Raw genomic sequence first — 72,089 nt, 5'->3', positions numbered from 1 at the left:
CTCGTCTTCTTTCTTGGAGGCGAAATTGGTCCTACAAAATCAATTGCCCTCTTTTCAAATGGATGCAATGACACTTGCGGATTTAGAGGTAGCTCATCGCTTCGCAATGGTCTGCCTGTCCTCTAACATGCATCGCACGCTCTATAATATGCTTTGGAATCCTTATGCAATGTTGGCCACCACAACCCAACACGTAAAATCTTTTGCATTGTTGCTTTTCCTACATAATGGCCTCCCACAGCCCTTCCATGAGCTTCAACCAAGATACTTCTTCATTCAAAATCAGGCACATAGCGTCGCAGGATCTCGTTCGATCCCATTTTATGCAAGTGACCTGCAATAATAGAAAAATTTGTCACGTGTACCACTAATTCCTTCTTTTATTGACTAGTGTATCCTTCTAGAGCTGTTCCCGTAGTCAGGAAGTGGATATTGTCTACAAAATGATTTTTGGCTCCGCGCACCGCAAAGAGCTGCACGTCAGGTAGCCCTTCCTCCAAACTAGTAGGCTCTTCCACTGTTTCAATGCATCACAGATGATCTGGCCTTGCCTTCAATCGTCCTAGCTTCACATCGAAATCATACTCCTAAAACAACAACAACCATCTGCATATCCCCCCCCCCCCAACAGAGGCTTGTTGACTAGGTATTTTAATGCAGAATGGTCTATATACATCTTAAAGTGTTTGCCTAGAAAGTAATGCCTGAACTTCTGGAGCGCATACACCATAGCCAACCCTTCGCGCTCCATCGTCGAATAGTTCTTTTCAGCCTTAGACAACTTCCTGCTCGCGAATGCTATCGGGTGATCCAATTCTCCTTCACCGGCTTGTGTCTGTGCTGCTCCCAGCGTAATACATGATGCATCCACATGCACATGAAATTCCTTCTTCCAGTCTGGGAAGACTAGGATCGGTGCGATGACCATTTTTTCCTTTAACACATCCAGGATCTGCTGACATTCTTCATTGCAACAAAATTTAGCATCCTTCTTCAAAAGTTTTTCCATCGGCGTGGTAATATGAGAATAACTCTTGATGAACTTTCGATAATATCCAGTATGACCCAGCTTTGTGCACAGCTGTTTAACACTCCTTAGCACCTCCAAATTAATTATGACCACAATCTTAGCAGGGTCCACCATTAATTCTTGTCTGCACACTACATGACCTAGCAAGATTCCAAAAGGGATGCAAAATAAACACTTCTTCAAGTTTAGCACGATCTGATACCTCCGGTGTGTTTCCAGCATCAAGCGCAAACTAGCCACATGGCGCTTAACTGGTCCAAATACTATCCAATCATTGAAATATACCTCCAAAAACTTGTGAATGAACTCTTTGAACGTCGCAATGACTACGCGCGAAAAGATCGTCGATGCATTCTTAAGTCCAAAAGGAATTATGGTATACTAAAAGCATCCCCACTCAATTGTGAAGGTCATCTTGCTCCTATCTTCTGGATCGAGCTTTATCTAATGGTATCCAGAGAACCCATCAGTGAACGAATAGGCTTCTTGTCTGCCAACATTATACAATCCCTCATTCGTGAACGGAGTTGGAAAAGGATCATGAACGCAAGCATCGTTCAGCTTCCTGAGATCTATGCAAATCCTTATCTCATCCTTATGCTTATTTTCCTGAAATACCATTGGACTCACCCAATTGGATTGCTCCACTAGTTCAATAATACCTATTGCAAGCATCTTGTCCAACTCCAAGCAAACTTTTCTTTATACTTGGATTAAGGCGATATGGCCTCTACTTAACAGGCTTCACATCTGGTTTCAACGTTATTTTCATCACTCCCAAGTTGCCTATGATGCCTTTTAAGTCCGAAAAATTAGTGGGAAACATATCCTGATATTCATGTAGCAACTCGACGACCTTATCCACCGTAGAATCATCCTAATAGTCACCTATCTTTGCAAACTTCGGCTCCACCACTATTCCAATGTTTACTTTTCTAGTTTTCAGCGGCGCAGTGATATCTGGATTCTCTGTTTGAGGTCCCTCAACTTCGCGATGGCCTTCTTCCTCTGGGTTATTAATGTTCCTTGGATCCTCCTCTTCTTCTTCAATAGTCACATTGTATCACTCTAGCACATGGCGCAACTGGGTAGTCCAATCTAGTTGAATCAAATCCAAGGGATCCTGCAGTGTTCTAAAGATCACTACTTTGACCTCCCGCAACGCTTCATCGATGCATTCGAATCCATCCTCAAAGCTGAACATCATCACGAATCCCTGTATTAAAATTTCCCACTCATCAGTGCTCTGGCGGAGCTCTATTTCCATGTATCAACTCATTGGTATTACATCCAAAGTGTGACAGAACAAATGCACCCACTCCAATTGTAGCTCTGCTCCATAAGCATTAGTCCATTTTGCTAAGTGATTGTGCGGGTCACTCCTCCCATCATATTTCTTTGTCAATCGCACTTTTTGGTGACCAAACCACACCCTCATCAGTCTTCTATATTCACGCCATCCATCAAAATTGTCTTTATGCGTACCCCACCATCTTGTGGGCGTAGTGCGCAGCACCAAATCCAGTGCTTGGAAGCGATGCTTCTCAGGCACTTCCCTTTCAAATGCATCCAAAAATTCATCTACATCAGTTATACCATCATAATAAGGAAAACTCCTTACCTCCAATGATAAACAACGCAGTGATTTAGTCATCATGTTACAACACAGCGTAGATACTTCATGCAACCTATTCTGCTAGTGTTCCAACTCCTCATCCAAATCCGATGTACAGGAGATTTCGCAGTCCCATGTAATGCGTCCATCTGCTATCAGGTTTACCCAATTTTGGTCTTGCGCTGTTATTTTGTAGATCTGATCCAAATCATCATCACTTTCATAATCGCAGACCGGTTCAGTATAGCACGGTCCTTCTGCAGGGTCCAAAGGTACTACCACACCAAGCGATTTCCTTTCTAATGACATTGTCCACTTCTTCAAATTGATCACTCCATTCATGTCAATAGCCCAATTGATCCCAAGGAGCCCGGGGTAAGGATTGTTTTCATCGACAATCTCTATCACTTCGAAATTAGCCAACACGCTCATGCCTTCAATATCTACTATCACTCCCTACAATCTTCCCATGGGGATAATCTTTTACTTATTCACCATCCTTAACTGAATCGGAGACCACTGCAGTGAAGGTCTCCCCATTATGTCCCATGTTTTTTAGGAAAAACATTCACATCTGACCCAAGATCCAGAACAACTTGGTCCATTTCATATTCGCCTATTTGCGCGGTGAGACTCATCTCACGCCCTATTCTTGCCTTATGCTTACCAATTTTCCTAACCATGTGTGGTCTCTCAAGAGCATTTTCTTTAATGGCACATTTATTGATCAACTCCTGTAATCCTTTCACAGCCTTGTTATCGCGGATCAGCGTCACACAGGTCTCCAAAGGGGTAGAAAGCATGGATTGGTCCATTTCTTTAGACAATTTATCCTGGCTTCCTGAGGTATAGGCCTCAGCAAAGCTTTTCTTCACATCCATAAAAGTTTCTTTCACATGCTCCAAATCAAACCCAACCTCCTTTTCTAGAGCCTTGTGTGCCCAATCACTTTCTTTAGGTTGTTCTCCCTTATCTCCGCCAGTCGTCATTCCACTTCACAGCACAATATTCACAGTAGGATCCTCTTCGTTGGGTTCAACCCTCATCATCTGCAGGTTCTAGGTAGGCTGTTGAGGGTGCGTCCCCTTTTCACGCATCTTAGCTATGCGTATAGGGTAGTCTTCTCTCACGTGGTAAAATTGAGTATAGTATTGGCGCGACAGGTGCATCGGGTTTGTAAACTCTCCTGCATAGTGTCCTAGTCCTCCACAATTGTAGCAAATAACTTGCTCCCAACCTCCCATAGGGCCTCCTCCACCTCGGCCTCGTCTGTGACGCTGATATCCTCCATGTGCTCCCCCAGCGCCTTGATTCATATGCCAAGTTTTTGTATCCATTCAATACATGGGTGTTCTTTCCATCATCAACTCATAGCTACGGCAGTTGCGCTCATCATGACCCACTGATTTGCAAATGTTGCAGAAGAGTTGTTGTGGTGTCTGTACAAATTTCTGCAGCAAGTGACAATTGTCTGTCACATGTTTTCCAACTACCTCATAAATAGCGCACCACAGCATGGGCCCTGTACATGGCCCAGCTTGAGCTTCCAGCCTTTGAGGCATCAGCCCTCCTCCTGTAACATAATTCGCGAAGACAGGGCAATGATCTTTATCATGCCCCTGGCTCTTACATTTCAGACACCAAACTTCTTCACGCACCTTTGGCCAAGCCGCTCTATCCTTCTTCAGACTTTGGAATTCTAGGCAAAGATTCTGCAACTCCGCATGAATCTATTGAACTCCCAAAGCAGCATCTTGAATTGGTGTCTCATGCAATCTCATCACAATCTACAGGGCTTCCGCCTAGGTCCCAATCTTTTGTTGGGATAAAGCAACCCTTAGATGAGGCAAGAGCGAAGCCACAAACCATTCGCAATTTTGTCCATCTGTAATATTCATGTTAGCTTCACGGATCTTGCATTTCAATCTCTGATCCAGCTCCCAGGGTGTTTCTCCAGGCTTCATCATGATTTCCTTGAATCCAACGATTGATTGTGCTTCAGATTTGGGCCTACTGAATTCCTTATTTAGCGTAGTCTAAATGTCTGCCAACGCAGTTGTCGAGTTATCAATGCAGTACTTAATGTACCACGTTAGAACATGATCCTATAAAGCAGTAACCAACATCGTTTTCTTCATTTGATCATCTATAATTTTCTGGGCTGTCCATACGGCCTTTGCAATGAACCAAAACTAGTCTGGGTCCTCATTTCCCAAGCCCTTGAAAACGAGCAACCTTACTGCGTTTTCCATATTGAATGGTGGCCAAGGTGGTGACAGTGTGGGCAAAGGTGTATGCTGTGGAGGTGAAGATGGAGGTGGTGTGGGCGGATGGGGTATTCGTGGGAACCCTTTCCTTATTAACTTGACATCATTCTGCGGTGAAGCCTGTGCTTCTCCTTTGTCGTCACTCAGAGGAGGCCCAATCAGTGGGCTATATTCAGGGCCTATTCTCCCTCTATCCCTGAAGATCTTTCCACTTCATGTAGCTCCAAACATCAAGGTAATTGCATAACCCGCTTTTCACATAAGAAAATTTTAATCCAAGCATTCAAAGATCTTAAATAATTACCTTGCGGTCCCTTGAAGAAGCGCCGCTCTACTTCATTGTAGCTGACCGAGGTATCGACCGCAAACTCTGTCACAAATCCTCCTATGACGCGATCAAGCCAATGATCGACAACGCGCGCGATCTTATCTTCATAGGCTTCCAATCTTCGTACTAACTCAGGGGTCCACACTATTGGACCATCAAGCCTCCACATTCCTTGGTCGTCTACCAATTTCGTGATCCACTCATATAGTTCGATTGGGAAGTAACAGAAGAAAATTTCGTGTATCTCTGTGTACAGATACCTGTCCAACCACTATTCTTTCGTCAGTTGTGGGTTTTTGTTTTCTCGCGCAGTGAGTTCGTGGATCTTTCTATCCAACCAATCTTCAATTTCCTTCTTAGTTGGATTCCAGTGATGCGACATCACACATCTCTTTATGCAAATCCTTGTCCCGACAACGGAACCAATTGTTGGCTTAGTGGGTCCTAACCCAAGTTCAGAGTTAAGTTTTCCAAACAAATCCCTACACTACTGGCCCTTTCGGCATCAATCCACAGAGCGCAGACTGAAATATCACCTGAAGCAGTATGGGGGGATGATGGAACCAAGTTTCTCCACCCAGAGATTAGTGTAATGTCATTTTATGCCCTAACTCTACCTTCACGCAGATCGATAAGCCTTTTAGGGCTTATCAATATACTTCCTTTAGTCGACTTCCAAACCTTCGCGAAAGTATATGACTGTCTTTCACGAACCCTAAATAAGTGAATCAACTACTTACGCACCTTTGTGATTATTCCTACTCATGTATTTACCTAGATCGTCCTAAATATCCGATATCTTTAACATGCATTAAGTTCTTCTTCGCGTAAACGAATATTATTACTTGCGTTCATATAACAATGTAAACCATGTAGAATCACATATCAATACAGTATTAAATCACAAACCCATCATTCATCATAATATAATAGCGCATTCATTCATAATAGGAGAAAATAGACAAAACACATATATTTCCAAAGTAATCTTCTTTATTGATATTCCAGTTCTTGTTACAAACTCAACACTTCCCTGCACACTCAGCTGCAGGGGTCCACGCACTCAGTTGCAGACTCTACTCTAGGCCTCTACGCACTTAGTTGCAGAGCCTCTCTCATACTCTAATACTCTTTGCTCTTTTATTCTACCGACCCATTACATTCGTCTTTTTCAATGAACTGAACTTATCAACTGCCTTAGACTCTCTAAGACTCTCCTTGTTATACAATCCCATGGTCCGTGGACCATGGGTAGATCTTCTAAAGCCAACAAAACTTACATAAAAGAAGGGTAAAAAATTTATGACACTTTACCATCTATGCGCTCCGCGACCACAACTTGCAGAGACTTTACACTTTACATAACAAAAACTTGGGCTTTTTGCCCCAAAACTTGGGCTTTTGCCCAAAAATTGACCTTAGGGGACCCTGTCCCAACAATTGGTCAAGACAAAATGAGTTGAGGAAACCCAAGACAAGATTAACCGAGGGCATAGACCAAGATAATGTGAGCCAAGGTTACTTAATGCAAAACGAGCCAAGGGTGTAAGTCAAGATTAGATGGTTGAATCAAGGGTATGGGACAAATGTGCTAGAACAAGATGTAATGAAATTTTATGGTCAGAGGGATACAATTTGAGAGCACTTGTGGAACGAGCATCAACCAAATCAAACTAACCTACATAATGAGGTAGATATGAACCACACATAGTAGATCTTGTTAAATATAAATAGACACACAATGGAATGGAGGAAACCACAACTAAACAGAATGAAGATGAATAGGAAGACATTTGAAAAGAGCTCACACAAATTGTTTAGAGTGAGGAATATGTGTGAGATGAAAGCAGGAGTCGAGGATAGGGGCGCAGGCCTATTATAGAGTAGTTCTTGAGGATGAGGATGAGCCAAATTAGTCAAATTGACTGAATTGGACGACTAATGAAGGAAGAGGGATGACCCACAATAGGGTGGTAGGGTGGCCTAGTGGGGTCATTGGTTTTGTAGTTGGATTTACTTGTATATTTTGTAGTCGTTACTTCAAGTTTTGGTTGGACCAAGCCATTGTCTCAATGGATTATTGTACATATACATATTTTAAAAGCAGAAGGCCAGAGGGCCTTTTACATTGAAAATATTTGTACTTATGATGATGATGATGTTATCTTTCATATGATGTTTATAATTTATATTAATGGAAGATGATGTTAAAATGTTAGTACTGCTCTATGATTGATGGGTTCCACACAAAAATATAAATATAAATAACAACATGGGTAATTACATTATACACCAGGTAATTGTGAAACGCATTAATCCTGCATGTTGGGTTTGGAGCGTAATTATCCTCCCTATTCAAAGGTTTTTTTTAATCCATGTTTGGATCCCATCCCCTAACAGCGGGGTGTGGGTGGGCTTCGACCCCCACTACTATTGTATGGGGGTCCAAGGGGGTCGGAATTGCCTTTGAGCCCCCCTAGTGGGGTTTTAGGGGTAGCACCCTTGAAAACAATTTTTTTGAGAAAATTGCCTTGTAAAATATTGTAATTTTGTAGTCAATCTAAATCATTTATTAGGAACAATATCTGGTGGTAGAAGTTATGTTAATTTAGGGTTTCTTTTTCCCTAAGAAGGCAACCCTCAATTTTAATGAGGGAATTGCATTGTAGGCGTGTATTATTCTGTGAGAAAAAGAAAGGAGACTCTATGAGAGCAAAGAGGAAGCTACAATGGATATGTTGTAGGTTGTATCCATTTAGTTTGTTGGATAATATAAAAGGAAGGTCTGGTTATTTCTTTGTAGACGTAGCCTAGATTGGGTGAACCACATATATCTATGTCTCTCTTGTTTTTTCTTTTTTGTTTTAATTGATTTGTTATTAATTTCTAATAACTGGTATCAGAGCCAAAGGTCTATTTGGATGATAAACACGCAAGGAAGAAGAGTTCCTTGTTCGAGTGGGAGTAGTGGTGGAAGATGGTAGTTTTAGGGTCAGTAAATTCAATGGACAAAACTATCACCTATGCAAGATGAAAATGTATCTATATCAGAAATAAATTTTCCTACCATTGAGTAGAAAATAAAAGTATCCAACAAGTATGATGGATGGAGAATGTGAGATTCTGGACATAAAGGCACTAGGAACAATATGGTTGTGCTTAGCAGTATTGGTGGCCTTCAACATTTCAAAGGAAACAACAATGAAAGGTCTAATTAAGGAATTGGAAAAACTATATGAAAATACCTCAACCTCAAATAAGGTATTTATTATGGAGCACTTATTTAATACGAAGATGTTAGAAGGTGGATGTGTTGTTGATCATTTAAGTGAATTTAACATGGTTACCGACCAGTTATGTTCTATAGGAGTAAATTTTGATGATGAAGTTAGGGCTCTATTGTTTCTATGCTCATTGATAGAAAGTTGGAATGCCTTAGGCATGGCTATAAATAATTTTGTCTTTGGTTCTAGTACTTTAAAGTTTTATTATGTTATTGGTGCTATCCTTACTGAGGAAATGTGACATAAAAGATCATGCGAGCCATTAGGTAATGATTTGACTATAGGGACTAGGGGAAGAAAAATAAAGAGAGGAAAGAGCCCAAGATATCATAGTAAGTCAATGAAAGGAAGATCCAAATCTAGATTGGGGATAGTGTGATGGAAATGTGGGAAGAAAGGATACATGAAGAAGGATTGTAAGTATTGGAAGGGGAAATAAGGAGAAGGGCAATCAGGAAGTGAATGTAATAGGTGATGTGTTGCAAGATTCTTTGATTCTTTCATTATAAAATATTATTGATGTTTGGGTGGTATATTAATGGGCTTCATTACATGCCACACCCCATAGGAAACATTTTCATGACTTCAAGGATATTTTGGACAGGTTCATTTGGGTGATGATAAAACCTATAAATTTATTTGAATGGGTAAGGTACTTGTAAAACAAAAGAATGGAAACCAATGGTTGTTAAAGGATGTAAGACATTATCCAAATCTAAAGAAAAATATAATTTCAACAGGGAAGTTGGGAAGTGAAGATTGTGTAACTAAATTTGCAAACAAAACCTAGAATATCGCTAAAGGAGCCCTGATAATAGAAAAAGGAGAGAATGTAGGTATATTGTATTTATGCAATAGTATTTTAGATTCTAATAATGCTTTAACCTCCATAGGAGAATATGTGACACTGCAACATCATAAGCATGGGCACATGAGTGAGAAGGGGATGCAAACTTCATTTAAGAAATTTGTTGCCAAGTTTGAAGCATGTTGATTTGGATTTTTGTAAAAATTTTGTTGATGGAAAACAAAAGAGAGATAGATTTCTCAAAGTTGGGAAATAAAACAAGATTGAAAAATTAGAGCTTGTGCATAAAGACGTATGGGGACCATCATAGGTATCATCTCTTGGTGGCTCTCATTATTATGTTACTTTTGTCAATGATGCAACTAGAAAAAATTGGGTTTATTACATTTGAAATAAATATGATGTCTTTGATACTTTTGTTGAAAAATACAGCAAGAAAGACTCAATTTGATTTTGCCTTGGTCAAATTGAGAAAAATTGAATTTCCACATCAGCAGACAATTTGGGTGCAATTAACTTGTGTGACATGGATTGTGTCACCCATTTTACTCAGTGAATTCGAGTTAAAGTGCTTGGAGTTCAGTTAAGCATGTGTGATTGCTAATTTGTAGAAATCAAGGTCAATTATTTCAAGTTGTTTTTAGTTAAACTAGTTCCAACTGTTGGAGGAACTAGTGGAAGGTCAGTTGTGCAGTGAGACTTTAGTCTAACTTAGTGATCATCCAGTTAATTGATCAATCGACCCAAAATAACTAGCGCATGCAAAGAATTCGAGTTCCCCAACTGTGGTGGAGATTTCAAAGTAGTGTAACATCAGTTGTACACTAGTCTGGAGTGTATAAGTGTTGCATGCAGTCAGATGACCAAATTTGGGGATTGCGCAAGCATTTTGGAGGAAATTCCCAAATAATAGGGGCCCAATTTCCTCAAAAATTGCACAAGGAAATAGGGGCTAAAGTAGAGGCATAAATTGGCTAAGTCTAGGTCAGAGCTTCCTAGTGAGCAAAGAGATAGGTTATTCACTTGTAGGTCGTACTTAGTTGATCAAATCAATTGTAATACATCTCTATTCATCATATTAATGCAAGTAGGCATAGGTATTCTTAGAAAATTGCTTTCCCCTAGAAAAATAGTGTGTGCATGTGTGTTATTACTTATTCCATGTCTCACATTTTTGTTCTAAATTGTGAATTGAATTCCGCAGAGCAGTAGAGTAGGTTTGTGTCTTGTGATTTTGATTAAAACTTCATGAGAAGTTTCAAATCTGCACCATAATTTCTACATGGTATTGGAGCTCGATTCACATTAGAGCAGGAATTTAGAAGTTGTTTCTCAGTAGAATCAATTTTTCACTTCAGTGTAGCAAGATCTCTACAGAGTTGGGGAGATGACCTTCAATAGGTTGAGACTAGAGTATTCCTTGGAAAGAAACTCTAATTTCATTGCATGGAAGGATCACATGGAGGTAGTATTGGATGACAATGGATTGCTAGAATACACCAAGATAGATGTTGCAAAACCACAGGCATCTGAGGCCTAGAAACTTACTCAGTGGAAGAAAAATGTAGCCAAGGGGAGGAGAAACTAATAGATCTGTTCCAGAATAGCAACGACCATAACAAACTGGAACTGGAGGATAAGCTTCGAAATAGTAAGGTGTAGAAGAATCACACTATCCAAAAATATCTAAGCAGGTTCACACAAGCTTGTGATGATCTTGTAGGAATTGGTGTTACTATTTCAGACGATAACTTGGTAATCCCAACCATTCTAGGCCTTCCCAAGAGCTAGCATAGCTACCAATATTTGGTGAACGGGAGGGGGGAACTACCGAATTGGGAAATATTATGATCTAATTTGGTACAGGAGGAAATAAGGCATAATACCAGAGATGGGACTTCATCCAAGGGTGAGGATGAAGAAAAATTTTCATTGGTTGGAAAAGGAAATAAGGGAAAAGGGAAAAAATCTCAAAGAAAACCAAAATCCATCCAAGGAGGCAAGAGGAAATATTTCTCCAAAATTAAATGCTTCAATTATCATGAATTTGGGCATTATGCCAGGAAGTGTCCTCACAAAAAGTCGAGCAAGAATATCTCAGGAGGAGTAGTAGGTGACGCTTTGGCTTCACAATTCAAGCTTGACTTGACCCTTGTCACATGCATGGCCAACACAGTGATGGGGAGCATGTGGTACTTGGACACAGGTGCATCATTCCACATGACACGGTGTAGAGATTTTTTCAGTGACCTGGAGGAGAAATGTCTCCATATGCATGTTAAGATGGGGGATGACAAAAGGTACAACATGACTGGGATCAATACAGTCACCTTTTAGAGGGATTCAGGCTCCCCTCTCAGACTCAAGGATGTCATGTTCATTCCAAGCCTAAAGAAGAATCTCATCTCTATTGCAGTTTTGGAAGACCATGTTTATGATGTGATCATCAACAAAGGGAAAGCATTCCTAAGACACATAGCCATAGGACAAGTGAATCAGATTAGGGTTCATGTGAAGAACCTGTATAAGCAAAATGTGGAAGATTATGCTGCATTAACCACTAAGGCGAAGAAAGTGCAGATGCGTGATGTCGGTGAAATTTGGCATAGAAGACTTGGCCATTTTCAGTATCGCACTTTCAATATTATGTGGAAAATAACCATTGGCCTCCCTAAAGGCGCACTTGAGCAGCAAGATGTTTGCAAAGGTTGTACCATGGGGAAGTATGTAAAATCCACATTCCATGACCGAGACAACAAAGCACATGTAGTCTTTGAAAGGATCCACTCTGATGTATGTGGACCTTTCTCGAGAGCCTCCACTACCAAACACAAATATTTTGTCATTTTTGTTGATGACTTCTTAAGGAGGTGTTGGATCTTCTTCATGCGGACGAAAGATGAGACATTCTCCAAGTTCGTAGAATTCAAGGCACTAGTTGAGAAAGAAACTAGCAATAAGGTGAAGGTTCTCAGGAGTGATAATGGAGGTGATTATGTTTTGAATGAATTAAAAATTTTATGTATGAAAGACGACATTCGAAGAGAGCTAAAAACACCCCACAACCCACAATAGAATGGGGTGGCTGAGAGAAATAATTGTATCATTGTGGGAGCTATGAGAGCTATGTTACATGACCAAGGCCTACCTCTGCATTTGTGGGTTGAGGCATGAAACACAATAGTCTACTTTCATAACCAGAGTCCTCATCGGATTCTTGGTATGATTACAGCAGAAGAGGTATTCTCAAGGAGAAAGTAGGATGTGTCTCACTTTAGTATTTGTGAAGCCTCTCTTTACTACCATGTCTCCAAAGAAGCAAGGAAGAAGCTTGAGTACATAGTAGAGTTGGGGGTATTTGTGGGTTACACAAAAACTCCACACCACTATCGTGTCTAATTTCCATCCCTCGGAATGACAATTGTGTGAAGGGATGTAAATTTTGATGAGGAGAAGGTCATGTCATTCTCTCTTGAGAGGGACCTTCAAATCCCACTAGGGGAGGAGCTTTTAGCTCCAAATGAGGAGCCTCGGGTATTTGTTGAGAAGCCACAAATTGGGGAGCATAGAGTGGAGACATCCACTCAAGAAGAACCATCCAGAGGAAAAAAAGGAAATAGGGGAGTTGATAGACTTTTGTAGGATTCTAGAGGGAATGTGGGAGCTCCTTCAAATTTGCATAGGAAGAGAAGTCACATGAACGTTACACTGGTTACATGGCTCTAATGACTGAGCTTGTAGAGACCGATCCATCCTCTTTTGAGGAACCAGTAGAGAAAGTTGTATGAGTTGATGCAATGGTGGAGGAATACGAATCCATTGTAAATAACAGTGTTTGGGAAGTGGTCCCAAGACTGACAGATAAATCAATTTTTGGTTCGAGATGGATTTTCAACGTTAAGCATGCAGTAGGTGGAAGCATAGAGAAGTATAAGGTCATATTTGTGGCCAAGGGATACTCTCAAGTTGAGGGAATTGACTATGAGGATACCTTTTCTCCTATAGCAAGGTACTCATCCATTAGATCAATTCTTGCACTGGCTGCATAGATGGGGTGGAAGATCCACCAAATGGATGTAAAAAAACATTTCTCAATGGTTTTATTGAGGAGGAGGTGTACACCAAGCAACCAGAATGTTTTGAGACATTTGATCGACAGTTATCTCACTGGTTTTGGCTTCACCAAAAATGAAGCGGATGAAAATCTATATCATATCTTGGTAGAAGGTAAATTGCTTATTATTGTCTTATATGTTGATGATTTAATTTTGACTGCTGATGAGCAGCTGATCAAATCTTGTAAGGAGGACCTTGCAAGGAAATTTGAAATGAAGCACATGAGTCTCATGCACTACTTCCTTGGGTTGGAAGTATGGCAAGGAGATGGGGAACTATTTGTGTCTCAAGGTTGTTGAAAATAGCAACAAAAAATGTTAAAAATAGCATCTAAAAATTCTAATTTAGTTTTTCCTTCAATTAAATTAGGAATTAAATCGAAATTCTATTTTCATAGCAACGTTAATTTGACTTAATTGGCTCAGTAAATTCAAATTGGAATTCTATCTAGAGTCATGTAGAGTGATTCCTAAATTTTAGGGGTCTAGGTTGAGTTCTTTTTAGTTGTAATTAATTAACTCAGTCTAACTGAGTTAAAGTCAGCTAAACTAGTTCAAACAGTTGGAGGAACTAATAAGAAGTCTAGTAGCGGAGACAAGCACTAGTGCAACTTCACTGCTCCACTAGTTAACTGAAGATTCACTATTAATAACTCATGCATGTTAATTCTAAGGAAGACCCAGTTGAGATTAGAGTTCAGGGATAATGTATTATCAATTGTATAATTTTTCAAGTTGTACAGATGGTGCATGAAATCAGTTGAGAACCTATGGAACATAGTTACCAATCAAATGGGAACTATTACCTCAAAATGGGTACTCTAGCCCAAAAAGCCCAAAAACATGAAAAACCAACCCAAAAATGAAAATTGTGTATGCCAGAACGATGCAAAATGAATGAAAAAAATGCCCTCAAAAAAATAAGTGTTAATTCTGAAATAACAAAAAAAAAAAACCAAGTTACAATTTTGACACTTTTTAGCAATGGAGTTAAAGATAAAATATCCATACATTGAAAAACTGTAAAATTCCAACAATTCTCGAACATGATGTTAAAGATAAAATATCATGTCTCAAATCCTGATAATTCCAACAATTTCCATCCATGTTGTTAAAGATAAAATATCTTGACTCTAAAAAACCCTGAAATTGTAATTGTTTTCAACCATAGCATTAAAGATAAAATATCATGACTTAGAAAAACATTAAAATCTTGACAATTTTTCAACCATGCAATTAAAACCAAAGATTATGACTACAAAAAAATCTTAAGTTTTCAAAATATTTCAAGCATGACATTATGGAAAAATTTTATGACTAAAAAAACTTTAAAAATGAACACCTAAATGAAAGAGTTATTATACCAAGAGTAATTTATTTTTTAAATGCTAAATATATAACAATTTTAAAATCTTAGCCTAAGACAACTTGATACATTGCAACAAAAAATTAAAAATCAACGATCAAATTGACATGTGGTATAGGTGAACTCGACACCGTTGTAATGAAAACTTAAAGACCAACCATGAAATTGATACATTATGGGGACAGACTCAATTCATTATAACGAAAATTTTAAGATCGACTATCAAATTGCACATAATGGGATTGGGTTTCTAGACGAACATCGACACAGACCCTGCAAAATATATATATATATATATATATATATATATATATAATACAAAAGAAATCAAAAATTCAAATATTGAAAAAAATAGAAACAATAAAAAAACACGCAAAAATAATATAAAAAAAAAACAATAAAAAGGAAGCACAAAAAATAATACAAAAGAAAACAAAAATTCAAGTATTGAAAAAAAAAACAACAATAGAAAAGAACACAAAAAATAATAAAAAAAATTCAAATATTGTAAAAAATTAAAAACAATAAAAAAACATAAAAAATAATATAAAAGAAAGCAAAAATTCAAAAAATAATAATAATAATAACAACAAGTAATAAATCATAAAAAAAAGAAAATTAAAAACATGACAAAAAAAAATCAAATAGTTAAAAAAGACTATATATATATATATATATATATATATATATATATAATTAATTAAAATTAACTTGTAAATAAAAATATCAAAATATCAAAAAAAACCTTGCAGCCCCACCTAAGGGCTAGTCACGGCATCGGCCAACCCCGCCCAGGGACGCTGTGGTTTTTTTTGTTTTTTTTTTAATTTAATTTTTTGCCATAATGTTTCTATTTTTTTATTTTTATTTTTAATTGTTTTTTATTTTTTTTTAATTTAATTGTTTTTTATTTTATTTTACTTTTAATTTTTCATAATTTTAATTTTTAATTGTTTTTTTTTCATTTTTTCTTTTAATTTTTTTATTTAAAAAGAAAATCAGTTTTTTAATTTAACTTTTTTACTTTAAATCTGTTTTTATTAATTTTTTTTTTTTATTTTGTTTAGGAATTTTTTTTTGGTTTAATTTTTTTTTTAGCTTAAAAAAATTGTTATTGATGTTTTGTTTTTTTTAATTAATTTTCAATTTTTCCTTTAAATTATATGTTTTTTTGAAATATTTTTTTATTTTTGATATTTTTTATTTATTTTTTAAATTTTTTGTTGAATTTTTTTATTTTTATAATTTAATTTTGTTTTCTTTTATATTTTTATGGCTTTTTTTTCTTTTCTATGTATTTTTATTTTTTGACTTTTTTTGTCATGTTTTTTATTTTTATTTTTATGTTTTATTACCAACATGAAAATCACCAACATTTAAAAAGAAATATCCACACTTAATACATTAGAAACTTTAAAGTGTAAAAAATAAGTCATTTAAACAAAAAAGGTTGATCTTGCATAAACACTTTTCAAAATCAAGATGAAAATCACTAACATTTTTAAAAAATGTTCATACTTGATACATAAAAAATTTAAAGTGTCAAAAATAAACTCTTTAAAAAAATGTGGTGATGTTGCATCAACACATTTTTTTAAAATCAACATGAAAAGCACTAACATTTAAAAAAAAAAATCATACTTGATACATAAGAAAATTTAAAGTGCCAAAAATATGCTAAAAAAAGTGTATTATGAATCATCAATTTTCAAAGTCGAGTGATTTTTTGCAACCTCAAATGAGTACTAGGTAATTTCCCCATTTGATCAATAACTATGTTATGGAAGGATTGCACAGTTATGGAGAGAGAAATTTCCAATTAAATATGGGCTAATTCTCTCGGATTGCGCAAGGAAGTAGGGGCTTGGCAGGCAGCAGATTTAGCTAAGGGTTGGTTTGAATTGGTTTGTGAAGAAAAGAGATAGATTGTACTTATGAAGGAATTGTTCAAATTGACAAGCATTGTATTTCCTTCTCAGACCTTTTGTTTAATGCAATATAGATAGTCGAGATTTTGAGCAATTGCTTTCCCCAAAAAATATTGTGTTATGTGCAATTGAAATTCTTCCTTTTCTACATGGTATCAAATTTGAAGACATTATAGGAGAGGATAATTCGAGTTTGTTGTGTAGGTGAAATCGAATTTGCAAGTTCATACTTTAGAGTTAACAATATGTCATTCTATGGTTTGAGACTTGAGTACGCCCTCGAGGGCAGATCAAATTACATAGCTTGGAAGGATAGGATGGAGGCAGTGCTAGAAGACAACAAGCTGAAGGAATTCACAGATCATGATATTCTAAAACCTCCGGCATCTGATGCTAAAGATCTAGATGAATGGAGAAAGTGTTTGTCAAAAGAGAGAATGATTATCCTAGAAGGAGTTCCAGATCATATTGTCGTGAATCTCCACGGTAAGGAAACCCCATTTTCAATGTGGAAGGCATTGACGGACCTGTTTAAAAATAGCAGTGACCACAAGAAGTTGGCACTGAAGGAAAAACTCAGAAAGATCAAGATGGAGAAGGGCGACTCTATTCCGAAGTACTTGACCAAGTTCATCCAGCGTGAGGATGAGCTTGGAAGTATCGGGATTACTGTTTCCAAAGATGATCTGGTGAGCCTGTCTCTTCTAGGACTTCCCAAGAGTTGGCACAGTTACGAGGACTCATTTAATGGGAGGGAGAAGCTAACAGAGTGGGAACGATTATGCTTTGACTTGGTAAAAGAAGAGTTTTGGCGAAACACCAAATATGGGACCTCATCCAAAGAAGTGGAAGAGGACTTTGCATTAGCCATCAAAGAAAAGAAAGGCAATGGAAAGAAGTCCCAAGGTGTGGAGGGCAGCAAGAAAAAGTACTTGTCAAACATCAAGTGTTTTCACCATCACGAGTACGGGCACTATGCCATGAATTTCCCACATAAGAAAGCAAGAAAGAAGGAGCTTGTAGTAGGTGAAGCTCTAGCTTCGTAATTCAAACTTGATTTCACTCTTATTTCATGCATGGCCAGCACTGTAATGGGAATCATGTGGTATCTTGACAATGGTGCCTCGTTCCATATGACAGGGAATAGAGATCTCTTAAGTGAATTTGAGGAGAAATACCTCAAGGAGAACATAGAGTTTGGAGATGATGGGAGGTATAACACGACCACATTGGTACAATTACCTTTAAGAGGGAGTCTGGCTCCCTTATCAGAATCACAAATGTGATGTATGTTCCAGTACTAAATAAGAATCTTGTTTCTGTCACGGTATTGGAAGATCTTTTCTACGATGTGATTTTTAGCAAAGGAAAGGTTTTCCTTAGACATGTTGCCACGAAACAAGTGAAACAGATCGGTGTGAGAGTCAATAACTTGTATGAACTTGAGGTACAAGATGCATGCAAAGCCTTAAGGAGAAAGACAAAGGTTAGAGACTTGGTGGTTGAGAGGGAGCATGAATTACCTCTCAACATGCAGCCTCAGATGCAACTCCAGAAGCAGCCTCAGAAAGTTGTGGAGCAGCCACAATTAGAGAAGCAGAGAGGAGACCAAGTTGAAGATCCACTCAAGCAGAGACCTCTAGTAGGGGGGAATTTTGATCCAAGTGGGCAGATGGAGCACATGCAGCTATACCTCCAGGTGAGAGGTGGGGCGACGTGAAGTAATGGCCCCAAGAGTGCAGAAATTTGAGCAAGGTCAATTGAGATGTTTTGTCTCATGGATCATTACCTTGCTATGGGAGCTCACAGTACACAGTAGCAAGATGGATTAGTGGCGGTTGATGAAGTGAGATGTCAGAGGCAAAAACTAACAGTAGTCAGATATTGGGGAGTACAGAGCAGAGTTTGAAACGATGTAGATGGCATAGTGTAGAGTTAGAAGAAGCGCAGAGTTTTCAGTAGACAGTGCAGTAGCTAGTAGCAATCAAAGACTCTAGTTACAGATGCATCATACTGATTCAGTTTGGATTCTTTATCAGTTTCAGAAGTTGCAGTAGAAACAAGAATAGAGAGAAGTGTTGCATGAAGAACATTCCAAAGTTACTGGATGAGGGTAGATTTGAATTCCTTTCTTGTTGAGAGGGAGTGTTGAAAATAGAAATAGGAAATGTTAAAAATAACATCTAGAAATTCTAATTTAATTTGTCCTTTAATTAAATTAAGAATTAAATCGAAATTATATTCTCATAACAACCTATAATAGTTAACTAAGTTTTTTTTACTTAGTTAGCTCAGTAAATTCGAGTTGGAAGTCTATCTAGAGTCATGTATAGTGATTCCTAAATTTTAAGGGTCCGGGTTGAGTTCTTTTGAGTTGTAATTAATTAATTTAGTCTAACTGAGTTAAAGTTAGTTACACTAATTCAAACAGTTGGAGGAACTAGTAGGAGGTCTAGTAGCAAGAACAAGCACGAGTGTAGCCAGTGTAGTTTCACTGCTCCACCAGTTAACTAAAGATTCACTCATAAATAACTCATGCATGCCAGTTCTGAGGAAGACCTAGTAGATATTAGAGTTCAGGGACAGTGTACTATCAGTTGTATAACTTTCCGAGTTGTACAGATGGTACATGAAATTAGTTGAAGGCCTATGGATGGATTGCGCAGTTATGGAGAGAGAATATCCCAATTAAATATGGGCTAATTCTCTCAGGAATTGCGCAAGGAAGTGGGGGCTTGGCAAGCAACATATTTGGGTAAGTGTTTTCTTGAGATGGTTTGTGAAGCAGAGAGATAGATTGTACTTGTGCAGGAATTGTTCGTGTTGAACAAGCATTGTATTTTCTTCTCAGATCTTCTGGTTAACAATGTATATAGTTGGGGGTTTGATCAGTTGTTTTCCGTAGAAAAATATTGTGTTATGTGTGATTGAAATTCTTCATTTTCTGCTTAGTGTTTTCATCGATCAATTTTTGTTTCCGCTGATGAGTAGAGTAGATTCTTGTCTTTTATTTTAGCATATCACATAAGTTGTTGAATATACAAGTAAAAATCTACAAAGGCAAGTATGAAAATGAGGTACTGTAGAGATTATACATGGAGATTTGTAAACCCATGGAGATTTGTAAACCCATGGAGATAGCTCTAGCGACCAACTAGAAGAAGGAGGATGCCATTTCAGGTGAAGAGGTGGATGTGACCATTTATCGATAGCTAGTGGGTTCACTTATGTATATTATGAACACATGACTAGATATGTGCTATGTAGTCAACCAGCTAAGCCAAGATATGGTTAGGCCAACCAAATTATTTTGGAAGGAGTCTAAGCATGTTTTACTATACCTTAGAGGCACTACCCAATTTGGACTATGGTACAAACAGACAGAGGAAGTGAATTTGTATGTCTTCAAAGATGCAGATTGGGAAGGGAGTCCATCTAAATGAAAGACTACATCAGGTGGAATTTTGAGTGTTAGGTCCATATTGGTTTCTTGGTACCGCAAGAAGCAAATATATGTGGCGCTCAACTCAGCAAAAGCAGAATACATGGCTACAAGTCCAGCAGCATGTGAGATGATCTAAATGAGAAAGATACTTGTGGGACTGTTTGGTCAGACGATGGATCCAATTGTGATCTACTATGGTAATCACAATTTATGGGATTATGTGCAGAGGCAGATAATGTTGCTACAATACATTCTGACAGAGGAACAAGATGTTGACATTTTCATAAAGACCTTATCAAGAGGGAAGTTCGAGTTCCACAAGTGCAAGATAGGTGTGGTTGATAATCCCTTTCTTGCTGAGAGGGGGTGTTGTAAAAATGCAACAAGAAAGTCTCAATTTGTTTTTGCCTTGGTCAAATTGAGAAAATTCGAATTTCCACGTCAACGGACAACTTGGGTGCAGTTAACTTGTGTGACATGGCTTGTGTCACCTAGTTTAGTCAGTAAATTTGAGTTAGAGGACTTTGAGTTCAGTTAAGCATGTGTGATTGCTAATTTGTAGCAATCAAGGAAGGTTAATTCAAGTTGTTTTCAATTAAACTAGTTCTAACTGTTGGAGGAACTAGTGGAAGCTAAGTTGTGCAATGATACTTCATTCTAACTCAGTGATCATCCAATTAACTGATCAATTGGCCCAAAATAGATAGTACATGCAGAGAATTTGAGTTCCCTAATTGTGGTGGAGATTCCAAGGCAGTGTAACATCAGTTGTAGACTAGTCTTGAGTGTGCATGTGTTGCATGCATTCAAATGATCAACCTTGAATACTGCGCAAGAATTTTGGATGAAATTCCTAAATAATAGGGACCTAATTTCCTCAGAATTATGCAAGGAAATAGGGGCTCAAGCAGAGGTAGAAATTGACTATGTCTGGGTCAAAGCTTCTTAGTGAGTAGAGAGAGAGGTTATTCACTTGCAGGTTGTGGTCAGTTGAGAAAACCAATTGTAATACATATTTATTCATGAGATTAATGAAAGAAAGCATAGGGTTTTTAGTATATTTGTTTCCCCTAAAAAAATATTGTGTGCATGTGTGTTATTACTATTACATGTCTGAGATTTTTGTCCTAAATTCTGAATTGAATTCCGTAGAATAGTAGAGTAGGCTTGTGTCTTGTGATTTTGATTAAAACTTCATGAGGAGTTGCAAATATACACCATAATTTCTACAAATTTTAAGTTGGAGTAATTGGGTTCAATCTTAACTTCCAACAGATGAAATTTGATCACACAAATGAGCGTATGGAATAGTAGAAAATGCAATAAACATACCTGCAACATCTTTTCCGTCCTAAACTCCCATGTAAACAATCCCAAATGTGCCCTGGGAGGTAATAATCATGATATATAATATTTTTAGTTCAATTTATCACTCCTCCCTTGGTTTCCAAGCTTATGATTTCATCCATACATTTCTCAGATGTCTGTCTAGATTTGTTGTATCAATCTGATTTGTTCTAAAAAAATCACTCTTCTTTGGACTCCCCTCCTTCTCTTTTATTTCAAATTCATGAGACTTCCCACTGCTATTAACAGCTCCCGTCTGGGATTCCTTTTCCTCTTAAGGTTTCAAACACTTGTCCACCATGAACAATCAATCCTACAACTCAATATAGAATCCAACTAAAGGGTCCACACCTTCCTCCTAAATTCTACAATGGAAATTAAATTCTAATGGGTCAATTTTAGATTTTAGAGTAGCCGAAAAAATATAGTTTAACAATTTTTCAATTGCCACTGTAGCTTATGTTTCCACTATTAAGGTTACATTTTCTTTTCATTTGAGAAAAAGGAGGTCACTTGACATAGAGGCTATATCTAATGATGTTGAAGGTTTAGAGAGTGATAATTTTGGTCTAGCGGCATCAATAAATACTATAGAAGACTTCCATAAAAAAAGCATGTTCATATAAGGAGGGAAAGGAGACATGAGGTTTACACATAAGGGGAATATCCACTAACCCTTAAGGAAGATGAAAATATCCTTAGAGTCTGTGAATAATGTCATCAATAAACTCAAGTATTTGTAGGTAGTCCATTATTTTCTAGGAACTTCACTTAGAGCTCAAAAATACCCTATTAGAAGCTAGCCATAATTTAGCTTAAATTAGTCATTTGTGTCAGTCATTTTTAGTTGTATTACTTATTAGCTAGTCGTATATTTTAACCCAGAACTAAATTAGTTGTATATGTTAGTAATTTTAGTTGGGTCACTTAATATTGCTTATTTTTATAGAATTTCACTTGGAAAAGTTGTTGTGACTAACTGTTTTAGTCACCTAATCACTAATTTCTCATTTTCTACTGGCGATATAAAGTCATGATTACCATCGTGAACTACAACTAATCTTGTTATTACAAATAATATGAAATTCAACTATCCTTTTTGTCTATCTTTCAAATACATTATACAAAACCATGTCTACATATCCACATCTCACAAGCATTAAATAAAATGCATAAATATGATCTAAGCATGCCTATTTTTCCATATTTCACCTGCATTAAATAAATGCATATAATTGTAAAACATGGTTATTTATCCACATGAATGCATGAACAATATCCATTAATAAAGCTACAGCTATATTATTCCACAACGATATAAACAAAGAATTATTTTATCTGCATACAATAATATCTTATATGCAAACACAATCATTTTCAAATATGACAAGAACCATGTGGCAACAAAATGTAGAATTCTTCATTATTACTTCGACCAGTTGAATAAACCACTTCGCAAGATGAGAGAAAACTAACCTCACATGACACAACACTTAATTGCACAAGGAAACCTTTAGAATGCTTCTAATGCAATTTTCCATATGATGATATGTAAAGAAGTCATAAAATCCTTCAAAGGCACACATCCTCAGCCTACTTTTACACAAAATTTTCAAGATAAGATGACTTTCTAAGGTCAAATGTGATAGTAAAAGTAGAATATCAACTTACTCATTACAAATACTCCATTTGTATGGGAAATTCATGAATCTAACTAATTTTAGAGAAGATGATAACAATGACTTCATAAGGGAAAGCTCGAATGCATTTCTAAGAAATTGGTTCTTGTGTTTCGAGAGACTAGTGTGGAAGCTTCTAGGGTTTTGAGTGTGTTTCATTTTCACCTTACTCTTTCCCATTTATAGTACCTTCTACTCCAAATATGGTATGTTAACTTCTATATTTTATAGTAATTCCACAACTAGAGCTATGCTATAATTTTTAAGATGTCGGTCACTTTATTCATTGCGTGTAAGTTGCCCTACTGAAACCTAGGGTTATAACTTGGTCGTCTGTATCCACATTCCAAATCTAATATTTCCTTCTTGCCTAAAATGAACTTCCTTCTATAAATATTTGAGCACAAAATGGATAATCATATCGTAGTTGCAAGCATTCAGAACCCTAACTGATTTTTAATGCCTATTGTTCAAAGCACATTAATTAAATCAATAATATTTTCATATTATCATGAATGCCAAATGTAAATACATGGGTTCTATGGATATTACAAACAACCACCCCAAAGGCAATATGAACAACCAATATGTAAGGCTCCCTGGTCATTTTTGAAAATCAATTATTTCGAGCTACTCAACATCTAAGTATTTGAGTGTTAATCCTCTAAATCAATATGGTAGACAATTAAACCATAAAAGAGAGAGTGTAATATATTTGAGTTTGTTCGAGTGTTGTGAACAAAACCCTTTGATAACTTGTATGAACTAGATAGCCATTAAGCTATTGAAATCGACTAGTGTGATGCAAGCGATGTTGCCACTTCAATAGGCATTCAAAAATTTCATAGCCACCGCCCCTACACATGCGTTTTTTAGCACCCACACCTATATTCAGTTAGTCTAACCCACTAGACAACTCCATTGAACACATAAAGGTTGTTTGCGCAATTGACTAAGGACCCTCCTTAAGGAATTGCATTGTTGCATTAGAACCAAGATTGTCGTAATTCCATGGTTGAAAAGGAACAAGTCATAACGTCTAATAATTGTAGCTAGTAGATTGATGTGTCATAATGAGATTTCAAATCTATGTACAAGGTTCTTAAAAGGACTTGACATGACAAGAAGTTGGGCAACCCAATGTAGTTAAACCATTGTGAATTCACAATATGATCTACTCCTTAGTCTATCAAGAATTTTCAATGTCAAATGAAGCCATAATGCTCCAATCTCTAATCACAATATTTTCCCATTTGGCAGGCTCCAATCGCACACAACAAAGTTCTCCACATGCATATTTATCGATATCTCCATGCATCATTGGCCCACATGATCTATTTGCTGGTGAATTTTATCTTCAACGCTTACAGTCAAAGACACAAAGCAACGAACCTTCATCACCAGTTTCTCTCCCGCAACTTCCAGGGATATTTTTTTTCGACACTTGGCACAACATTTCCATGCACAAGTACAACTGAACAATAGACACACACAAATCTAAGTTAATTCTACTTATGTGCAAAGCATCAATCCTCACGTATTTTCCATCTTATTGAGTTATCCCGTGAGGGAGTGAGACTCAAATGAACTTTGATACCTATTTAGAAATTTGAGGATTAGACATAGTACACAAATTAGACACAAAATAATAAGAGTATATTGCATTTCAAAACCAAAATGCATAACACCAATATAGTGCATATGAGATCCAATATATTATAAGCTAGCAGATTATTTCAAAATGCATAACACTAACATAGTGCATATGAGATCCAAGATTCTAAGCTAGGAGATTATGGTTGAGAGAATACCTTAACAATCCAATCCAACCAACAAATGCAATCTACTACTCTAAGCGTTAATTCTAAGAAATATTGCCTCAATTAAAAAATGTGATAATAAATAATAAATAATAAAAGTGATAATAAAAATAATAAGTCGAGTTCAGGTAATTGATATATGAAGCTGAAACATTAATTTCCTATTAAAGGGCAAGGGCCTAGTAACCACTAGTAAGTTTGCACATTTACAATTTTATTTATATTAAAGTGTTGAAGAACACATAAACAATGGTGACACTACTTCCCATAAGTGTATTTATTTACATCTTGTTCTTATCCACTTGTTATGAAAATACTTGCTTAAATTATGTTGGGTAGTAATTGATGGTAAATATGTTATTTAAGTGAGTATGAGCTATTTTCAAAGATTTTATTTTGAGTGACTAGCTTAACTCATTGCACAAATATTTAAAAATCATGGCATAAATATTGCAACCACCTCTGAAAATTTATGGCAAAAGATAGCATTGTATTGTGAAAAGCCTAAAATGTTATGGTCTAATAAAATATTTGAATATTAAAAAATAAATATTTATTTTTCAAAGGTATACATTTGAATGTAGCTTGAGTGGGTGTAATGGTTAAGAGCATGTGTTTCCTCCTAAGAGGTCACAAAACCAAACCAAAGAGCAATAGAATATGTAACAAGAGGTCTCATACATCAATTTACTCTCTCAGCGGTGACATACCATAATATTATATACGTAGTAAAAACATGAATAAGTCTTGCACATCAATTATTCTGCAGCTAGAACAAGCGGTGTCCAGTAGTGGAATCAAACACCAAACGCCCAGTCACAGCTCTTGCAGGGATTCGATCACGTGACTAAGACTAGTTGAAGAATTGAATTCCGACACAACCGTCTTCCTTTGTAACGCCCAAAAGTACCCGTCGGCGTTTAAAATCGCGTCCCGTGGCCTTTGCGCTTAATCAATTTTTCTGGTTGCATCGACGTCTTTTAAGAGTCTTTTAAGAACCGTTCGCCTGGCGACTCGAGAGTAATGTATAGTTTTGCTTCTTCTTTTATGTGTGGCTTGCACTTCACTGCTGAGTAACTCTGCCTGATTTGGATGTGATGAGCGTTAATTATTAGCTTATAGACGTGATTTGCATGTGGAGTGCCTGAACTTGGTGATTTTATTTTCCCTCAGCGGTAATCAGAAATGGATATATGGGTACACAAATACTGGATCATATTCTGAAATTGTAGTTTGTGGTGGGTGAAATTGTTATTCATAATTGATGGGATTCCCATGAATTAATTCCATGCTGGTCCCAATCCGGGGTTAAATTTGACGGGTGCCCTTACCCGTTAGAGAATTTTTTTATGACGGTTTTACTTTTAAATTGCCCATCACATGACTTTTAATATTTATTTGTACAAGTTTCATCTAATTTTTGCAAATTGTATTTATAATTGTTACAAAATTTCCATGCTTTGTTGTACCAATTAACTTAAGTGTCATTGCTACACTTTCATTTGAGACGTGTTGATGACACTTTTCTGTGATTTTTCCAGGTTGTTGAAATATAGAGCATGAACCTGAATGACAATTCTTTAGAGCTTTTCTCCTGTCTTCATCACCATATTTCATATAATGGCTCAGAATAAAGAATTTCCCATTCTTAATTTATTTTCTGGAAGATGCTTATAAATTATAAAGAGATGATTATATTCAATCATTGAGTCTAGATAACTGGTCACTGCTACCAGCCCCATTATTTTTCATTCAAGGGTAAATAAAACCTAGATGTCAACTCAATATAAGTAATTGAGGTCTCAGGTCTCTGTTCATAAAGGCTTTGGGTCCTAGATCACAAGTCCCAAACTTCTAAAGAATTTGTCTTCCTGTGACCAGACATGATCAAGTTCAGATCACCAAAGAGTTCATTGCACCCAGATAAGCCAGGTACATTCGCTGCCTGGACGAAGGTGGGGTGATCTGTGAACTCTTTGTGTGCTCCTGCATGCATAACAGTACATTGAATCTAGACATAAATTAGTTGAATTGAAAACGGACACTAGCACAGATTCAACTAAATCAGGCTCTGATATGCAACTTGACACTGGAAGAAGATATCTCAAGTTCACCCAAATGGGTTCAAATACTTGGAACTCCACCTCAAATGTTAGAAACCAAACAAGCAACCTTTAGCTTTGTAACATCAAGTTACATATCAGACATTCGTTTGGTTAGGCCTGTGCTAGTAACATAAATTCATTTTCAATAAATGACTAGTCCAGAATACTACGACCCTGAATTTAGTAATTTACTACATATTGGACAAAGGAAATTAAGCCGGGAGAAGCAAAAAACACAGGAATCATGCTAAAGAACTCACTGCAAACCACCGAGTATTTGGCAGGTAGATTCCACCAATCTTCCGACTCTTAAGGTCATGGATCAGCCAGTTGATGGAGGTGTCAATATCCAGAATTCCATTTTTCTCCGTTGTATTGAAGCGGGGAACTACAAATTTGATGTGGAGCTTCCTTTGCAAATACGCAACAACAGCATCCACGGATTCATCCTGGAGAGTAGAGATAGTTTTTGTCTTCTTATCATATGGGCGTCCAATGTGAGTCATGATAATGGGCCTGCACATTCCAGTTTCAGTTCAAATGAGCTCATCACTACTACCTATGCACAATAAGCTGAACTAAACACAGGATTAAGGGGTGTAAAATAGGTCTAGAAGGTAAACAGTTGAGCCCACCTTCCACCTCGCTCGACTATGTTGTACATAGTTGGTAAAGTGACATCAATTCTGTATTGATCTAGTATTTTACCTGCACCCACCACCATTAAAAACCTTTGAGACACCTTCTAATGAAACAGAATCCAATGATAACACCTTAGAACATACTCAAAACAGTAGATCAATACAAAGAACCCGCACTCTTTTAGGTTAACAAATCAACAATAGAACTGGCATCACAAAACTGTCAGGCAGACTACTACCAATGGCCATTAATTTTAATTTAAATATTCAAGATCTGAGGCTAGAAGTGATTCAAAAATTTTAAAAAAATGCTGCTATGAAACCCTGAAATAACCGTTTACAGTATAAATGGAACCTGGAAACCTAAAAATTCCGGGAACTAAAAAGTTTTAAAACAATTTTCTAATGTAGTTTCACAAATTTTACAAATTTTCAATGTTGTTTTACAAATTTTGATGTACATTTCATAAATGAGTCATGATATATAATACAAGGAAAAACATATATTAGTGCTGAAGCCTGGGACTGCCTCTCTCTTTAAGTGAGGAAACAGGAGGGCTAGAGAAAAGCATTACACAGACAAGCATTACAAAGGAAAATAATTGGCTCAAGTATGCAGGTAGGGAACATCAAGATATAAACAGATGTAGCCTAGATTAAAGATGGCCAGCTCTCATGGTCACACTGAAAGATGTGCCATATGTAAAAATGCCAACTTGTACAAAGGAATTATGCTGAAGTCCAGGACTACCTTTCTCTTTAAGTAAGGAAATTGGGGGGCTAGAGAAAAGAAGTTCAAAGGAAAGACAAGCATTTCAAGGGAAAATAATTGGCTCAAGTATGCAGGTAGGGAACATCAAAATCAAACAGATGCAGTGAAGATTAACATGGAAAATAACAATTAGAGATAAGAGAACGTGGAAGAGAAAGTATGGATGCTCTAGGGCAGAATTACAATGCTAAATATGAGGCGAGGTTCTCAAGGTGATAAGGTATTCAGTTCCCCCTGTTACCTCTGAAGAATCCTTTTGGAGTGGATGAATTGGTAGCAAAGGAGGAAGACACTATTCAGCAAGACAGTTCGAGAAAAAAAACCAGTCCTCAGTCATATTCTCATAAAAAATGGTAGCAAGTTTTATAACTATAATAATAGTGTTAACATGATAGTTCAGATTATTCGAATAAATTCCAGATGAAGCAAAATGCCCTAAAATTTTGGAAGGAACTAGAACTAATTCCAACTACCATCTTTATTACAGCACCCAGAATTCAACAAATGATTTTAATGCAGGTTCTGGAATTCGTTGAAAAGGGGCAAGCTTCCTGAAGAAGCCACCGCCCCAATCGATCTCCAGAAGTTTCTTCATCCTGTATAAATACCTGTTTAATCGATGAATGGAAGCAAGTTGTGAGTTCTGTGTTTATGTGTCTCTGCTCTCTGATATGGTATCAGAGCAGGTGTGAGGTCGAGAGCTGTGTGAGGCTCGGTGGTGTGTGTAATATTCCCACGCTCCGTGTGTTTGAGGTGAGTGATCAGAGTGAGTGAAATATCGTTGTGTGTTGCAGAGGAGTCGAGCAAAGGGGCTGTGAGCTGTGTTGAGTGTTGAGTTTGTTTGACGCTGTGCTTTGTAAACTGTGAGAAGGAAGGCGCGCCCCTGTCCAGAGCCCCGTAGAGCTGTCGCTTGCTTGGAGGGCTACGCGAGGGAAATTTGCCTCTGCGTGCCAGAGTCGTGGTCAACCTGCATGCTAGTCGTGCGTGGCCGAAGTCGAACGTCGGGAGGCACAATCCGGCGTCGCGAAGGCATATCCTGAACATCTCATAATCATGGTAAACGGCATCATTGGAAAGTAAGTTTTGGCTAAATTTCGGTGTAATTTGTTGAAGGATTGAGGATTTCTGGAATGCACGGTTTAAAGATTCAAGAATTAATGAATTGCAAGAGCTGTAGTGGCGAAGTTTTGGATTATTATTAGACAGTCTGGTTAAATTTGTAAAACTTTGGTTAAAGTTATTGAAGTGTTTTTCTGCTATTTGAAAAAAAAAAGTGAAAGTGATTTGAGTTAAAAGATTTTGTTGGAGAAGTTTTAAAAGATTTGCTTTATTTCAAGTGTTGAGACTAAATTTAAAAAAGGGGGTGCTTATTTTTAATGGAGTGATAAGGTATTTAATGTGTGATGAAAGTTTTCTGAGATTTAGTGAAATTTGGTGCATTTGGATTTAGATTTGTTGGCATTTTGGTGATTGGAGAAAGTTTTTTTCATCATGGAAAATTTGTTGCTTGATACTTATATGAATGAATCCACCAAACTTGATGGAGAAAATTATGTGAATTGGAAATTCAAGTTAATGACTATTTTAGAAGGAAATAATTTGTGGTCCATTGTGAGTAGGGATGAGCCCAAACCCACTGTTGCAGGTTCTATTCCAGGTTGGGAGAGAAGGGAGACAAAAGCAAAGGTGTTGATGTGTATGTCCGTAAGGGACAACATTATTCCTCACATCAGAGATTGCAAGACATCAAAAGAAACATGGGATACGTTGAAGGGTTTGTATGAAAGAACAAATACAAACTGGATCTTGTTTTTGAAGACTAAGATTTTATCTCTAAAAATGGAAGCAAATGAAAATATAAGCAATTTCATATCTCGTGTCAAATATTTAAGTGATAAGTTAGGAGATATTGGTGAAAAGGTGTCTAGTACTGACTTAGTCACCATCACATTAAATGGCTTAGTGCAAGATTATCAAATTTTTGTTTCAAGCCTTGCAGCTAGAGAGAAACCCCCTACATTTGATGAATTGACAGGAATTCTTCTACAAGAGGAGGAGAGGATGAAGAGCTTTAATTTGGGCTCTAACAGTTCGGATTTGGCATTGGTGGCTAAGAGCAAATATCCATACAGAGGCAAGCCATGGGACAAGAACAAAGGAGGCAAGTTTCAAGCAAAACAAAAAGGTATGACACAGTGTAAATTTCCAATCCATAAAAGAAATGATGATTGTTATTATTGTGGCAAACCTGGGCATCATTCTAAATATTGTTATAAAAGGAAATATAATGAGTCTAGGCAAAGAAACAGAAGGCATAATGAAAATTTTGTGGACAAAGATACCTCAATCAGTGATGGATTTAAAAATCTTAAATTGTTTGTTTCTGATGCTGCATTGTCTGTGGAAAATGCTGATAAGAATGCTTGGTTCATTGATTCTGGTGCATCACTCCATATGTCTTGTAATAAGGAGTGGTTTGATGAATATCATGAAAACATTGATTGATCCGGATTTAAACAGGAACGCAACAAATTACAGAGATAACCATATACACAAAGATGCAGCGGAAATAATACTTCATTTCATTAATGGAAAATACTGAAATATGCTTACAAACAGAAATGGAAATAAACTAGCTAGGGCGATGGTAGCTTATCTCTGAGAAGAGATGTGATGGCTACATGCCTCTGAACTGTGTTACAATGAGGCTTGAAGGCCTATTTATGGTTGAGAAACAATGGAAAAACCCTTAACATTCCAAAACCTAACCCTAGGAGATGAAACGCCAAACTGTGGGCCCCGTTTGGGGGTAAGTTGGTACATCAACTTCCCGGGGTCGTAACTTTGGCATATGATCTCCGTTTGACGCGTACAATAGCTCATTAGAAAGATCTATCCGAGCACTATCATTGTTGGAATGGGCAACACCAGTCCATTCTATGGACTCGTGTTTCCCCCAGATTCCCCAAAAAACGTCGTTTAGGGCCTCAAAACGGCTCCGGAAATTCAGGACCCGAAAAACTGCTAAAAATAGTAAGTTGTGCTACAATTAAGGAAACTGAAAATGCTGAGAAAGATAATGGTGGGGGTCCAGGTGGACTTGGCAGGTGGCCACCAATATCCACCTGGATCATTCCTCCCCCCTTAGGAAGCAATGGTCCCCATTGCGTTGAGCTCCTCCATGAGATGAGGAAACTTCTGCTGAACTTGTTCCCTGGTGAGCCACTTGCCCTGCTGAAGGAGTTGGCCCGCTTTGACAACTCGATACAGTTGGATATTCTGTTGGCGAGTGTTCTTGATTTGTGTGTCCATGATCCGATCAGTTGCAGCTTGTTCCATGCAATCTGGATTTAATTCTGTGGGTTTGAGCTGTTCTGCAATGTCGGATGTGTCTAGCAATGGTGGAAAGTATGGCCGAAGGCGGTCCACATTGAATACTGGGTGCAGGCCAAGGAATGGGGGAATGCTGAGCTCAAATGCATTGTCTCCCATAGCCTTAGTAATGGTGTAAGGACCATATCGGAGTGGTCTCAATTTCCGATAGGCTCCAGTAAGGCGTTCCTTTTGCAAATGCAACCAGACTTTGTCGCCCACCTGAAACTTGTGTGGCACCCGATGTTGATCATGTCGCTGCTTGTACTTGGCATTTGATTTCTCAAGAATGTCATGGACCTGCTGGCGAATATGTTGGATGCGCTCAATGAAGCTGGTGGCCTTATCTGTTTCGGACTGGACATGAGCTGAATTCATGTGAGTAGCTGCAAGTGGCATGGCCACATCAATGGGGCATAGTGGCTGGAATCCCAAACCCACCTGAAAAGGGCTATGGCCAGTGGAGCTGTGAAGAGCTCGGTTGTAGCTGTGCTGAACGTAGGGGAGGCTCTCGTCCCATGTGCGTGGATGCTTTGAGTTATACATGCGCAGAATGTGCACAATCATCCTATTGACAACCTCTGTCTGGCCATCAGTTTGAGGATGGAAGGCTGTGGACTTCGTGAGTTTGGTGTCCAGCATTGACCAGAGACTGGACCAAAAGGTGCTGAGAAACCGACTGTCCCGATCTGAGATGATAGACTGTGGGATCCCAAAGTGCACCCACACTCGTTCAAAGAAGAGTTTAGCAGTGGCTTCTGCTGTGATATTCTTCTTGCAGGCCATCATAATGGCCATCTTTGAGAACCTGTGGACGACCACAAAAACACAGTCATTTCCATGCTTAGTGGAAGGAAGGCCTGACATGTAATCCATGGAGATGGATTCCCAAGGTCGACTAGGGGTAGGCAACGAGGTATAGAGGCCTTGCTTCTTAATGGTCGGTTTGGCAATGGCACAGGCAGTACATGATCGGATGTACTTCCCAACATCCTGTCGAAGATTCGACCAATAGAAATAGTTTTGCAGTACTGCCACTGTTTTCTCGACCCCGAAATGCCCAGCAGCCCGACTGTAGTGTGCTTCCCAAATCATCTTGGCACGCTCGCTTGAAGGAACACAAAGGTGACCGAGGTGGCATAATAGGGCATCTTGGAGGTGAAAATCTGCAACCTGCCGACCCTCCAAGAGTGTCTGGTATGTGTGGCCGAATTCTGGGTCGCTTTTGTAGAGAAGTGGCCAATCAGAAGTCTCGTGCCTGCAAGAGTTGAGCACGGTGGTTAGCGCCATGATCGGTGGTCGACTGAGGCAATCTGCAACATTATTGGTGCTGCCCTTTTTATACTTGATATTCAAGTGAAACTGTTGCAGGTATGTAGACCACTTCTGATGGCGATCATTCTGCAATTTCCCTTGGGTCTGTATGAACTGCAGAGGTCGGTGGTCTGTGTGGATGACCGTTTCCTTCCCCAAAATGTAATGCTTCCATTGTCGGCAGGCCTGTACAATGGAATACATCTCTTTATCATAAGTGGGGTACTTCCGGACTGTGTCTGAAAGTGTTTCACTGTGATATGCCACTGGATGTCCATGTTGAGTAAGGACTGCCCCAATAGCATAGTCAGAGGCATCTGTCTCGACCTCAAATGGTTGTTGTAAATCTGGTAACGCGAGCACTGGTGCCGTGCAGAGGCGATCCTTCAACTCCCTGAATGCCTTCTGTTGAGATTCAGACCAAAAGAATTTTGCTTTCGCCCCGCCCTTGGTGACTTGACTCAAGGGCCAAGAAATATGAGAAAATCCCAACACAAACCTGCGGTAGAAGTTGGCAAGACCTAGAAAGCTGCGGAGCTCTGTTAGAGTGGTTGGAGAGGGCCAATCCCGAATGACTTGGACCTTGGCTGGATCGACATGCACCCCCTGTTCATCAATGATGTATCCCAGATACTGAACCTCGGTCATGCCAAAAGTGCATTTCTCCAAATTGGCACATAGCTTGTGTTGCCGCAGTGTTTGGAGAACCTGTCGGATGTGGTGGAGGTGCTCTTCCCAACTCTGGCTGAAGATCAGAATGTCATCCAAGTATACTACTACAAAGGAGTTGGTGAATGGCCGCAAGATGTCATCCATTAGCCTCATAAAGGTTGCAAGAGCATTCGTCAATCCGAAAGGCATGACCAACCATTCGAAGAGGCCCTCCTTGGATTTGAAGGCAGTCTTCCACATATCTGAGGGTTCAATTGGTACCTGGTGATATCCTGACTTCAGATCGATCTTGCTGAAATATTTCGCCCCCTTTAGTTGGTCTAGGAGGTCATCAATCCGCGGGATCGGGTACCTATTACGGACAGTGATCTTGTTCAGCGCCCGATAGTCAATACAGAGTCTCCACGTCCCATCCTTCTTCTGTACCAACACTATCGAGGTCCCACAGGGCGAAGAACTCGGACGGATGTGACCTTTCTGCAGGAGCTCCTGAATCTGCCTCTTGATTTCATTGTTCTCCAGAACGGAGCGCCGATAAATTGGTCCATTGGGTAGCGGCGCACCTGGGGTCAGATCGATGGAGTGCTTGACTTGACAGTGCAGAGGAACCCCTGCCGGGGAGGTGAAGATGTCTTCGTACTCCTCCACAATCTTGTCCATCTATAGCTGCTGTGCAGAGGGACCCCGTTTGGAGGCCGCGGCCACTGTCTTCTTCTTCCCTTGAGGGCGTATCATCAGGAAAACAAATTTCCTGGTTTTGGAAATGATCTTACTGCATTGTTTTGCAGTAATCAAAGAGATGGCGGCAGGTGGTGCTACCTCTGGTATCCTGAACAACTTATTTCCCAATGTAATAATAACAGCACGGGGCCTTGATTCATACACAGCATGTCGCTTCCACAAGTATGGTTGTCCTAGTAATACATCACAAACTTCAAGGGGAGCAATGTCACACAATACCTCATCCGTGAAGGGCTTGATGTTGTATGGAAGGCGACACTGCTGGCTCACGCGAAGATCTCGCCCTTGGTGAAGCCACCCAATGGTGTATGGTTGTGGATGTGCTGTGGTCGGTAAGCCCAACCGCTTCACGACCTCTGCCGAAATGAGGTTCTTTTGACTCCCGCTATCAACAATGAACTGTATCGGGGAGCCGTTTACCCACATCTGGGAGTGGAAGAGACGCTCCTCCTCCTCTGGATCTTCGGGTTCATTTTTCTGGATCTTTGCGGTAGCAACAGTGGCGCTGGGATCCGCATCAATGATCTGCTTCCCTTTTTCATACCCCTTATCGGGTTCTGACTCAGAGTCGGAACATGCATCTGATTCTGAAACCTTTAGCTCAGCCACCAGTGACTGCTTGGCCCGACACTCACTTGTGTTGTGAGTGGAGCTCTTATGGAACTCGCACCATTTTCCAGTGTCCTTTCTCGGCTTCGCGGCGTTGCTCTTTGCTTGCAGCTTCGGCTGGTTGTCTTGGGCTGTCCCGCCTTGGCTTTGTCCTTTGTTCTGTGGTTTAGGGGAACCTTTCCCCTGCTTTGGATTCGCAGATCCAAAGTCTCGCTTCTTTTGTTTAAACTTCTGCTCGACCTTGACGGCATACCGGTATGCTGCGCCGAGCGAGGGGATGTTTAGGAACTGTATTTCTTCCTGGATGTACTTGTGCAGGCAGCCACGGTATTTGAGTATCAAATGTTGCTCCGAATCCTTGATACCCAACTTTGTGCGAAGGGTATGGAAAAGATTGGTGAACTCCGGCACATCTTGGTCCCTTCCCTGCCGCAGCGTGGTCCACTTTATGTATTCATCCTCATAGCTTCCGACAGGGTAGTACTGCTCCTTGATGGCATCCCGGAACGAATCCCAGGTGGGTGCGGCTGAAAATAGTGAGCCAGTACTTTCATCCTTCTGCTCGCAGTAGGTTTCCCACCAGTCCTTGACGTGGGGGGCTGCTTTGAGAAGAGCAAAAACAATCTTTTCCCGACTCGAAAATTCATGAACAGAAAAATAACCCTCTAGTAGATTTAACCATTTATCTACGGCATCGGCGTCTATCTAACCCTCGAATATGGGGATTTCAAAATTAGCTTGTACCTTAAAGGGTGTGGCGTTTCCAGAGGAGCTGCTGGAAGCTGATGCGCCGCTTTTGGGTAGCCGCTGAAGGATCTGCGCAAAGCTGTCCATCATCGCGTTCCGTTGTCGCTCGAGCGCTTCTTCGAGCAAGATTTTGATGGGATCTCCTGCCCCCTCATCTTTCTTCTCGTCCGCCATGGGAGGCCGTCGGGATTTGCGAGGCTGGTCTTGCAAAGGTTCAACCAGTTCAAGCCCTAACTCCTTATATCCCGACCTTGTTGGGGACATGCAAAGAAAAACAGAGGAAAAGCAGACCGCTCTGATACCACTGATCCGGATTTAAACAGGAACGCAACAAATTACAGAGATAACCATATACACAAAGATGCAGCGGAAATAATACTTCATTTCATTAATGGAAAATACTGAAATATGCTTACAAACAGAAATGGAAATAAACTAGCTAGGGTGATGGTAGCTTATCTCTGAGAAGAGATGTGATGGCTACATGCCTCTGAACTGTGTTACAATGAGGCTCGAAGGCCTATTTATTGTTGAGAAACAATGGAAAAACCCTTAACATTCCAAAACCTAACCCTAGGAGATGAAACGCCAAACTGTGGGCCCCGTTTGGGGGTAAGTTGGTACATCAACTTCCCGGGGTCGTAACTTTGGCATATGATCTCCATTTGACGCGTACAATAGCTCATTAGAAAGATCTATCCGAGCACTATCATTGTTGGAACGGGCAACACAGTCCATTCCATGGACTCGTGTTGCCCACAGATTCCCCAAAAAACGTCGTTTAGGGCCTCAAAACGACTCCGGAAGTTCAGGACCCGAAAAACTGCTAAAAATAGTAAGTTGTGCTACAATTAAGGAAACTGAAAATGCTGAGAAAGACAATGGTGGGGGTCCAGGTGGACTTGGCAGGTGGCCACCAATATCCACCTGGATCATTGATGGAACAAATGTTTGCCTAGGAGATAACAAATCACTTAAAGTTCAAGGTTATGGAGTAATAGGTGTGAATTTGCCTAATGGACAAGAGAAACAGATCCATAATGTGATGTATGTTCCTGATATAAAAAAGAATTTAATTTCTGTTTCTACTATTACTGACCAAGATTTGAAGGTGGAATTTGTTAAATCACAATGTGTAGTGAAAGACATTCAAGATAAGTACAAATTAATTGCCACAGGAACCAGAGTTGGAGGCTTGTATAAGTTGGATGTGACCAAGAAAAGTCATCAAGCATTGGCATCTACAACAATATCAACAATAGATTTATGGCATCAAAAGTATGGACATCTAAATCACAAAGATTTAATGCTACTTCAAAAGAACACAATGGTTGAAGGTCTTCCTGTCTTGAAGAATGATCATCTTGAATGTGAAGCATGTGTACTTGGCAAGCAACATAGGGAGGAATTTCCTATACATAAAGAAAAAAGGCAAAGGGAAACACTTGAATTAATTCATAGTGATGTATGTGGACCTATGCAAACTAGATCTATTGGTGGAGCATGGTATTTTCTTATTTTTGTGGATGATAGATCTAGGTATACATGGGTTTATTTCATAAGAAAGAAGAGTGATGTTTTTGAGTATTTTAAAGAATTTAAGAGTATGGTAGAAAAACAAACTGGTAATTACATCAAAATTTTGAGATCTAATCAAGGGGGAGAATTCAAATCAAGAGAATTTAATCAATATTGTAAAAGCAATGGGATTCTGCAACAATTTACAGTGCCACATACACCTCAGCAAAATGGAGTTGCTGAGAGGAAAAACAGAACACTAGTTGAATGTGCACGTAGTATGCTTCAAGGTAAAAATATCTCTAATGTTTTTGGGCTGAAGCCATTAATACTGTTGTTTATTTGAAAAATAGGAGTCCAACCAAAAGTTTAGAGCTTAAAACACCTTTTGAAGCATTTTATGGGTACAAACCAAAAGTGAGTCATTTAAGAGTTTTTGGTTGCAAGGCATTTGCTCATATTCCAAAAGATGAAAGAAGAAAACTTGATGCAAAGTCAATTAAGTGCATATTTATTGGTTATTGTGATAATCAAAAAGCATACAAGTTGTTTGATCCCAGTACTCATAGACTGCTTGCAAGTAGGGATGTGGTGTTTCATGAGAATGCAAATGAAGGTGATAAAATAAATAATACTAGTGTATGGCATGATATTGATGATTATGTCAAAATAGATACAAGTGATGAACAAGAACAGGAACAAGCACAGGAACAGGTACAAGTTCAAGAGCAAATAGCATCAAGCAGTCATGACACTCCAAAGAGAGGAGAAGAGACTCTGCAAAGCCGAAAGAAAGATGAAAGTAGTAAAACTCCAAGAAGGTCATCACGTCAAAGTCAGGTACCTGTAAGGTATAAAGATTATGCATTAATGTCTCATGTTATGAATGTTGTAGAACCTTCAAGCTATTAGGAAGCTAAAGAATATGAAGAATGGAGAAATGCAATGAATGAATAATATAACTCTATAATGAAGAATGACACATGGGAATTAACAGAATAGCCTAAAAACAAAGTTCCCATAGGATGCAAATGGCTTTATAAATCTAAATTTAATGCTGATGGAAGTATTGATAAACATAAAGCTAAATTGGTTGCAAAAGGATATTCACAAAAGGAGGGAATTGATTATGAAGATACTTTTGCACCTGTAGCTAAGATGAACACAATTAGAATCATGATTGCATTAGCTACAAACTATAATTGGAAAATGCATCAGTTAGATGTCAAATCTGCATTTTTGAATGGTGAGTTAAAAGAAGAAGTTTATTTAGTACAGCCTGAAGGGTTTGTAAAATAGGGACAGGAGCATCTGGTTTGTAGGTTAAAGAAAGCTTTATATGGCTTGAAACAAGCACCAATATCATGGTATGTGAAAATTGATTCTTTCTTTTACGAGAAAGGTTTTATGAGAAGCAAAAATGATCCTAACTTATACATCAAGGAAGATGAAGGCAAGAATGTTGCTTTAATATCCGTATATGTTGATGATCTTATCATAATAGGAAATGCATGCAAGTTGATTGAAGAAATTAAAAATCAATTGTCACATGTATTTGAGATGAAGGATCTTGGAGAATTGCATTATTGTTTAGGTCTTTAAGTTTGGAGGGAATCTGGTAAGACACTAATCACACAAAGCAAATATACAAGGGAAATCCTTAAAAGATTCAATATGATTAAATGCAAAGCAACATCTACTCCTTTAGAACAGAATGTCAAATTGTGCAGTGATGATGGAACCAAAGAGGTGAATGGAACTATGAACTGTCAACTGGTGGGAAGTCTGAACTATCTCACCACTACCAGGCCAGATATAGCATATTTTGTCAGCATACTTAGTCAGTTCATGGCTAAGCCTTGTGAAAGCCATTGGAAAGCAGCAAAGAAACTCCTTCGATATCTGAAAGGAACACTTAATTTTGGTATTATGTATACTGATGAATTTGATGTTGAATTGGCAGGTTATTCTGATTCTGACTGGGTTGGAAATCTAGATGATAGGAAATCTACTACTGAATACGTGTTCAATATTGGTTCAGGACCAATATCATGGAGCAGTAAGAAACAACCAACTGTTTCATTGTCATCCACTAAAGCTGAATATAAAGCATTATGCAGTGCTACCTGTGAAGCAATATGGCTTAGGAGGATACTTGAAGATGTTGGAGAAACACAACAAGCACCTACAGTAATTAGATGTGACAATCAAAGCACCATCAAATTGGAAAACAATCCTATATATCATGCAAGGACAAAATACATTGACACACAACATCATTTTGTAAGAGAAAAATTGCAATCAAAAGAAATTGACTTATCATATTGTAATACAAATGAAAATGTGGCAGACATATTCACCAAGCCTCTTGGAAAGGCTAAATTTGAAATGTGTAAAAATAAGTTGTGCATTGTAGAAAATCCAAATTATGTTGTAAGCCTAGCTGAGACTTAGACCAGCAAGCATATTAGATGTTTGTTATATAGTTGGAATTAAGGGGGAGTGTTGGAAGGAACTAGAACTAATTCCAACTACCATCTTTATTACAGCACCTAGAATTCAACAAATGATTTTAATGCAGGTTCTGGAATTCGTTGAAAAGGGAGAAGCTTCCTAAAGAAGCCACTGCCCCAATCGATCTCCAGAAGTTTCTTCATCCTGTATAAATAGTTGTTTAATCGATGAATGGAAGCAAGTTGTGAGTTCTGTGTTTATGTGTCTCTACTCTCTGATATAAAATTGCACTGGAAAACGACCCTGAGAATTCAAAAAGAAGGGGATTTGATAAACATTTGGGGTAATGAAAAAATGAAAGAACTGTATACTTGCCTTTCTTCACAACGTTGTGATCGACCCTGAGAAGAACGACCTTGTCTCTGAGATCAGCATCCTGCAGCAGAGGCAACCTCGGATCGATCTCCACTTGGTCAATTCCATCCTCCACGCTGTAACCCACACCCAGCCCATTCTCTGAATTATACTTAGCCATAGTTCTTGATTAGTATTTCCTTGATTACTGATCCCTCGTTTGTTATGGGCATCGACCCTCTCGCTTAATTTATATATGCTCAATCCAGCCATCTTTACCAGCCACACCCCCAAATTCGTCGGTATTTGTCTAGGTTCGGTGGGATTTCAAGTAAACCGCGGCGTGGAGAACTTGCGTGCGGGGAAAGTCTTCGATCCCGAAAACCTTTTCGTTTCCAGTGATTGTGTCAACTCTGGCTTCTGGAATTTCGCGATAGCCATGAGGCACAGCTGAGCAATAACCGTTTGTAAAACAGAAATTTCAAACTGAAACCCCATGGGAGCCCGGTATTGCCCACAAGGCAGGAACGATATAACTGTCTTTACTGTCACGTGTAGTGACCCGTCCCTTCTGATGATCTGGTGTGTGTATATATATATATATATATATATATATATATATATATAATTAAAACTTGTTAATTTTCAATATACCCATCAATATGACTTTTTCAAATATTATTAGCTAATACTTGTTAATTTTCAATATACCCGTCAATATGACTTTTTCAAATATTATTAGCCAGTTAGCAATGACGTGCAGATTTGGAAACCAATCGTATTTAACATATAAAAACTTAAAAAACGGGCATACGAGCGTCAAATTTAACCCCTGGTCCCAATGAAAGGAAATTATTTATTTTTTAATTTAAAATATTTTAATTAATCGATTATCTCTGATTCCACGTATGAAGTAAGAATTTTAAATATAATATTATTTTTTAATTTAGAGTAAACTGGTTTATATATTTTTTTAAGGTTAGCAAGATAACATATTTATTATTTTTAATATAATATTTTGAGGTTCAATTTTTAATATAACATTTTGAGATCAAAAATTAAATCTGTGACTTTATATTAAAAAGTGTTTTAATGAAAAATATTTTAACAAAACAATATTCTATCACTATCTCTCTAAAACCCACTAAATTATAATTAGTTAATATTTCAATGAAAAATATTTTAACAAAACAATATTCTATCACTATCTCTCTAAAACCCACTAAATTATAATTAGTTAATATTTCATTATAGGTAAATAGATCCCATCCTCTATGTTTTTATATGACTTCAAAGTTTAAGTAGTTAAAATATATAAGCGCGTAGTCATAAGCGTAAGTGTATAAAACCCATATCTTTTATTATAAAAACTCCAGATGTCAAAACTTGAGTGGTAGATAGTTAATTTATTTCCCTCCGTATCGGAAAATACTCACAAGTACCCTGTTGAATTATTGTAACGAAGTTATAACGATAAGTGCCCATAAAATAATCAGACACAAGCTGTCAGCCTTTTTGCGCTATGACTCTTGTTTTTCTAAGAGTACGGAGAAGATTGGTTACGCATAATTGATCACTTCACCGGTTTGGTAAGATGTTGCAATTACAATGCCGGATAAATAAAATGTGTGTTAAAGAGTTTAGGTTGACCGCAAGGGACCACACCACATTTTTTTAGTTAAAGTAATTCAAGCAAGGTTATTAAAGGTTATTAAGGAGAATTGAACAATTGAGTTAATTTTCAACAAGGTTATTAAAGAGAATTGAACAATTGAGTTAACTCTCAATGTTATAGGTGTCAATGTCTTAAAGAGTTATTAAATATAAAATAATATTTAAAAATTATTTTGAAAAATGTAAAGGAATTCGAAAATTTGTAGAGTATTTTAGATTGTATAGATTAAATAATGTAAATTTTTTATTTTAGAAAAGAAGAATTTTAAGTGGTATTTGTCACTAATTCTTACACTAAGCACGAGATAATAACAATCACATTTAATTATAGTTAGGTAAGTATCTGTGACTAATTCCTACACTGAGGACGGGATAATATGAGCAAGGGAAGGAATGGCCCACTATAGTTATGATGCTTGACACTTTGGCCAACAAGCATAGGGAAGAATGACCAAGCATAGTTATGATGCTTGAGGGGGGAAGGCATGGCCAGGAAGCGTAGGGAAGTATGGCTTGCGATAGATGCATGAATGAGAGAGACGGAGTTATAATGGACAAAATGCTGGTATTGCATTTCCCAACTTCTTCTTCCTACCATATCATTTCACATCTTACTGTACACGAGAATGTTGTTTCAAATGCAAGAAGGGGAGGGAAATATTTCATTTTTCATTGATAAATGAAAGATAATTACATTTTCCAGTTCTATATAAAACCATTAGCCCCAATTGTCCACAAAAACTATAAAAGAGACTATGTCATAGATATTGCAGAGGGAAACAACCTTGCTCTTTGTCAAGGGTCAAAGCCTCTTCAAGAGTAGCATAAACCAGATCAATATGAAGTCAAAAAAAGGAAAAAATGTACAAAAAAATGACAAAATGACTTCTTGCATCAAAGTCGAAGATCTATATTATGTAGCGAACACGACCAAACCAAAGGGGCACGAGCCAAAAACCAAAATAGAGCCAACCCTAGAGGGGGAATGCCCCAGAATTGAATATGGAACCATTGACAAGGTAATCAAACCAAATCTTTCTACGCATGACAGAAGCCCCTCGTGTGGAGAGTAAGTTCGCCATATCATTTTTCTCACGGAAAATGTTGTGAAAGGAGATAAAATGAAAAGAAACCATCATGCATTTAATTTTCTCCAACCAATGAATTAATGATGGCACCTCAAGTGAGGATTGGCCCTTTTCGCAATCAGTAACAACCTTCGAGTATCCAACAATCAAAATCTCCTCCATAACCAGCGAAGATGCACATCTCATCACCTCCCATAGAACCAACAAACGCACATCACATCACCCCCATAGAGTCAACACTTATGCTCTAACGTTGGTGTAAGACCCCCCTAACCAGAAGAAATGGAAGGTCAAGGACAATAGGAAGTTCCACACCCACACTCACTACTCGCAGAGGCTCGGTTAAAAAAACCAACATAAAAAATGTCAAGGTTCTCAATTAGTGTAGTTATGAAAGTTAAATGGTTAATAAATGTTGATAAGCTTCAAAAATATTTATCTCATCATAATTTCCAAATGATTCTTATTTCAACTTAAGGTGGATGAGGATCTCTTGATTTTATTTTATTTTTATTTTTAATTCAAGGCCTAAATTTATTCTCAAGGAAATATGCTCAGCATATGCTTAGTCTTAATGCTTATCAATGGTTGTAGTGTATTAAAGAGTTTGTTAGGTTGCATTGACTTTTAATAAATTTAAAAAAATATATTCATGCCACTCGCTCTCCCCACCAATTTCCTAGAGATTTGAGATTATTCCAATTCTAACATGTTCCTCATTATTATTGATAACATTCATTTACATATAAGAAAATTTTATTTAGCAAAATGGTCTATTACTTTTAATAAATTAAAAAAATTAGATTAGTGATTGCCACCCACCCACCTCCTAGGGGTTTGAGATTATCCCAATTCTAATAAGTTCCTAATTTATAATTCCTTTTTTTCTCAAGTTAAATTTGACTCATAACCTTTTTATACATAGTTAATCAGGTAAATGTGTGCATTAGTAAGGTATTCTACCTCTTGCAATAATTTTTTTGGTTATATTTATGAAGCCTTAGGCTATATCAACCACATTAATATTTTTAATGTGGTTGTACTCAAGGGAACACTCTACCCCATTATGAAATATAAAATTTTGAGATGATGTGAACCAATGGAGTGATGAGAATCAATAGAATGAGGAAGAAATTAGCTATTAAGAAAAGTTTAAATTAATTATTAAAAAATATTAAAAATGATTCAAATTTCTTGAAAAAAGAAACAAAATAAAATCAAAGAAAAGACTATATGAGATGAAAATATTAAACATAATATAGCTAGATAAAATCTCTTAAATTAAAATTTTAAATATATTTTAAATATTAAAAATTATTTCTTTAATTTAAATTAAAGATAATGAGAAAATGTCGGCGGAGGCGGCTGGTTGGTAAAGTCGGACTCGTAAAGACGGTGAGGACTTGTGCTCAAACCTGAGCGAGGGCGTTGACTAATTGCGAGGAGTGACTTGCCTGGGCCAAGCCCGCTCACCTTTTTCCCCTCACCATCGGGGGGGATTTGGTGATTAATGCTCCGAAAGGCGATCTCTGGTTCTGCAGAGGGTTCTAGGGTTTAACTAAGAGAGTGACAGAGGGTAACAAGAACCATGGAGGCACAGGGAGGAGGGATCTCCACTCCCTCCTACAGTAATATGGTTACAAACAGAGGAAGAGGAGGGAATAAGAACAAACCTCCACAACCCTTGGAGGTGAAGACAAAAAACACTGAAACTCAGAAGGCGGAAGGCAGCAAAACCCATGCAGATCAAGGGGCCCATGAAGAAGACTGTCAAGAGGAGATAGCGGAAGACAGAGGTCAGGGAACAGAGAACAGAGCCAAGATGGGGCCCTGTAAACCCAAGACCATATCTAAACCTCGGGTTATTCTGAATGATCCAGCTCTGCAAGTGCACAGGGATCACATGGAAAACTATGCCATCATATGCAAATTTATGGGAATCTGGCCGTCAGAGAAAGCATTGTACACCTGGATAAAATACAACTGGAAACCAAAGGGGGAGTTAAATATACATCTTAGATCCAAAGGTTTTTTTACAGTGGTGTTCATGAACATGGAAGACAGAGATAGGATTTTTGAAGGAGGACCTTACTTCTTTGTAGCTGCTGGTCTCTATATGAGGCCATGGACGATGAACTTCATGCCAGAACGAGAAAACTTCACTTTGGTACCGGTATGGATTAGACTATACTCCTCACCCTTAAATTACTGGATGCCAGAGTCTTTAAATGCTATAGGAAATAAATTAGGTCATTTCTTAAAAATTTCAAAGGCAACTCTATGGGGAAAATATACCTCCTATGCCCGTACATGTGTGGAGATGGACCTATCAGGAGCCCTTCCAGATGAGGTCATTCTAGAAGTCTATGATGAGGAATGGGTTCAAACAGTTGACTATGAACACATCTCGTTCAGATGTCACAAATATCATGAGCATGGGCACCTATCTAGACATTGTCCTCTTAATAGAAGGGAGGAAAATATAAACACCAACAAAGGCAAAGATCAGACAGGTTTCACCAAAGTAGGAGGAAAAGGAAAAGGAGTGGGAAGGAAGAAACAAAAGAACCCTATTATGAATGATAACAAAACAAAAAGTCACAATAGTTTTGAGATCTTAGGAGAAAAAGAAGTAGATGGAGGTGATAAAGAGAGGACAGAGAGTCAGACGACAAGGGGGAAAGGAAAAGAGACCAACATGGAATTCACGCGGGAATAGAATGAACACACGACGGACCCTTTGAGTACCATGGAAATATAAAAAGACCAGGAAATAACTCAAAGTGAAAGTGGTACAGAGGACCAAGACTTACAGGAGATCCTGGAAAGGGAGAACCTAGAGCTAGAAAAATTTCTAGAATAAGGAGGAAGCCTGGGAATAAACTCCATCCCTCAGGAGGATGTGGACAAGGTCCAACAGATATTCCTTAACAAGTCACAGCAAACAGCTGCAGGAGTCAAAAGAGGACATGATAACCAGGAAAATAAAGGGACTTCCTCAATAGGATTAATAACAGGAAAACTAACCAAAAATCCAAGCAAGAGGAGGGGAAGAAAAAGACAGAAAGAACTACTACTGGAGTGTGGAAAACTCATGATTGACTCAGAAAGGATGAAAGACCTTTCCAATTACTCCTTTAAAACCCCACCTCAATGAAAATCACAACCTGGAATATTAGAGGACTAGGGAGTAGAAGAAAACAGAGGAATCTAGGTAACAGGATCAGAGAGGAAAAACCTGACATAGTATTCATACAGGAAACAAAATTCTCAGTGGAGAGGATCCGTGAAAAACATAGCAAATGGTTAAATAGATATGAATACCTTGAAGTTAAGGCAAATAAATCTTCTGGTGGCATTCTCACTCTATGGGATCCACATAAATTTGGTGTGATTGATGCGGAGGCATCCAGACATCACCTTTCTCTCATTTTCCAACCAGTGGGTGACAAACAATGTTACATGATCACTAATGTCTATGGTCCGCAGCCAATGGAGGACAAACTTCGACTCCTCACAACACTGGAGGATATGAAGAAGAGATACCCAGCTCTACCCTGGATTCTTGGAGGTGATTTTAACATGACAAAATCACTCATGGAGAAGAAAGGAGGAACTAGAACACTTGGTAGAGATTCAGTCGCCTTCCAGAACTTCATCACCAATATGAAATTGGTTGATATGGAAACAAGCAATGGAATTTTCACTTGGAATAACAAAATAGGGGGCCCTACCCAAGTAGCCTCAAAATTGGACAAATTTATTGTTTCAGAGGAACTTCTTCTCAGGGGAAGCAGCATTACTACGCTCATACTACCTTTTGGAGGTTCAGATCACTGGCCTATCCAATTGGAGGCTTCTCTTTTTGGTAAACCAAGGAACACCCCCTTCAGGTTTGAGAATGCTTGGCTCACACATTCAGACTTCCTCACAAACATTGAAAAATGGTGGAAGGAAGAACTACACCTTCAGGGTACAAAGATGTTCCTTCTACACTGCAGGCTCAAACACATCAAAGGCAGACTCAAAGAGTGGAATAAAAAGGAATTTGGTAACATCTTCAAAGCTAAAGGAGATGTGGAAAAGAAACTAAAGGAAATAAACCAGATTCTCATCACAGAAGGCTACACAAATGAAAGGAAAGAGATGGCAGAGTCACTCCAACCGGAGTGGGACAACAGATGTCTTCAAGAGGAAATATTTTGGAGACAAAAATCCAGAGTACAATGGATTAAATAAGGGGAGAGAAACACAAAATTCTTTCACAGATCCACCATAGCTCACAAAAACAACAATAGAATTGTGAAACTTACAAATCAACATGGAATAGAAAGAAACACTCATGAAGAGATGGAGAAGGTCCTAGTCCAACATTTTCAGAAAATTGTTGAGGAAACCTTGGAAGACAGAAACCAGTTTACGAAAAGATTTACTCAATACATTCCTAAATTGGTTAGTAGAGAAGATAATTACAATCTCAACAGACCAGTAATAGAGGAAGAAATTGAGGAAGTCGTTAAAGAGATGCACAATGGGAAAGCACCAGGCCCAGATGGCTTCAATGTGGACTTTTTCAAAGCTTGTTGGAGGATAGTGAAACTGGACATCTTGGATGTAGTGGAAGACTCTCAACGATTTAAGATAGTCTTAAAGGCACTCAACGAATCTTTCATAGCCGTAATCCCCAAACAGGAAAAGGCCACCTCTCCAAATAGATTTAGGCCTATAGCATTATGCAATGTGGTATACAACATTATATCCAAAGTAATTTCCAATCGTCTCAAACCACTCCTTCCAACTCTAGTGTCAGAGGAGCAAATGAGCTATATGGAGGGAAGACAAATTCTAGATAACATAATTCAAGCACATGAAATGGTTCATTCACTCATTACCAATAAACAGGCAGGAATGATAATTCAGCTAGACATAGCAAAGGCCTATGACAAACTTAGCTGGTCGTACATAAGAGCAATATTAAAAGCCTATGGCTTTGATTACAATTGGATTAAATGGGTTATGGCGCTAGTTACCACCGCCAGCTGTTCAATTATTCTCAATGGCTCTCCCTCCAAAACCTTCAAGCCCTCAAGAGGACTTAGGCAAGGCGATCCTCTTTCTCCTTTCCTTTTCATTCTAATGATGGAAGGGTTAGGAAGAGCAATTAAAGCTACTAAGGAGGAAGGGACAATTCAAGGTTTGAGACTTACTCAAGGTGGGGACACAGTGACACATCAACAATTTGTGGATGATACTATGCTTCAAGGCACACCCACTGTCAAGGAAGCCAAAGCATTCAAACAGATTCTGAGTGAGTTTGCTAAGGCAGTAGGCACAGAGGTAAGTCTTACTAAATCAAAGATTTTCTTTTTCAATACTAATATTTCAATACAAAGAAATATTTCCAGAATTTTGGGCTTTCAAAGGGAGTCACTGCCTGCGAAGTACCTGGGAGTTCCCCTCACTGACAAACCGCTTCACAAGGATATCTGGGAGCTTGTTCTTAATAAGCTAAAAGATAAGATTAGCAAATGGACAAATAGAACACTAAATCTAGCAGGGAGACTGATTCTAACTAAGACTATCCTCCAAAGTATCCCTATCTATATGCTATCTGCCATTCCGGCACCAACTGGTGTAATTACTAATATAAGAAACATTCAGAGAGACTTTCTCTAGGGGAAAGGTGAAGAAAAGAAGAAATGGGCCCTTGTGGCATGGGACAGGGTTTGCAAACCTAAGTCCCATGGTGGCTTGGGTCTTCATGACCCAGGAATTCTTAACAGAGTTCTTGGTGCCAAAATCTGGTGGAGATGGCTAAAAGAAATACAAGCCCCCTGGGCAAAACTATGGAAGCAAAAATATGCAAGAGAATGGTAGGAGAATTACATAATTAGAATGAAAGGACAAATAAAAGGTTCTGCAATTTGGAACAGGGCATGGGAGAATAGGGCCCTAGTCCAAAATCACAGTTTCTGGGAGATCAGAAATGGAAATCTGGCCTGGTTCTGGGAGGATAATTGGCAGTAGGAGGACAATCTCTGAAGTGATGAATTAGCAGACATTCTCACCGATACCACCAAAAAAGGATTAAGGTGGGTAAGTGACTATTGGGACCAATCAAGGAACAATGGGAAATGGAGAACATGGAAACTTCCATATTACAGTGGCATGGGTATGCTGCATACTCAAGCTATAGCCCTTAAAGGTCTTTTAGACAAGAGGCAAATCTTAAACTCAAACTTGGATGATCAACTAAGATGGGGAAAGAACAAGGTAGGTCTCTTCAACCTTAAGGAGGCCAAAAGGATAGATTTAGGAGTAAACCTTCCAAACACTGATAAGACATGGAAAGAACTCTGGGATAATCCTCATTGGATGAAAGTCAAACTATTCAAGTGGCTGGTTCAGCAGGGCAAGATTCTAACATGGGATAACCTAAGAAAAAGAGGCTTTGTTGGCCCCTCAAGATGTCACTTATGTAGACAGCAGGAAGAAACTACAAATCATCTCCTGAATAGATGCACTTTCACTACAATACTTTGGAATTGGGTTGGTGAAGTCTTCGAGCAGACAGACAGAAATGTAAATGACATCATTACTACTTTGAAGAACTGGCGGAAAAACTTTTTGGATAATGAAATCACGCTTAGATGTTGACCCTAGGATTCGTAATCTGGAATGTTTGGAAGGAGCGCAACAATAGGATTTTCAAGGATAAAGCGAGTCCGATGAGCAACATCCTTAAGCTAATTCTTAAACAACTCAAAGAGACTGTTCATATCCTGGGAGGTGTAGCTACTGGCAAACCCATTGGACAAAGAGAGGCCAGAATACTGGAGAAGTTAGAGTTCAAGGTTCACCCCCCTCAGGGTTCTATGCAAATCAACATGATTACCTCAGCTGTAAAGTCTTCTTGGAAACCCCCTTCACATGGATTTTTAAAATTTAACATAGATGGGGCCTCAAAAGGGAATCCGGGGGAAGCAGGATATGGAGGGGTCATGAGGGATGAGGAAGGAAACATACAAGTCATCTTCCACAGTTATCTAGGAAAAGCAACCAACAATATGGTTGAGCTCATGGCGATGGAATTGTGCCTAGAAATACTGCTCACGTACAATATTCACAATGTCATCATTGAGGCTGACTCGGAATTAGTTATTAACTCAGTGAAGAGGATAAATGCTGACGCTGCACCAGAGAAAATATCAGAACACTGGCAGCTTCTGCAAATCTACCAAAAAATCCAAGCACACCTACGAATGCTGAGAACTCTTAGGTTGGTGCATGTCTGCAGGGAAGCCAACAAAGTTGCGGACTGGTTGGCCAATGAGGGGGTACAAAACAAGCATATCGACTTGTGCTGCTGGTGGGAGGAGGTAACGGATGACAGGTTGAAGGAGGGATGTTCATCCCGGGCCCTCAGTGACAGACAGCAGTATCAGGAAAATTCAAGAGACAGAATTTTACTTCATGAAAACGATGGATAAGTTCACTTCAGACGGCCTTTCAGAGGAGTTTCACAGTCGGTTATCGAGACAAAAGATATCTATTCACAGGAGGAATGATTCCATGGAAGAAAAAGGTGTCAAAGGAAGAAATTTCTGGGGTCAAAACTGCCTGAGACAAACCACCTGCTTCGGGCGACCTCTGACCCAGGAGAAGTTTTCCCAGAAGACAAGCGATGCCATTCAGTAGGCGACGCGTGGAGGTGGCTGGACAGTGATTACCGCCTTCATCGTTGGGTATTTCGTGAGCAGTTGTGTGGTCTGTTTTGGTCTGTGGCCATCAGATCTGGAGAGGGTAGATCAACGACCAACTTCTGGTGTGCATGTTGGTGGGGCCAACACGATAAAACCACTAACGGTTTACCACCTTCATCGGGCGCTTTCCAAACCAAAGACAGTTTTAAAGAAAAGCCAGCGATTCCACTTGGGAAGCAACAAGTGGCGGAGGACCGAAAAATAAAACAACCTTCATCGCGCGATATTCAGCGAGCTTTTTAGGTCGCGCAATATGGACTCCAACCATTAGATCAGAAAGAAAAGATCAACGGTCAGCGTTGATCATGCAACTTTAGGGTTTTTCGTGTGCAGTTGTCGGGTCCGATTTGGTCTATGGCTGTCAGATATGGAGAGGGGAGATCAACGGCTACCTTTTGGTGTGCATGTTGGTGGGGCCGAAAAGATAAAACCACCAATAGTTTACCACCTTCATCGGGCGCCTTCCAAACCAGAGACGGTTTTAAGGAAAAGCCAGCAATTCCACTCAGGAATCAACACATGGCGGAGGACCGATAAAGTAAACCACCTTCATCGCGAGGTATTCAGTGGGATTTTTAAGCCGCGCGATATGGACTCCAGCCGTTGGATCAGGGAAAGAAGATCAACGGTCAACGTTGATCAGGAAACTTTAGGGTTTTTTGGGGGCTTCGCCCCTGCGCGGGTTGTTTCTTGACCGTCAGATTGTTTGAAGACAGATCTTTGGTCGGTTTTGGGGAGCGGATCTTGGATCCACTGGCCCGCTCTTGGTTCCAGGGCAGTCTAGGCCTTGTCACTGTCTGATTTTTGGAGGTTTTTTTTGGGTACTTTGGGTTTTTTCACTCCCCTTTGAGGGAGTTTATGCCTCTGGGCATATGTTGTAACATGTGTAAAATATTTTTTTTTACCTAAGTGAATAGAAGGACCGTCTCTTGCTTAAGCAAAAAAAAGGTAATGAAAAAACAATATTGAATTTAAAATATATATAAATAAATAATTAAAATTTATAAAAGCTATGAGATTATGATTTTTTTGTTAATTAAATATTTTTTTGAATGTATTAGTAATTCGGCATCCTAAAAAACCAAAAATATATAAGTTATTATTTTTGTAAATTGAAATTCTTACATCCACTTTAGATTTTATGTTTCATTATTCTTATTTTATAAACTTTATTTGAAACGTAGACAACATGAAAATGAATACTGTGAAATATCTTAATCCAAAATCACAAAAACCACACCACAGAAATTTACAAACCATTATTGAAAATAATAATTACATTCGACAGTTAATTAACTTCCAAAAATAAAAATGAAATAAATAAATAGATATAATTTTAAATATTTAATTTCACTAATTTTTAATAAAAAATATTTGAAAAAACCAAAAACATATAAATTATTCTTGTCGATTAAAATTTTCACATTAAATAAATATTCACCATTATTAATGGACATATTCACCATTATTAATAGACTTATTTAATATTCACCATTATTAATAGACTTATTTGAAAAGATAATTACATTTAATAATTAATTAACTTCCATCAAATACAAAATAAAGAGATTATCGATGACCACTAACACCATCTCTACATTGGGTACATAGAAAAAAATAAACTATAAACTTTGTACCGTGATATAAATTAATATCCACATCTATAATATTATTATTATACAATTTTTTAAATAATAAACACCCTTTAAAATAGCACCTTTCAAATTTAAAATTTACTATTAAGCTTTCTCTTCTCTTTTCATACAATTTAAAAATTAAAATTAAAAATCATATAAAAAATCAAGAATATTAATTGGTTTTTGGAAAATGATATTTATATTAATATCATTTGTCTATAAAGATAGAAAATATTTAATGAAATATATATATATATATATTAATATATAATTATTTAAATTGCCGATTTATTTATATGTATGGAAAAAATAAAAAATAGATATGAAAATTAATATTTATATCTATAATATTATTATTATATGTTGGATACCTAATTTTTTTATGGGTTGGTGTGGAATGTGAACAGCCACCAGAGTCCAAGAGACCATTTGGAATATGAATCCAAGGGTCACACTATGTACTATAAATCTATATCACGTCAATAATATATGCAATCTAATACTTATCTTTCTATTTCATTGTTTATATTCCATGTGAGTTTAACATGGTATCAGAGATGGATGGTCGGACCTGGCCTTTTGATTTTCCATTCTAAAACCTTTGTCAACTATAATTGAACTGCTTTCTCTCCTTTGCCTTTCTGACCTTGTCAAACTTGTGCAAATCCTTTCATTTATGGTTGTTTCTTTGCCATATGCTTGATCCCTGAAATTTGAAATTCGCAGATCTCCAATTTTGCTCGGACGAAGTGTTGAGATTTTCTGTTTTAGTCAAATAGGCAAAAATCTCTGAAGGATGACAACAATAGGGATTCAGTTCCTAGATTAGCTCCAGGTTGTTGGGAGGGAGTTAATGCCTCCTATATTTGATGTGAGGGAGTTATGAGGCTGTTAGATTGTCTATGCTATATAACAGGCAATCATTCAGATGATTTGCCAAGAGAGAGTGTGAGGATTTCATGATGTAATCTCCTAATTTGATTAATAAACTCCTGATGCCTATGTTTGGTGGACGTAGCCCAGATTGGTTGGGTGAACCACGTTAATTCTTGTGTTTATGTGCTTGATAAATTGTTGTGTGTATTTATGTTTGCTGTGCACCTGATCCAACAATTGGTATCAGAGCATGTTGGAGGTGCTGGTGCTGTGAGGTTGCTTTGAGTGCGTGGATGATTAAAGCCTACTTGTTGCCTGGATCGTTTGCTGGCAGCGCGGGTGGAGCTGGAGCGAGTGCGTGGAGAGCAGACTCAACAGCTGATGCGTTTTTCTGCCTGTGCACTGGAGCTAATGCGTTTTCTGCCTGGGTGCTGGAGGCAATGCTGGTATTAAATGGTGCGTTTTTTAATTGCTGGTTGCTGTTTTAATTGCTGGTGATGCGTAATTGCCCGGATATAATTTGCTGTGGAGCGCTGGCTTTTATGTTAACGCTGCCATATAATTGCCGTGGTGTGTTTTTTGCAAACGTGTGGATGTATAATAAACGGGTATTATGAAAACGGTGTGGATGTATTATAACGACAGCTGGGTATGGCTTTGAAAAATGAGTTGCAGACCATCTACGTATCTTTCACCCTGCATTTTGAGAGTCCGTAGACTATTGAGATGCTATTTGCCTTTTTGGAACACACGTGAGAATCTATTACAGTTAAGGAGATGCAATAATGCAAACATTCTGATAGTAACTAATTTTGCCGCGTTGAAAAATAGTAACTAATTTTTCAGCGTTGCCCCAAGGGCGGACCAGGTGAAGTGTCGAAGTGTCGTTGTCCCTGTGACCTTACCTGGATTGTGACTTGTCTGGCTGTAAAATCTGAAGCTAAAACAATCACCGTTGCCAAGTAATATGTTCCATTTGCAGATTTGGCGCTATCATTCCTAGTGATTATGGTGCTCTTTGCGCTCACTCAGAGTTATGAATGGTTTTTTGTTTAGGAATAGTCACTTTCTCCCTGCACCGTACTTAAAATTAGGAACAAATTCTCTCTTATAAAACTGTGGTATGCGCTGGTTGTGTCCAAGTTCAGTTCGGTGAATCTATTTGCCCGAAATTTTTTGAGAGAGTAAATTATTTTGCCTGAAAGGGATGTATTATTTTTTGAGTTTGATACTCAGTTTATATATTGGATGTTTTGCACAGCAATAAGGCAGTTGTTTTTTGTGGTGCAAACACAAAGGCATAGGCAGTTTTCTTTGTAAAAACAAAGGCATAGACAATTTTGTTTTAAATTGCTGCTTTGATATTGGAGATTATTGTGTTTTTTTGATACAAGATGGCCAAAACACAAAGTGCCCGTTTTGAAATTGAGAAATTTAATGGCAAGAATAATTTTGAGATCTGGAAGGTGAAGATGCACGATCTGCTGGTTCAACAAGGTGTGGCGAAAGCACTGTTGGGGAAAAACAAAAGGCCTCCTTCCATGACGGAGGATGAATGGGATGAGATGGACGATAGAGCTCTGAGCGCAATCCGGTTATGTCTGGCGGACGATGTTCTGTTTAACATTGTGTCAGAGAAAACCGCCGCAGGCTTGTGGTCGAAGCTTGAGAAGCTCTATATGACGAAATCTTTGACAAATCGGATTCTCCTGAAACGACAGCTTTACAGTTTGCGGATGAAAGAAGGTACCTCAATTGCTGATCACCTGAATGTTTTTAATACCTTGTTGGTGCAATTAAACAGTCTAGATGTGAAATTTGATTCAGAGGATAAGGCGATAACTTTATTATGTTCATTGCCCGAATCCTGGGATCACTTTGTTACTTCCATAAGTTTTAGTACATCAGAAATTCTTGAATTTGACGATGTTGTTGGAGCCTTGTTGGCTGAGGAAACGAGGAAAAGGTCGAATGCAGACACCTCTACATCAGAGGTAATGATGGCCAGAGGTCGCTCACGAGAGAGACACTCCGGGGGAAAGCATAGCGACTCTCGTTCAAAATCCAAAGGAAAGAATCCCAAGGTGAAGTGTTGGCATTGTGGCAAGGTTGGACATCTGAAAAAGGATTGCTGGAAGCGAAAGCAGGCTGCTAAAGAAGGCTCTTCGACAGAAAAGAAGGAAGCCAACACCACGGATACAGGTTCAGTATCAGGTTCAGGTATGAGTGATGAGGTATTGTCAGTTAATGTTTCAAAACATGATCAACATTGGTTGTTAGATTCCGAGGCATCTAACCACATGTGTATACATAGAGATTGGTTTAAAACATATAGATCAATTGATGATGGTGTTGTGTACATGGGTAATGATGTAACATGTAATATTGTTGGGATTGGAAGCATACAACTACAAATGTTTGATGGCACAACCAAAATATTAACTGATGTGAGGCATGTACCAGATTTAAGGAAAAATTTGATTTCATTAGGAGCACTTGATTCAAATGGATATAAAACTGTAATTCAAGGTGGGGTTATGAAAATCTATAAAGGTATTTTACTAGTGATGAAGGCTAAGAAAGTAGGAAATCTATTTCAGTTAGAAGGTAGAACTGGGTCAGATCATGTGTCTGTGTCTGAACATGACAGTAGTTCCATTCACTTATGGCATCAAAGATTGGGGCATATGAGTGAAAGAGGATTGAAAATTTTGGCTGACCGAAAGTTACTTCCTAATCTAAGATCTGGAAAATTGGATTTCTGTAAACATTGTCTGTTTGGTAAACAAAGTAAACAAAAGTTTAAAACAGGCAAACATACTAGTAAAGGTATACTTGATTATATCCATTCAGATGTTTGGGGTCCAGCCCCTACAGCGTCATATGGTGGCTCATCTTATTTTGTATCATTCATTGATGACTTTTCTCGGAAAGTTTGGGTCTTCATGTTGAAAAAGAAGTCTGATGTTTTTACAGTTTTCAAGCAGTTTAGAGCATTGGTAGAAAACAGCACTGGTAGAACTATAAAATGTTTAAGAACTGACAATGGTGGTGAGTTTTCCTCCAAGGAGTTTGACAGCTATTGCAAGGATGCAGGGATCGAGAGACATAAGACCACGGTTTATACTCCTCAGCAGAATGGAGTTGCTGAACGCATGAACATGACTCTTCTAGAGAGAGCAAGGTGTATGTTGAGTAACGCCGGGTTGCCGAAGGAGTTGTGGACGGAAGCAGTGGCAACTGCTTGTTATGTGATAAACCGATCTCCATCAACGGCAATAGACTACAAGGTTCCGCAAGAGGTATGGACAGGACACCCTTGTGACTATTCTAAACTCAGAGTGTTTGGTTGTGATGCATATGCTCTAGTGCCTAAACATCAGCGAACTAAATTAGATCCAAAGTCTAAAAGGTATATCTTTGTTGGGTATGGTGATGGAACAAAGGGATTTAGATTGTGGGATCCTACTACCCGCAAAATCATCATCAACAGAGATGTAAGGTTTAATGAATCCTCTCTTGTACAGTTAGATGTAGATAGAAGATTGAAACAGGATGATGTATCTGATTTCCAACATATTCAGTTTGACAGTATTTCTAATGATAGTCATAACGACCATAGTTCAGATTCTAGTCATGAACAGGTTTCAGAATCAGATTATGAACAGGGTTCAGATGGAGGACATGAACAAGTCTCAGATGGCGGTCATGAAGAAATTCCTACAGTTGATAGACAGCCAGTTGTGGAAGCACCAGAAACATTCTTAAGGAGATCTACAAGGATCAAACGTCGTCCGAGAAGGTATGATGATTCAGTTGCTTTGATCGCTAATGATGATGAACCTTTATGTTATCAGGAAGCTGTAGAAGGTTCAAATAGTGACAAATGGAAAGCAGCCATGAAGGAAGAAATGATGGCCTTAGGTAAGAATGGCACGTGGGATCTGGTTGAACTTCCCAAAGGCAGGAAAACTGTGGGATGCAAGTGGGTGTTCAAGCTGAAACGAGGTGTGAATGATACGGAAGACAGGTACAAAGCTCGGCTGGTTGCAAAAGGGTTTTCTCAGAAAGCTGGCATAGACTTTCATGAGATATTTTCACCAGTGGTTAAAATTGTTTCAATTGGAATTGTGTTAGCATTAGTAGCTTTGTTTGATTTGGAGTTGCAGCAGTTAGATGTTAAGACTGCATTTCTACATGGTGATTTAGATGAGGAAATATATATGGAACAACCGGAAGGGTTTGTTCAGCATCGCAATGCGAAATTTGTCTGCAGGCTCAAGAAGTCATTATATGGCCTGAAGCAGTCGCCTCAGCAGTGGTATAAGAAGTTTGATTCTTTCATGTTGAGTCAGAAATATGTAAGAAGTGAATATGATCATTGTGTTTATTTTAAGCAGTTAAATAATGGCATGTTCATTATCTTAGTATTGTATGTTGATGATATGCTTTTAGCAAGCAAAAGCATTGAAGAAATCAACAGGTTGAAGACTCAGATGACAAGGACGTTTGATATGAAAGATCTAGGAGCCGCAAGACAGATTTTGGGCATGGAGATTTTCAGAGACAGGAGCAATGGTAAGTTGTGGCTATCACAACAGAAGTATGTTGAGAAAATACTTTTGAGGTTTGGTATGAACAATGTGAAGCCTGTGTCAGTCCCTTTAGCTTCCCATTTTAAGCTTTCTTCGAGTTTATGTCCTAATACAGATGAAGAAAAGGATTATATGTCTCGAATTCCTTATGCCAATGTAGTAGGATGTTTGATGTATGCGATGGTGTGTACGCGACCAGATATTTCTCATGCAGTTGGGGTTGTCAGTAGGTACATGGCAAATCCGGGTAAAGAACACTGGTCAACAGTGAAATGGGTGCTTCGGTACTTGAGAGGCACAAGTAGTTATTGTATTTCTTACAATAAGAGTAGTGAATTTGTTTGCGGATATGTTGATTCCGATTTTGCAGGTGACTTGGACAAGAGAAGGTCAACTTCAGGGTACGTCTTTACTCTTGAAGGTGGAGCTATTAGTTGGATGTCAAAGCTACAGAACATTATTGCTTTGTCCACTACTGAAGCAGAATACATTGCTGCTTCTCATGCTTGCAAAGAGGCAGTTTGGTTGAAAGGTTTGCTTGGTGAATTTGGTAGGTTACAGGATAACATCAGGTTACTTTGTGACAGTCAAAGTGCAATACATTTGGCTAAGAATCCGGCCTATCATAGTAAGTCAAAGCATATTCCAATCAAATACCATTTTGTAAGACAGGTTATCACTGAAAGGGGAGTTTCTCTTGAAAAGGTGCATACAAAGGAGAACTGTGCAGACATGTTCACGAAACCAGTTTTGTTGGAGAAGCTACGCTGGTGTTTGGCTTCTCTTGGCTTGCAGAAAAGATAAAATAATAATAACAGGGCATCAGGCGAATTGTTGTCAAGGTGGAGATTGTTGAGATTTTCTGTTTTAGTCAAATAGGCAAAAATCTCTGAAGGATGACAACAATAGGGATTCAGTTCCTAGATTAGCTCCAGGTTGTTGGGAGGGAGTTAATGCCTCCTATATTTGATGTGAGGGAGTTATGAGGCTGTTAGATTGTCTATGCTATATAACAGGCAATCATTCGGATGATTTGCCAAGAGAGAGTGTGAGGATTTCATGATGTAATCTCCTAATTTGATTAATAAACTCCTGATGCCTATGTTTGGTGGACGTAGCCCAGATTGGTTGGGTGAACCACGTTAATTCTTGTGTTTATGTGCTTGATAAATTGTTGTGTGTATTTATGTTTGTTGTGCACCTGGTCCAACACGAAGTAGTGGAGACATGATTATCTATGCAAGATTTTGTGCATTCAAATCCCTTGGAGATGTGTTGAATGTGCATTGACCAGAAGTTTATCCATGCTTAATTTATGTTCTGGAAAACCGTGGCTCCTAGCACTACTGTTAAATACAATCTCTGCATTCAAAGACCGAACGCAACATATGTGAGTAACAATTCATTAGTTGGCAGGATAGTCTATATGTGACTATGGTTCATGGGTGCATTGAATTGAATACTGTGCAAACTGACTTGGTGAAAAATTAACTTGGTATGCATGTTGTTTACCCGATGCTATGTGTTGAATAGTTTATTTGGATGACCGATGTATGTTGAACTGAGTCTAGTATGACGCATTTATCAAGTGCGCTACCTATGATGTGCATTAGTGAATGTTGAGTGTATGCACCTCATATGGAATCCTTATAAAAATATATGCTTTTATATATCATGTGCGCTACACTATTGTTGGCATTCATTCAGGTTTCCATGTCGATTTCTACAAAATAAATGCCTCACTTTTTTCCAATGTCAAGGGTGATTTGTTCAAGTTTGATTGCCTTGTGGTTCGAATGCCGCGACATAATTGTTTTAGTGAGGACAGTAAATCACTTCCCCGGATTGGCCTGTCTTGTCATATTTTGAAACCAGAATTTGTAAAATTGTTGGTGATACCGAATATCCCAAACTAAGAAGCTCCCATCAAATATGCTTTGGTCCCTCTCCCACTCTGGTTTCCTCCAATCACTCGCAGCAGTTTCCTCCTCCCTAAACAACTATACAATACCACCACCTCACATCTGTTGAATGATCCATATCTATGTTGTCACATTATTTGACTCCATAATACATTCCACCTCTCCTATTCATATGCCCATGCCACTGCATTTAATGAATGTTGTCTCGATTATAATAACTTTGTCATTGTGTTTTAATAACCTCTATCACTGTGCTTTAATAACCCTTCCCGTTGCATGAAATACATGTAACACTGGTCTAGTTTTAATATGTAGCATTGTTGGTTACTCCATCCATATATAACGTCGCTTCCATATATAACGCTCCTCACATTTCATGGTATCACGACTTCAAGGCATAACATTATCCGTTATATAATTAACGTTGTCCACGCCTTCCCACCTACCTCCTCCTCTTGTGGTATCACACCACTAGTTACGTTGAACACCAGTCATAATGTATCACGGTTACCATAATTATGCTGTTATCTTGACCTCCATGTTGTCCATTCCACTTCCTACAAGGCGTCCACTAGGTTTGATTTCATTGAGATGGAGTTGTAGCGGCGGAAAAAGGGCTAGAATTTGTTGTTTCCAAAGGTAGATATGTCGATAATCGTCATTCTCACCAAATTCTCCATATTTTATTGTGTTTAAGGAGATATGAAAGATAATCCTATACATCTTGATTGAAAATAATCATGAAAATATTTGATTCTTAACGCCAGAATCAGGAAACTCTGTAGAATTTTGTGTTTTTCGTGTGGAGCATAGGTCTATTCATGATAGAGGAAAGCCAAACTTGACAGATGGTAGGACTGAGTGTATGAAGTTGTGTTGAGGTTGTGTTGGAGATTGTGTATATGATTAAACTATTGCATTCAATGTGAGATCATGGCACTTGAGTACGAAGACTGTGACTTAATGTTGGGCATGGAATCCCCCCATGACATGTTTTGGGGCTCAAAGCCCAAGTTTTCAGTTGACATTGTTGTAAAGACTCCGTGAATTGTGGACGCGGAGCGTGAAATGTATGTTAGAGTCATAGGGTTGTCCACCCTAAGTGTTGAATGTAATGTCGGCCTACCCATGCTCCGCAGACCATGGGATTGTATAAATAGAGCGAGGCTCTAAATTGTAAAGACATTATCTCATAAGATAGAATCTAATGGAAAAAATGAGACAGTGAAGAATAGAAGAAGAGTCTAAGGGTGTCTTGGGTCATAGTAGTAGGAAGAGGCTCTGCAGCTAAGTGCGCAAAGGCCTAGTAGAGTCTGCAGCTGAGTGCGAAGACCCCTGCAGCTGAGTGCACAGGGTAGAGTTGAGTCTGTAGCCAGAGAAGAGATTAATAAAGAAAGGTTTTGTTACCAATTATGTGCATCTGTTCTGAGTTATTACATGTTTGATATCATTTGCAATTATACTATTTATTTACTCCGCACACTTATATGAATTGTGAATATTGTTAAGTATAACTGAAGCATACAAATAAGCTAAGTTAATCAAAAAATATCGGGTTATTGGTAAGGACTTGGGTAATAACACTATTCAGCCCCCGAGTAGGGTTGTGCAAAGGTAGTATCTAAGGCTGCGAGGTACAGGAAATTGCATGTAGCGACGTGCGTGCAGGGTCGAACTGCGGACCACTTGAAAACCAGTAGACACCTCTAGGGTGTGGAAACCTGGTTCTAGCACCCTCCCATACTACTTCGGGTGAGACCTTAGTCCGCGCTCCGCGGACTGTTGCCGAAAGGGCCAGTAGTACCGGGATTTATTTGGCTAAATCACCTCTAAACTTGGGTCAGGCCCCAACAAGCCAATAAATGGTTTCGTTGCCAGAACTGGGATCTGCATAAGGGATGTTTGATGTTGTGTCACTGGAATCCAACAAAGAAAGAAATTGAAGGGTGGTTGGATAGAAAGATTCACAAGTTCGTGGCGTAGGAAAACAAGAATCTGCGAGTATTAAAGGAATAGTGGTTAGAGCACTGCTTATATATGGAAATCCATGAAATTTTCTTTGCATCCTTCCCCTCTGAGTTGTATGAGTGGATCGCGAAGCTAGCAGACAGTCAGGGAAGGTGTAGGCTTGACAAACCGATTGTGTGGACTCCAGAATTGGTGCGTAGACTAGAAAATGTGCCCAAAAATTCACTCTATTTGCCTCCACAAATTTTGGTTAGGGTTTTTTCTTTCGTTGAGAAGAGATGATGCAAAACTGACCTTTTCCTGCCCTATGTTGAAAGAGTTATCTTAGATACCAGGTTGAGAAATCTAGGGAAAAAAGTTAGGGTATTTATTTATTTGATTTCTCTTTAATCGTTGACATTTTCTTGTGATTTATATTAGAAAAGTATCATCATTATTTAGTTTTTTTCACCATCAAGACAAATTAAAATAAGAAGATCACAATGCAAACACAACAACACCAGATGTAGGATGCTAGCCAGGGCCAAAACCTCTCCTAGAGAGGAAAACCCACAAAAACTCTTCTCCTAGAATTTCAATGAGGACTTCCAACACCTTGACCTTGACCCAAGACCAAAATCCGAAGTGATGAGCCAACAAAACCCAAAGAGATCACTACAAAACCAAACTGAGGAAACCCTAGGTTGTCCTCCAAAACTCACATGTGCAAAGCAATAGAAACATAAATTCACTTCCTTTCCTCCTTTGCTACTTTCCACAGAAACTCACTTCCTTTCTTGCTACTTTCTTGGATCAAATCTTCTCCCTTTTTCGTATGGATCATATCGATATCACTTGATGTGTGTCACTCAAATGAGGAGAGCAATTTCCTTTTATAGGCTTATTAGGAGGTTAATTAGGCCTCTTTAGGCTAACATGAAGAGGGTTGGCCGACCCATCACTTGGAGGCTTCAAGACATGATGTTTTACATTAAATATTTGTTGTTATATGGGCCCTCCAAGGGCTAGTACATCATGACCTTGACTCTTGAATTAACAACAAGACCCCTAGAGCACTCAATGGGTGCTTTGAAATAAGACCTCAACATGATGGAAAAAAAACTCATTTCAATAAAAAAAAATTAACAAGTACATCAATAATCACATCAAGTCATGACTCAAGTATAATTTATGAAGACCAACACTAGTTACATTTCAATAGGAGGAATGGGAACAAGTTTAATGGGTTTGATTCCATTACCAAACATCAATAATATTTTGGGCGACAGGGAAGGGAAGTGAAGGAAATAAAGGAAATGGTTGGCTAACGAGGATGGTCGCTGGCTGATAAAGAAAAGATAAAGTTATACCCATATTTGGTGTACATATACCTAACCATAGTCACATAATAGAGTTTAATGGGCAATTTTCAAGCATTCAATCCTAATAATCATATTAGATAGAGTATTCTTTTTCTTACCCACGTGGTCTATGTAGGGTCAAAGAACATAACCATACTGCTAGATAGTGCTATGAAAAAAATATTCTATAATATCTAATATTTTTGATTTATTCATTCTTCATATTTTAACGACCTCATATTATAAATATATTTCCCCACCTCCAAAGTTCACAATAGGAATAACATATAAATATTAAAATGTTAATTTAAATAATATAGAACAATATACCAATTAAATATTTATTTTATATAATGAAGATAAAACCCAATTTCTTAATATCAAAGAACATTTATTTTTTATCTCACTTAAATCCATAAAGTTGCTTCGAGACACTAAATTTATTGAAACAAAAAAATGAAGATATGTGCATTACCTTTCTCCACGGGAAAATTAAAAATAATTTATTTATTTACTTAACGTAAAGTAGAAGTAAATTTGAATAAAATGGCTAGAATTTGTGGTTGTAGTTTGGTTCAATTTCCATAAGAAAAGTTAATGTTGAAGCTACGTAGGTCAACTACAAGATAAACTTCGCCAATTAATGGTTTCTTCGAATAGTAATTTCAGTCATACATATCAATTTGTGTGGTGTCACTTTTATATATTTATACACATAAACAAAGCAATGGTATTCTAACTTTAAAATAAAAAATCTAATCAATTTTCTTTACTTGTAGAGATGGGAAATAATGTTTTCCACTTGAAAAAAGGTTAAAAGTAAGTAAGTAGGTGTATATCTATATATATATATATATATAGACCCTAAAGATCAGTAACTGCTACGTCCACAAAATATTTGTTCCAAGCATATTAACCAAAAGGGATGACTTCAACCACGAAGCCTAACCTCAAGAGTGTCAATAGGATTGAAACCATGAGCCCTGAAAAAAAGAGGTGCTTTAACAATCGGACGAGGAATCAACTAATTGAGTTAATCCTTGAGGCTTAAGTCTAGAGGAATAAATTGCCAACATATGCAGAAAAATTTCAATGACTAACAAAAATGGTTGTCTTATATTTCGGGTTTGTTTACATTTTTAGTTAGATGTGAAGGATTTCATTACTTTCTCTTACCTTAGAAATGATCACACCATGGCGCTTGCATAGAGAAGTCAAGGGTCATCATTGATTACGTGCACCCCAGTGTTTCGAGTGGCATTGATTTCAGAAAGGCTTAGTCATGCCCCTACAAATCTAAAGGGAATATTGTGGAATGATCTAATTAAAATAAAAAAAAAAAAAAAAAAAAACATATGGTGAATATCCAATGAATCAAATACTAAAGTGTGTAATAATAAAATAAAATTCCATTTAGAATTAGATTAAGAATTTTAACAACGTAATTACACTGCAAAAACCTTAACATCATTACACTATGTGCAAACCTTAGTAGACTCAATAAATATTCTTTTCAAATAGATATGGATAGTTTTTGTGTTAATAGTAAAAAGAGGGGTTTGTGAACATATTTTCCAGACCTCGCTAATTGCATAAGTTTCTTAATGATGACCTCTTCCATGTTTTTGCTTGGTCATGTCCAAAAGAACCAACTAAAGTTAGGGAACTTTCCGTTTCATACAAACGAAAGATAGGGAAATTTTGGCTTCATATTTGGAGATAACATTAGGCCAAATATGAATTTTTCTCTCTTGTTGAATGGGTTTCCATTTCATGTTTAAGTTGGTTGGCACACTTGGGTGGGAAATGTAGAACATTCCTAGAAATATGCCCTAAGCAACTTTTCATCCCATTTATCTCCCTTAATTATTATCCATAAACTATAGTTCTTTGTAGGTTTTGTGATTAACCATTGACGGAATGCATTTTTTAGACTAAATTTTGTATGGTAACTATGGGGATAAATTAATGTGCATTCTTCCTTAGTCATTCTTTGTTTCTTGTAAACAAATGTTTAGTTTTTAGGTTTCAGTCTTTCCCACAAGGTCTAGTGCAAGAAATGTAGGAGGAATGGGCAAAAGTTCTTTTTTTCTTACATATTTAAATGTTGAAGGTTATGAAGTGTGTTGAAAGTTTATAAGCACTTCAACCTCTATCTTCTTGATTTGAGGTTCAATGGGTTTGATTCCATTACCAAACATCAATACATTTTTTTAAAACAAATATGGATAGTTTTTGTGTTAATAGTCAAAAGAGGGGTTTAGGGTCATATTTTCTACTCCCGACCAGTTTCATATGTTGCTCAATGATGTCCTCTTCCATGTATGTTGCTTGGTCATGTCCAAAAGAACCAACTAAAATTGTAGTTATCCTGAAGTTTCTTGATCATGCCTTCCTCCTCCAACTTCTCTTTGTTTCTTTCCCTAACCTCCAAAAGAATATTTTTCCCTTTGTGTGTTTCCAACTAGGTTGTCATACGAACTTAGGGAACTTTTGGATTCATATGAACAAAATATAAGGAACTTTTGGCTTCATACAAACTTCATGTGTCTGCATTAAGGAACCCTTCATACGAAGCACTATATCAACAATTTAGACACTTCAATCCTATTCAAACTCAAGTATTTGCAGTGATTTATAAATCAAATGATTGCATCGAGAGGCGCTCTACAACCCAGTATGGGGGTAGATCTCACATAAAAAAGTAAACGAAAACGTAAATTTAAATGTAAACATGCGCTCTACAACCCAGTATGGGGGTAGATCTCACATAAAAAAGTAAACGAAAACGTAAATTTAAATGTAAACAACCCTGTATGGGGAGTAGATCTCACATAAAAACATAAACATGTAAATGTACACGTAAATGTAAATGTAATGTTTAACATTTAACATTTTTAATCTAATGTCCGGCCTATTTAAAAATCAATCTAATATTTAGTATGTATAAACACAATATAAATTTAAAATATAAAGAGGTTTAGGAACACTCAAAAAAGATGTATGGTAAATAAATATGAATATAAATAAACTAGATGGTAAATAAATAAAACTTTTTTATACTTACTCAAGAGGCATGGTAAATTAAAAAAAATATAAATAAACTAGAGGTAGGGTAAATAAATAAAACCTCCTTTTATATTTATTCCATAAACCTCTTTATATTTATAAAAACACAACAAATATGTTTTATTTAGCTGAAGCCTATGAGCCAAATACCATATTTATAAAAGAGGTATGGTAAATAAATAAATATAAAAGAGGTATAAAGAGGTGTTATAAATAAATAAAAATATATCAAATAGGATTAGAAATCAACATCTAATTATATACCATACCAATCCCATAGGCCAAATTCCATGGTAAATAAAAGAGATATGATAAATAAATATAAATGTAAATAAACTAGAGGTATGGTAAATAAATAAAACCTATTTTTATATTTACTCCATAAACCTCTTTATACTTACTAGCACTAAAAAAAATTAGGTGACACTTATGGGCCAAATACCATGGGCCAAATTATTACTAATACCATACAAAAAAACATTATTAACCCTAATATTATTATTATTATTATATTCATATTATAATATTAATATTAATAAATTTGGATTGATACAATATTAAAATTTTTATACTATAATATATATTAATATATCATGATATATATTAACTCTAGCTATATATGGGATGGAAGAACAAAGACATAGAGTGATAAAGGTGGAGAGATAAGAGGAGTGACAAGGGAGAGATGGAGATAAACTTAAGGATAGGGGAGAGGAGGAATGAAGAGAGAGGGAGTTGAGTGAGAGATATAGAGAAGGGTAAGAGAGGGAAAGAGAGACACAAAGATGGAGGGGAAGAGAGAGAAGGAGAGTGGGAGGGAGATAGTGAGAGGATTGGAGGGCGGAGAGAGAGAGAGAGAGAGATGGTGGGAGAGAGAGGAAGGTAGGAGAGGAAGGATGAGAGAGAGGAATTGCAAGAGAGGAGGAGAGAGAGAGGGAATAAGAAAGACATAGAGAGTGAGAAGTGGAGAGAGAGGGAGAGACAAGGGAGAGATGGAGAGAGAGAGAGAAAGAGTGATGGGGGAAGAGAGAGGATTAGAGGGAAGAGAGAGAGAGGGAGGATTGGAGGGTAAAGAGAGAGAGAGAGAGAGATAGAGAAAGGGAGAGAGAGAAGAAGAATGAGAGACAAGACTTGAGAGAGAGGAGGAGAGTGATGGGGGAAGAAAGATGATTGGAGGGAAAAGAGAGAGAGAGGTAGGAGAGAAAGGGGGAGAGAGGAAGTATGAGAGAGTGGACTTGAGAGAGAGGAGGAGAGAGGGAGAGAAGAAGAAATACATAGAGAGTGAGAAGTGGAGAGAGAGAGGGGGTGAAAAGGGAGAGATAGAGAGAGAGTGTGTATGTTTGGGGGTGAGATAAAGAGACAAAGAAGGAGAGATGGAGATAATTGGGGAGAGAATGAGAGAGGAGAGAGGGAAGGATATAGTAACAGAGTTGGAGGGTGAAGAGAGAGAGAGAGAGAGAGAGAGAGAGAGGGAAAGAGAGATGGAGTTGGAGGGGGAGAGAGGAGGTAAGAATAAAGAAATAGAGAGAGAAAGGTGGAGAGAGAGAGATGGAGTGATAAGAAAGATGGAGAGAGAGGGAGAGAGGATAACAAGAGGGAAGAGAGATAAAAGCGGGGGAGAGGGAGAGAAGGGGAATAGAGAGAGAGGGAGGGAGAGGAGGAGGGAGGGATAGATAGATATATTGGAGAAAGAGAGTGTATGTTTTGTGGGTGATATAGAGAGGCAAAGGGAGATAGAGATATATATGGAAAGTGAAGAGAGGGAAGAAGAGAGAGATGGAGGCATAGAGAGATTAATAGATATGGAGTGAGAGAGCAGGTGTGTTTGGGGGATTGAGATAGAGAGACAAAGATGGAGAGATGGAGGGAGATATATATATATATATATATATATAAAGAGAGAGAGAGAGAGAGAGAGAGAGAGAGAGAGAGAGAGAAGAATATTTATTGCACTAGATGCATTGATTTCAATGAAGATTATTTCTAATCCTATTTTATTTCTTTCACTAAATGCATTGATTTCTGTGTAGATGGTGATTTCTAATCCTATTTGATTGCTTGCACCAGATGCATTGATTTCAATGTAGATGTTGATTTCTAATAATATTTGATTTCTTTCACTAGATGCATTGATTTCAATGTAGATGATTTCTAATCCTATTTTATTGCTTGCACTAAATGCATTAATTTCAGTGTAGATGGTGATTTATTTTGATTGCTTGTAATAGATGCATTGATTTCAGTGTAGATGTTGGTTTATAATCCTATTTTCTTATTTGCACTAGATGCATTGATTTCAGTGTAGATGTTGGTTTATGTTGGTTGATTTTACATATTATTGATAAAATCAATCATCTGTTTGTTAGATTTTCTTTGGCTGCACATGACTGAAACCAACCTAGATCCATCTTAACTCCAGATCTATCAAGGGCCAAAAGCGATCAAATATCTCGAGGTGCAAACCTTTCCTCAAGTTTTGCACTCAAAAAAGATGTTTGCACCTCAAGAAATTTGATCCCTCTCAACGCTTGATTGATCTAGAGTTAAGATGGATCTAGGCTGGTATAATATCCAATACTAACGCATCACATACTTCATCATATGGGTTATTAGACCGATACTCAATCAACTCTTTACATCAAAGAAATCTTTTCATTTTGACAGTTCCGAAAAATTAAAATTTTTACTAGTAAATTTTGGAAGTGTTACCAAATCTATCTCGATCCATTCATCCTCAAATTGTTCTACTTCATCTACTTATCTTTTAGATGCCCCAACTATGGTGAGAACCTCTATGAGCTCTTCAAAATACTTTGGATCTTCCTTTCGATTTCTTTTCTCGGTTTGCTTCAATCTTGCTTTGTGACCCATGACTATTATATTTCTTTTTTCTTTTGTCTTCTTTCCTTATTGTGTCAGCCTTATAGAAATGAATGTTGCATACACTTGATTATCTTTAAAACTAAACATTTTAACCTTCACTTTAATGGTGGCTCCCAACAACTACTAACAACTTTGCTAAGCTCTTCTACATAGATTCTTATGGAGGCTCATGGCTACAACTTACAGTGGAGACTCCTTATTTGGTCAGTGGCAGTGGCTCTTTCCTCTTGATATGGTGGTGGCTCTATAGGCTACTCACCCTAATCTTTTAGTAGTTGGGTTTACAAACTCTCAATGAGATCTAGTTTCTACTTATGGACCAATGGATGCAAACTTTGATTTGTGGGATACTCACAATAGACAAGGCTCTTAGTGGAAGTATCTCAAGACCTTCTTTACTCCTTTAGTTATTTGAAACCTTATTAGACATTGCTCTGATACCACTTGTTATTTAAAGGCAGAGATAAACATGCAAACACAAGACAAATAAGTACACAAGATTCTACTTGAATAAAGAAGTTTTATTCAATATTAATTATTCTCTCATATACATCCATCAAGTTGTTGTTATTCTCTCTTCTTACTTCACATTACAATGACCCAACCATGAGTATATAAGCACTAAACTTTCTAAATATGGAATCATGCAAACTCTAACTTTCTTTTCCTCATGCAAACTATGACTTGACGCTTTAACTAAAATTTTCTAACTTGACTTTAACATAAATCGACATTTTTATTTTCCTTAACTTAGCTTTTCTTGACAAAGCATTAGATTTTTAACTCTGACTCACTTGACTTCTAATATTAGACTTAACTTGATTTCCTTCATTTAACTCTTCATATATTGCATGCATACGAGAGTACTTACTATTTCTATCAAGTGAAATGATTTTGATCTATGACAAAGTTGTGATTGATGGCAATAAATCAAATAGGAAATTTGGGGATAGGTTTGTATGAATTGTGTTCTCTTATCATTTCTAAATTATTATACGAGACTAGAGTTCACTTGGTTGTAACACATTTGAATATTTGACAATTGTTAGGCCAGTTGGGTTGTTGATTCTATAATATTAGTTTCATTCATATCATTTTCATATTGGTTATGTTAAGGAATAATTGTATGGAATGATTATCTACATACTTCAGTAAGAATTAAATTTATGAATTTTATTAATCATGAAATGTAGAAGTGAGGTGCGGTATGAAATCAGGTAGTTTTAGATTGATAAATGGGCCATTTGGGTGTAACAAGTCAACCTCTGATGTAGGTCACCTATAGTGATGGGTCATTTGGGTGCCATAAGTCAACCTCTGATGGGGGTGACTATAGAGGCATGATAATGACTTTTTAGGTTAAATTAAAGTTTATAGTAGAGGTACTCTTTCAACCTCCTTCATAATTTATTTATATATCTCTCTATTAATGGAGTAAGATAAATCACATAGTAGTTATTCCCTAGTTTGAAATGGCATCAATTACTAATATTGCTTGGTTTCTTAATAATGCATTCATGGTTTTCTAATTACTAAATGAAAATATTTACCAAAATATTAATACCTAACAATAAATTAATATCACAAAAACTACTAAACTGGATTTTGTATATATATTTTTTTACACTATTAGTAGAAAGTTTGTCTACAATAAGAAAAAAAATAAATACTAAACTATTGTCTAAGAAATAATTAAATTTCTCACTTTTCATTTAGAAAGAAAAAATGAAGATTTAAAATGCATATTTTGATGAATTTGCATTTTATTTATTTTGGACTTTTATATATATATATATATATATATATATATATATATATATATATATATATATACTTTTTTGCAAATTTATATCAAAGTTTTAGTTGAAGTAATTTACAATTTATCGCTATTTTAAAAATAAATAATTTTAGTTCCATGAGTGTAACTCAATTGACAATCAACATGTTATGAAGTATTATGTAAAAACATGAGATTCAAAGTACCGAAAAATAACAACTTTTATCTATTTGTTATTATATTTTTATAATGTGTTATATATATTGTAATTGTTTTGAAATCAAATTATCTTTAATTTATTACTTTTATATAATTCTTAATACAATTTTCAAATAAATATATCTTAAATTAAATACTTAAAATTAGTTAAAATTCATCTAATTTTTCAAAATGTTATATTTTAATCTTATAAGTAATTAAAAAAATAATATAATTAGCCTATTCTAATTTTATATTTAATTAAAAAGGATTAATGAAAAAAAATATAATATAAAATAAGGAAATTGATATGATTAAATTTCATGTGGTTTAAATATGTATTTTCAAAAATTAAAAATATAATTATCCTCTATCCACTCATGGAATCTCTGTGTAAAATTCCTGAATGCATCTAGAGACAAATTGTCTCTAATCGTATCAACACAAATCCAAGGGACATAAGAGGAATTGATTTCTGGAAAATATTGCCAGGAAAAGTTGTCACATTCGTAGAGTCGGTTACCCCCAAAAAAACAAAGAGTCCAACAAATCGTTATCTATATATAAGATAACGAGAATGGTAAGTGAAATAGCAGCCTCAGTATCAGAGTCAATTTTGCAGGTGTTAGATAATATTGTCTTAAATTAATATCCTTTTGTCTTAATTGTTAACTGTCTTAAATGGGTTTTGTCTTAATTTCCATTGTCTTGAGTGGCCACTTTCTTAAATATAAAGTTTTTGTCTTAAAGTGTTTTTGTCTTAAACATAAAGTTTTGTTTTAAAATATTTTTGTCTTAAATATAAAGTTTCGTCTTAAACTTTTTTTATGTATTAAAACTACCCTTCATATAGTAATGCTCCAATCGCACATAACAAGGTTCTCCACATGTAGATTTATCGATATCTCCATGCATCATTGACCCACACAATCTCTTTATTGGTGAATTTTATCTTCAATGATTACATT

The 72,089-nt window shown here is 37.5% G+C and overlaps 1 protein-coding gene across 1 annotated transcript; it reads right to left on the bottom strand.

Annotated features, from left to right (window-relative positions):
- Positions 1–26,608: 26,608 nt before the first annotated feature.
- On the bottom strand, positions 26,609–40,875 carry LOC149175500 (uncharacterized). The gene is made up of 3 exons (XM_089422855.1): positions 40,353–40,875; positions 27,773–27,845; positions 26,609–27,653 (listed from the first exon to the last, which is right to left on the bottom strand). Exons 1-3 carry the CDS (start codon positions 40,510–40,512, stop codon positions 27,380–27,382), a joined length of 507 nt encoding a protein of 168 aa, XP_089278981.1. The 5' UTR covers positions 40,513–40,875; the 3' UTR covers positions 26,609–27,379.
- Between the last annotated feature and the right edge of the window lie 31,214 nt (positions 40,876–72,089).

The sequence above is a fragment of the Pinus tabuliformis genome, chromosome 4_1, assembly GCF_031772625.1.
Source record: "Pinus tabuliformis cultivar Carrire ecotype Pingquan chromosome 4_1, CPIR1, whole genome shotgun sequence".
Classification (NCBI taxonomy): Eukaryota; Viridiplantae; Streptophyta; class Pinopsida; order Pinales; family Pinaceae; genus Pinus; species Pinus tabuliformis.
Note: the sequence above shows the minus strand (reverse complement) of the source record. Positions and strands in the feature narration are given on the sequence as shown.

Bases quoted from the DNA above. Each gene is read 5' to 3' on its own strand.
- LOC149175500 (XM_089422855.1), bottom strand. From the start codon at position 40,512: ATGGCTAAGTATAATTCAGAGAATGGGCTGGGTGTGGGTTACAGCGTG. The intron at 27,846-40,352 runs GCAAGTATACAG...TGGTGGGTGCAG, and splicing joins TCACAACGTTGTGAAGAAAG to GTAAAATACTAGATCAATAC. The intron at 27,654-27,772 runs GTGGGCTCAACT...TGGAATGTGCAG, and splicing joins ATAGTCGAGCGAGGTGGAAG to GCCCATTATCATGACTCACA.